This window comes from Sarcophilus harrisii, chromosome 6, assembly GCF_902635505.1.
Source record: "Sarcophilus harrisii chromosome 6, mSarHar1.11, whole genome shotgun sequence".
NCBI lineage: Eukaryota > Metazoa > Chordata > Mammalia > Dasyuromorphia > Dasyuridae > Sarcophilus > Sarcophilus harrisii.
The window spans coordinates 244,453,160-244,521,051 of NC_045431.1; the positions used below are offsets into that span (position 1 = coordinate 244,453,160).

Here is a 67,892-nt window from a genome sequence, read left to right on the forward strand (position 1 = left end):
AGAGCTACCCTGGAGGATGTGAAAAAGAGGTAAGGGTCTGATTGAAAGCACTCCATTTGCTTCTGGTGCCACTGGATTGGTTGAGAATTCGTTTCCATTGAATCAAACAATCAGTAGTGAGTGTGAACAACACCTGTACACCTCTAGAACCAATCAAAGTCGTTGTGTGAGTAACTGGGTGTGACAACCGTGTATTTTAAAATCGGCCGGAGTCAGGAATTCAGGTTAAGGGGAAAATCTTCAATCTTTATTCTTAGTAGAGGTGAAGAAGGATCAGAGGTGAAAGGGGGATCGAGATTTAGCAATGTGTGCCGCTGAGTCAAGAAGCCAGCCAGACCAGAAGCCTGCCAGCCTCCTCTTTTTGCTCCTCTCTCTGCCCCTCTGCCTCTACCCACCAAAATCATCATTTTCTATAGAACACATGAGGACTTGCACAAAGAGTGGGCGGGGGCCATTCTTTCTCCAAGCATATATATTAATAGAGTATGGTCCAATTACTATTTAGCCTCCTCACGTGCTTGGGATCTCAGTGCATCAACTCGAGCTTCAGCCCTTACAACTGAGTGTGCTTTGAGGGCAATTTGTATCAAAGGAAGAAGCAGAAGGAAAGAAGAGGCACTTCCTCAATGCATTTCCAGCAAATCTTTGTGGTACAAAGGCAGAAAGGAACTGTGGTAGAGAAGGGGAGATACTGAAGAAAGTCACTGGCTCCCCACCACCTTGGAGCAGAAACCCCCCTGGCTAAAAGAAGTGTCAAGGAAAAATCAGCTCCTTCCCAAGTTCCCTTCTGCTCTCTCTCACTCTCTCCACAGGCACCTAACTTGTTTTGTTCCTGAGATGTTTTCAATAAGCTGAATTTTGCTTTAACCACAAAGAGGTCAGGGGTAACCTAAAGATAAAAGTAAAGAAAGCCTTTATGTAAACTAAGGATTAGGGATTTTCCTAACTGGGGCTTGGAGTAATTTTGACTGAACTCTGAACTTTTAAAATAAATTTACTAAAGCCATAGAAGAAGGAACCAAGGAGAGCTTCTCTTCCCACTCCCTTCCACCCCTCCCCATTGCTTTTTCCTTGGCAGCAGTTCAAATCCTACCTTTGGTAAATGGGCAGGAACCCAACGAGATTGGAAGTCCAAGGGGAACCATGGGTGGAGCCAGAGTCAGAACCAAGAATTCTCTTCAAATCCCTGCAAACAGAACAGGCAGCTGTAAAAGGGGGTGAGCACACTCTACGTGGCCTTCCTTCTCCATCTTCCCATAAGGTGGGAGGAAGCCACTCTAGTTTTCTGGCATCATGATTCACTACCGATTATATGTAATTCCAATCTGCCCCAGAGAACTGTGGAATGGATTCCACTCAGAATCAACTGGGATCCTGCCTGAAATCCACCCATTCTGGGCTCTTAGAGGCTCAAACCTTCCCTGTAGTTTGTGACTCCGCCCCACAATATTCCCTGACTCAACACACATGGATCATGCATTTCCCCAGTGTTTTGTAGTCCATCGGCTCCTACCATGGAGTCGTGTCTTAGGCCAGATCTTGGGAGAAGAGTCTGTAGACACAGCTTGGGCCCAAGATGGCGCTTCCTCCAGAGCCAGCCACCCGAGGGTCAAAGGGGCCGCAGACCAAAATACTTTGCCGGTCAAGGGCCGTGAGGCATGAGGCTGCTGCCCCGGTGGATTACCCATCCTCTCAGGGAACGGGTGGCCGGGGATGTTGCCAAAGAGATCTGGAAGGCCCCGAGGGTGCCGGCCTACCAGCTGGCAAGCCTACCCCCAGCTCAGCTCGCCCCAAGCTTTCCCAGGGCCTTCTGACCTTGAAAAGGTCTCCCTTCCCCCGGAGAAGTCTTAGAGCCGACAGAGAAACACAGGGAGGGGAGAACAGAAGGGCAGCTGGGCTGAGTGTGGGACACAGGGCCAGGGAGCCTTAGAAAACAGGGAAAGGCTGAGGATAAACCTCAGAAGGTGGGGGTGAGAGGGAAGGGACAGGGACACACAGAGACAAGAGAGATAGAGGGAGAGGAGGGAGGGGGAGAGAAAGAGACAGAGAGGCAGAGAGAGGGAGAGAGGCAGAGAGAGGGAGACAGAGAGGGGAAGAGGAGGGAGACAGTGACAGGGAGAGAGAGGGAGGAGAGAGACAGAGGAGGGAGGAGAGAGAGAAGTGATACTCGTGGCAGGAATAAGGGTTGGTCTCCTAGTTCTCCAGAACTAGGGCAGGTTCGAGCGAGAAATTCGCTACACAAAAGGCTGTGCTAAGAAAAGGCCCTTTATTAAGGAGGGAGACCCCAAGATGTTCACTTAGTGGGCAATGACAAAGAATTGCAAAGAGCCATCTTCTCAGGGCTTCCTTTTATACAAAAAAACCAATTTAAGTTTTGCATCCAAAAGGAACATACTTGAGATAGGGTGTGGGAAGAGAGTCTTTCCCTGGGAATGTAAATGCTCTTCTGGGCGAGGCCGTATTGTCCTTATCAGAAGGGGAGAGGGACCCAAGAGAAATACCAGTGGAGACACAGGGAAAGACAGACTGAGATAAGAAGGAGGCAGCTGGGTGGCGCAGCAGATGGAGCACCAGCCCTGAAGTCAGGAGGACCTCAATTCAAATTTGGCCTCAGACACTTAACACTACCTGGCTGTGGGACCCTGGGCAAGTCACTTAACCCCAATTGCCTCAGCCAAAAAAAAAAAAAAAAAAAAAAAAAGAAGGCAGCACAATTGAATAGTCCACATACCACATAAGATCAGTGGAATAGATTAGGTTCAAGGGATAAAACAGTCAACAAATATAGCAACCTAGTCTTTGACAAACCCAAAGATCCCAGCTTTTGGGATAAGAACTTACTGTTTGATAAAAATTGCTGGGAAAATTGGAAACTAATATGGCAGAAACTAGGCATTGATCCATACTTAACGCCGTACACCAAGATAAGGTCAAAATGGGTTCATGACATAGGCATAAAGAATGAAATTATTAATAAATTAGAGGAACATAGGATAGTTTACCTCTCAGATTTGTGGAAGGGGAAGGACTTTATGACCAAAGCAGAACTAGAGATCATTACTGATCACAAAATAGAAAATTTCGATTATACCAAACTGAAAAGTTTTTGTACAAACAAAACTAATGCAGACAAGATTAGAAGGGAAGCAATAAACTGGGAAAATATTTTTACAGTCAAAGGTTCTGATAAAAGCCTCATTTCCAAAATATATAGAGAATTAACTCTAATTTATAAAAAATCAAGCCATTCTCCAATTGAAAAATGGTCAAAGGATATGAACAGACAATTCTCAGATGAAGAAATTGAAACTATTTCTAGTCATATGAAAAGATGCTCCAAGTCATTATTAATCAGAGAAATGCAAATTAAGACAACTCTAAGATACCACTACACACCTGTCAGATTGGCTAAGATGGCAGGAAAAAATAATGATGATTGTTGGAGGGGATGCGGGAAAACTGGGACATTGATGCATTGTTGGTGGAGTTGTGAACGAATCCAACCATTCTGGAGAGTAGTTTGGAACTATGCTCAAAAAGTTATCAAACTGTGCATACCCTTTGATCCAGCAGTGTTACTACTGGGAATATATCCCAAAGAGATTATAAAGAATAGTCCACATAAACTGGGTTAGTCAGACCACTTGTGTCACCTGTGAACTCCTTTTCCCCATCCCCCAGTCTCTCCAGCTTTTTCTTAGTGCAGCCCGGGGGGAGAAAAGCCCTTGTTACTTCACCTATATAACTACTTCCCTTTCCCTTCCTCCCAGAAGGCTGATGGAAAGGTGCCCAGCCCACCCCCTCTAGAGCAGGGCTCAAAGGCAGCAAGATCGAGTTCTTGACTAAACAGGACCATTAATGGGATTTTAGTCCAAGTCAATCAGTGCTGGGCTGAGGTGGAGGCGGGGTGGGGGATGGGGGATGGGGGAAATTAACTCCAGAGGGAGCCATTTTCCAATCCTGAAATAGATGGGAGAGCAGCCTTCTGCCCACCGAGGGGGTCTCCTCTGGGCCCACCGTGACCTTGTCCTAAGCACTCTGAAGGAACACTCTCCTCAGATGGAGGCTCCAGGCTCTGACCCAGCTGTTTATGCTCAAGTTGGAGAGGCAGCAGCACAGTAAGGAGCAAATTATCTCCATCTGTCTGACTATCTGTCTATCTCCCTGTCTGTCTGTCTGCTGTCTGTGTCTATTTGTCTATTATCTGTCTGCTGTCTGTCTATCATCTGTCTGTCTGCTGTCAGTGCCTGTTTGTCTGCTGTCAGTGTCTGTTTGTCTGTCTACTCTCAGTGTCTATTTGTCTGTCTGCTGTCAGTGTCTGTTTGTCTACTGTAAGTGTCTGGCTGTCTGCTGTCAGTGTCTGTTTGTCTGTCTGCTGTCAGTGTCTGTTTATCTGTCTCTCATCTCAAATTAATGTGTAGACAACGGCTCTGATGAAGGAGCATTCACTAATCAACTAGTAGGTGCCAGGCATTGTGCTAAGGGCTGGGTTTACCAAAAAGATCAGCTCCTGCCCTCATGGAGCTTCCAAGATAGACTGTGAGAAGACGTCCTAGCTAGAGTTCGCTAAAGTTGGCAATGACGCTACTCTTTCTTCCCATCTACACAGGGAGCTGGGTCGAACAAGCATTACCTTGATTGTACAGGTGGGAAAAGGAAGGTCATTTGAGGGTTGGAATCCAATGTGAATCAATCTCTTAGTCCACGATCGGGCTTCCATGATCACATCCTAGGTCTTTAATCTTTTTTTGGTGGAGGGAAGGTTTGTGACCCCTTGGGCAATCAATCTGGTGAAACCCATGGGTTTCTCAAGAGCAGCTGTGTAAATGCATAACATCAAGCAGACAGGATTCCTGAAGAAACCAATTACATCCAACTCCAGTTGTCAAAAGGCTCCCCCCACCACACCCCCCCGAATTCAGGGCTGTTAGTTCAAGAACCCCTGTACTAGATCAGGCTGACTCTCAGGGGAGGCTTTCTTTATGTTGCACAGAGTAGAGGCAGCTAGGGGACACAGAGGATAGAGCACCAGACCCAGAGTCAGGAAGACTCACCTTGCTGACATCAAACACAGCCTCAGGTTCATCATCTGTAAAATGAGCCAGAGAAGGAAATGGCAAAGCACTCTAGTCTTTGCCAAAAAAAACCCCAAATGGGGTCCTGGAGAGTCCCACGGATGGGGTCTCGTTTTTATTTACGAGAAAACAAAATGAAGGGATAAAATGGACACCAGGAGTGGCAAATGTGAAATAGATTCAGGCGGGCAATGGAGTTAGCAAAGTTAGAAGGGGCTATTAACCATGAGGTGCAAGTAGACTATGGATAGAGCATTTAGAAGACTATATTGAGGAGAAAGCTGGGTGAGAGGGGAGATACTCTGGGAGGGAGAGAGCACCTCTTATCGGGCTTCATCCTGAAAAGGACTTGGCAAAAATCTTCATCATAAGCACATCTTTTAGAGGGGAAATATAACTTTGGGGTTTCTTAGAGGAAAAAGGGAAGTACCAGGGAAGAGTGGGGGAGATGAAGGATTTGTACTGAGAAATTGTGACTGTCTAAGATATTCTGGGAAAACTTGGTTCCCATCAGGTCTGAACAAAACAGTCTGGGAAGATCCCTTTATAAGTATCCTAGAGCTATCTATAAGATGCTCTTCTATAAGATGCTTTCACTATACAACTATTGTAATAAGACTGTCTGGGAAACTATGTTCCCAGGATGAGGGTTTTAGCATTTCCTGAAAAGGGGGGGAGAATAAACTGAGTTCACATCAAGACTCAGCTGAACAATGACGTCCAGCCATTGTGTTGAGTCTTGGGCACAATCCTGGTGATCTTGGCCTTTGTCATCCTCAACTTGGCGCTACCTCACTGCCCATAATCCATCCATTTCCAAGCCTATTTTATGGAGCTAGAGCTTTAAAAAATGCTTCTTTTCTTCCCCATGGTGGATCCCATCTTATTTAGTTGCTACCATTCCATTTACACCCTTCTCAGGCTCCTCCCTTGATCACTGCTTTAGTCCTAGGGCAAAGTTGGGGCTGGTGTAACCCTGGAAGGCAAGGAAACCTATTGGCAAGGAACTTTGACCTTTCTGCTCTGTTAGCAGTCTCACAACCATATCCACTTTGGGTCTTCCCAGCTGCCTGGCAGCTGAATCCTCCTAAATGGGCTCCGTTTTCTATTGGCACCCCCCACGCAGAGCACACACAGTTCTTGGCACAAGGTAAATTACTTTTGCCTTCATTCATCAGCCTCCTTCTTGTCTTTCCTGCCAAGATTCTTCCCTCTTCGACTCAGCCTCTGCAAACCTTCTAGCATAAGCTTCCTAAGGTAAAGGTTTGATGATGCTCCTCTCTCCTGCTCAGAAGCCTTTAGTGGGTCCCTATGGCTACAGAATAAAATGCAAATAAATGCAAAAACGCAATAAAATCCAAACTCTTCCTGCGCTCCAGTTTTTGAAGTTCTGTATAGCTTGAGTCTCTCGTCCTTTTTCAGGTTCATTTCCTATTACTCCCTTTCTCAACATTTGATGTTTTTATTGAAATCGGCCGATTTCTCATTGTTTCAATCTGAACCCCTTTTTTTCTCAGTGCCTTGATCCAAGTTGGCCCTTTCCCCTCCATTCCAGATCATATTCTACTTCTTCCCCTCATTGCTGGGCTCAGCTCGGGTAATAATCAAAAAGCATTCATCAGGTGCCAAGCACTGTGCGAAGCTCCAAGGGATACAAAGAAAGGCAAAAGAAAGCTTCATTCGGCAAGGAACTCACCACCTAATGGGAGAGACAACATCTAAATCCCAAAGTTTGCATAATCATATAAATGGGAGATCATCTGAAGGTAAATGGGGAAAAGGTTCCCTTAGAAGGTGAGGTTGTGGTTGGGACTTGAAGCCACAGGACAGAGCAGGAGGGAGAGCAATCCATAGACCTGTCCAAGGTGTGGGCGAGGGGGATGGGGAAGGGATGTTTCTGGCCCAAGTCACTAACTTCAGGAATAAGAAAGAAGAACCTGCTGAAAGGGAACTGAGAAACTAGGGGGTTTAGTTCAGGTAGGTGATCTGGCGCCAACCAGTCATCCAGGCCAGCACAAAGGCTTTCCTCCATGGGTTCAAAGGGCTGAGAGCCTGCAAAGTGCAAGGCAAAGCAGAAAGGGTAAGAATGATGGGTCAAGAAGACTTTTTGCATCTCCTTTCAAAAACTAGCCTGTTATTTTCAAAATACGTGCAGAGAGTTTTCAACATTCATCCTTGCAAAACCTTGTGTTCCAAAATTTTCTCCTTCTTTCCCCACTTCCCCTCTGTATATAGTAAGTCATCCATTATGGGTTAAACATGTGCAATTCTTCCAAACATATTTCCACATTTATCATGTTGCACAAGAAAAGTCAGATCAAAAAGGAAATAAAAAAGGAGGAAAAAAAAAAAAGTAACCAAACACCAAAAAAGGTGAAAATATTCTGTTGTTGTCCACACAGTTCTCCCTCTGGAGGCAGCTGCCTCTCTCCATCACAACGCTCTGGGAATTGGCCTGAATCAGCTCCTCGTGGAGAAGAACCATATACATCGGTGTGGCTCGTGGCCTAATCGTGCTGTTGTTCATCTTTAGGAGACGACATTAAGGACTGTGGCAAGCGGAACCCGGGACCCTGCCAGGGCACATTCACTCTGAGATCTGAGTTTTGAAACAGGCAGAAATACTAACAGGCTGACTCACCTGCCAAGGCTTTCAAGACCTGCTTTTGTGGGTTTTTTTAGCATAGTTGTGGGAAACAGTGGGTGATACTAGGAAGGTTACCAGCATCAGAGCATTCCTCTGTTTAGAAAAGAACATCTAAGGTGCAAAATTCCTGAATTTTTCTCTGTGGCTTTTGGGGAGTTAAAAAATCCCCTCAAGAGAGATTGAGGGGAAAGGAACCACATTTTTTTCTCCCCCACTTCAACTTATTTTTCTAGTTCCTTTTGCTACTTCTGGAAGAAAATTTAGGGTGGACCTAATCCAATAAGGATAAGGAACCTCAGGCACAGAAGTTAACTCCCCTCCCCCCCAAAAAGTCGAACTGCACAATAAGGGATCCAGAGTTCAAAGCCAGGTTCTCTCATCCCTTAAATTGGGAGATTTATTTATTTCATTATTTCTTTATTATTTATTTCATTTATTTATGTATTTATTTTGTGGGGCAATGGGGATTAAATGACTTTCCCAGGGTCACACAGCTATAAGTGTTATGTGTCTGGTCACATTCGAACTCGGGTCCTCCTGACTCCAGGACCAGTATGCGTTGCACTGCGCCATCTAGCTGCCCCTGAATTAGAGGGCCTTAGCCTACCTTTCTTCCTTCCTCTCTTCCTCCCTCCTTCTTTCTTTTCTTCCTTTCTCTCTTCCTTCCCCCCTCGCTTGTTTGTTTCCTCCCTTCCTTCCCTTCTTCCTTCCTCCTTCTTTCTTTTCTTCCTTTCTCTCTTCCTTTTTTCTTCCTTCCTTTCCCCCTCGCTTGTTTGTTTCCTCCCTTCCTTCCCTTCTTCCTTCCTCGCTTCCTCCCTCCTTCTTTCTTTTCTTCCTTTCTCTCTTCCTTTTTTCTTCCTTCCTTCCCCCCTCGCTTGTTTGTTTCCTCCCTTCCTTCCCTTCTTCCTTCCTCTCTTCCTCCCTCCTTCTTTCTTTTCTTCCTTTCTCTCTTCCTTTTTTCTTCCTTCCTTTCCCCCTCGCTTGTTTGTTTCCTCCCTTCCTTCCCTTCTTCCTTCCTCGCTTCCTCCCTCCTTCTTTCTTTTCTTCCTTTCTCTCTTCCTTTTTTCTTCCTTCCTTTCCCCCTCGCTTGTTTGTTTCCTCCCTTCCTTCCCTTCTTCCTTCCTCGCTTCCTCCCTCCTTCTTTCTTTTCTTCCTTTCTCTCTTCCTTTTTTCTTCCTTCCTTTCCCCCTCGCTTGTTTGTTTCCTCCCTTCCTTCCCTTCTTCCTTCCTCTCTTCCTCCCTCCTTCTTTCTTTTCTTCCTTTTTTCTTCCTTCCTTCCCCCCTCGCTTGTTTGTTTCCTCCCTTCCTTCCCTTCTTCCTTCCTCTCTTCCTCCCTCCTTCTTTCTTTTCTTCCTTTTTTCTTCCTTCCTTCCCCCCTCGCTTGTTTGTTTCCTCCCTTCCTTCCCTTCTTCCTTCCTCGCTTCCTTCCCTCCTTCCCTCTGTCCGGACCCCTCAGCACAACCTTTGGACAGTGCCTATAAGACGACACCCAGAATTCCAAAGGGCAACAACTCTATTCACCAAAGTGTTTTAAGCAGCAGGTGCCGGGGCCCAGCTTGGGGGCCCTGCCCCAAGGTCTCTGCTCCTCCAGCAAGCCTTCCTGCCCCCTCCCCCCAGGCCTGGGCTGCCCTCAAGCACCGACCCCTCGGTAGCGGGCCCAGGCTCCCCGGCACTGTGCGCGAGGCCGGGCTCAGCCTTCCGCTCCCGCTGCCCGAGAGGGCGTTTAGGGTTAGGGCTGGGGTCTGGCCCCGCTTCTGGCCCGGCCTCCAGAAGGACGTCCGTGGGGGGGGGGGGGTCCCCTCCCAGCCCCCCCCCGGCCGTAGCGTCTGGGTCCCGCACGGAGCAGCGCGTGGATGTGCTTGTCTGCGTCCCCTCTCCCGTTGGGCCGCTCCGCAGCTCCTAGCAACGGGCCTGGCGCACAGTAGGCGCTCCCCAAGAGCTTGCCCACTGACTGCCTCATCATCCAGAAGCAATGAGGACAAGGTCTTCGAGAGCAGGCGCGGCGGGGCTTTGATCGTCCCCCGGGGCCCAGCGAGGCTCCTCCAGCCACCCACGCCCAGGCAGGCCGCCCTACTACGTGCCACACACGCTCTCGGCCCGGACGCGCAGGATCAGTTTCCCTGGCTGTAGGCCGGGCTTGAGACGCCGTCGCGAGCTCCTCCCGCGCAAGCCGGTGCCGGCCCGGCCGGGCTTCGGCGCAGACCCTGGGGGGCGGGGGCGGCGGGGCGGGCCCGCGAGGGGCGGGGGGGCTCCCTCCTCCTGCCCGCGCCACGCGGCTCGGCCAATGGGAGAGCCGGCCCGGAGCTTCGCCGCCGTCCGCCGCCGCTGGTGCTGAAAACGGCTTCCGCGCGCTCCGCGCCCGCACCGCGCCAGCGCGCGCCGCCGCCGCCTGCTCCTTGGCCCCCCGCCGCGACCATGGCCCCGCACTCGGCGCCCGCGGGGGCCTCGCCCCGACTCTTCACGTGGGACGAAGTGTCGCAGCGCTCCGGGCGCGAGGAGCGCTGGCTCGTGATAGACCGTAAGGTCTACGACATCAGCGAGTTTAGCCGGAGGCACCCGGGGGGCTCGCGGGTCATAGGCCACTACGCGGGCCAGGATGCCACGGTGAGCTCCGGGCCCCGGGATTCAGCGCGGGAGCGGGGGCCGGGCCAGGGGACCGCCGGGATGCAACATGGGGAGCGGGGGCCGGCCCAGGGGACCCCCGAGATGCAGCGCGGGAGCGGGGGCCGGGCCAGGGGACCGCCGGGATGCAGCGCGGGAGCGGGGGCCGGGCCAGGGGACCGCCGGGATGCAACATGGGGAGCGGGGGCCGGGCCAGGGGACCCCCGGGATGCAGCGCGGGAGCGGGGGCCGGGCCAGGGGACCCCCGGGATGCAGCGCGGGGAGCGGGGGCTGCCGCTGCCTCTGCCCTTCCCGGGCTCTGATGCCACAGTGCCCGCCTCCGGATACAGGAAGTTTGGGACCCTGGATGGAGCGGGGAGAGCGTTCTTGGAGGGGATGTGGCCGCCGCTGGAGAGGCAGGAAATGGAATGCAAGGGCCTTGGGGGAAGGGGAGGGGAGGGGGGAGCAGGGAGCGGAGACGCTTCCAGTTCACAAACCTAATTGCAGGGTCGGTAGCCCGAGCCTGCCGAGATGGGGGACGGTCAGAGCGGACACCCAGAAGAAAGGGAGGGGAGTGGGCTGCGTGACTTTGGGTCCGAGTGGCAGAATTCGAAACGGTGCCGTCCGAGTGGGGAGGAAGCTCCCAAGGAAAGGTCAGGAGCCCTCGGACCCCTCCTGGAGGAGGGAGGGCTGGAGGCCGGGACAACGGTCCGGCCGTCGGCTCGGATTAAGCCTAACCGGGGGGTGCAAGCCCGCTTTCCAAAGGGGAAAGAGCGCTGCAAACAGGGCATTGGCGGGACCGGTCGGAGCTGCCCCCGGAGGGAAGGCTTCCGCACTCGTTGGGCTTCAGCTGGGAGCTCGAGGACCCCCGGAGGGAGGGTATCCCGGCTCCGGGGGCCGCATCGGGCCAGTCTCCGGGGGCACACAAAGACGGCGCGCGGAGCTGAGGGGCCGGGGCGCCGGGGCGGCCGCTGTCACGACTCCGAGGGCCCGCACCTTGGCGGAGCCTCTGGGGCAGGCGCCCGGCATCCCCCAGCCCCACCGACCCCGGGCCTGGGAGAGGCCAGCCTGGCCCGCAGAGCTCATTAAGCGCCGGCGTGTGCCCGAGACCTCCGGGGCGCGGAGCCCCTCTCCCCCCGGCTTCACCCAGGCTGGGGAAGCCGCGGGCCTCAGTCCCCCTCCCTGACCCTCCTCTTCGGCCACGGTTCTGGCTGCCCAGCTAGAGCCCCAGAGGGAAGGAAGAAGTCCTGTATCCTTCATCCCCCGCCCCTGTGGCACGTGCGGCCGGGTGTGTGTGTGTGGGGGGGGCCTGGCGGTCGCCCTTGGAGACGGAGCATGCGCAGCGCAGCCTGAGGACCGGGAAGGGCGGGGCACAGCGGCCGGGCTTCGGCCTTTCCGTTATGTGACTTTGTTCCGACTGCGGGGAGATGATTGGTCTTAACGGGTGGTGCCACCGCAGCTCGGTCCCGCCTCTGCCGCCACCCGACCAATAGGAACGTAGAAGAGGTTCCCGACCCCGGGAGGAGGGGGGAGACAGTGGCGAGTTTCCCTCTGGCGACGGGAGCAGTTCCTGGAACTGACCTTTTGGGAAGAAAGTGGGCCCCAGAGAAGGGTAGTGACTTGAATTCGCGAGTTCTCTAGGATGGTGCCTTCCGCGATGGGGAGCTCCCTGCTTGTCCCGGTGGCCCTGGCCTACCCTTGGCTAGCTCCTGGACTTCCAAGTTTCCCCTGCCTAGACCCTAAGCGCGTCTCCCGCCCTGCTAAGCACCTGCAGGCGCACGTACTGGAGGGGTTGGGGGGGCCGGCTGCCCCCCCCCCCTTTATTCCTTTCACCCTTCATCCCCACCTCATGCAGCCAGCCGGGTCTGAACCGCCCCAGTCACAGCTTTTTCTTTTTTTTTTAAACACGTATTCACATTTTTGATCGTTTCCCCCCAGTTACACGTCAGCATCATTTCGGCACTCACTTTTGTAAGATTTTGAGTTCCAGGTTTTTCTCCTTCCCTTCCCCCGAGACAGCGATAGGCCCTTTATAGATTTTGCATGTGCAATCATGTTAAACGTTTTTCCATCATCATTTTGAACGTTCTCTTTTAACTTTTGACGTCCAAAATCCCACCCTCTCCCTCACCCACCAAGAAGTCAAACAACAGGATAACAATTTCCTATGTGGAATCGTGAAAACATTTCTGTATTGGCTCTATTCCCCACCCCACCCCCCTCTAAAAAAGTTCATCAGGTCTCTCTCTGGAGATGGATACTAATTTTCATGATGTTTAGCTGTGTCCCACCCAGAGATACAGAAGAGCTTTGCCATTTCCTTCTCTTGCTCATTTTACAGATGAGGAAACTGAGGTAGTTGTGAGACATGCAGGTTGTCATACAGCCAGGTACTGTCTGAGGCTGGATTTGAACTTGGGAAGTTGCTCTGTCCGCTACATCACCCAAGCTGCACCTCATGAGTTATGTGAAATTGTCTTGGAGCATTGCATTGATCATAATAACCAAGACTTTCCCAGTTGATCATCATTACAGTATTGCTGTTACCATGTGCACTGGATCTCCTGGTTCTCCTCACCTCACTTTGTGTGAGTTCCCATAGGTGCTGTCATGTGTCTCCGTCCCCCCAAACCAGCTCCCTCGCTGTTTCTAATAAGAAAACGCTCCATCACGATTATATAGCACTTCTTCAGCCATTCCCCAGCTAATAGGCATCCCCTCATTTTCCAATTCTTTGCTGCCACAAAAAAGCTGCCATTTCCTTTTTCTTTGATCTCTCTGGGATAGAGACCAAACTCTTGCATTGCTGCATTGAAAAGTATACAGTTTGATAGCCCTTTGGGCTTAGTTCCAAATTGTTCTCCAGAATGGTTGGACCAGTTCATTAATCCACTAGGAGTTCATTAGTAAACCCATTTCCCCCTCATCCACTGCAACATTTGTCATTACTAATAGATGTGAAGTGATAACCTCAGAAGTATAATTTACCTTTAATTTAATTTTTCATGTCTATAGATAGCTTTGTTCTGAAAACTAGCTGACCATTTATTAACTAAGAAGGAGAAAAGGCTTTTTAAAAATAAATTTGACTCAATTCTCTATATATTTGAGAAATGAGACCTTATGAGAGAAACTTGCTATAAAAATTGTTATTAATTCATTGTCTAAAACCTTTTAACAAAATGTGATTTCCCTGATTATCTCTTTTAATTGGGTCTCTTTGTTATTTTTTATTTCTACTACTGCCTTTTTTAACTTTAGCAGAAGTATATCAGATTATGCTCTGACCCTTTAAGTCAGCGCATGTGTTTCTGTTTAAAGTGTGTTTCTTAAACAATACATTGCTGTGTGGTGATTCAAAGCAATTCCAATAGCCATCCATATCCAGGGAGAAAACTAAGGAGACTAAATAGGGATCAAAACAGTATTTTTATATGTTTTCTTTCTCATGGTTTTTTCCCCTTTTAGTGGGATTTTTCTTGTACAACATGACAAATAGGGAAATATGTTTAAAAGAATCACATATTTTTAAAAAACAACAAAAATGTTTGATATATTGTTGGATTTTGATTTCTAAGCCATTCTACTGTCTCCTTCCATTTTATGAGTGAACTTGTCCCATTTACATTTACAGTCATGTAATACTGTGTATTTCCCTCCATCCCACCTCCTCCTCCTCCTTTTTCTCCTTTTCTTCCTCCTTCTCTTTTAAAATCCTGCCTCTCCTCAAGCCTATATTGCTTCCAACCTTAATCTGCCCTCACTTATCATCTCTTCCACCCTTTTTATCCCTTTCCTGTCCTATTTTCCTATTGTAAGTTACATTTCATACACAATTGTGGTGCGCGTGTGCACGCACACACACACACACACACACACACACACACAGTCTTGTCGATACTTTCTCCTCCCAAGTTTATCCAGCTGTTTATCCAGTGAGTCCCCTGGAGAATGGGAACTTTCTGAGGACAGAGGTGATTGCAGCCCTGACACCTCACCCAGCAGGAGGTAAATTAACAGTGGGCTAGTTGATTCAATGCTTTTTGAGGAAGCTGGGCCTGAGAGGCTGGGACCTGCCATTCGTCTTTGCAGAAGGTTGGGGAGGAGCCATTGATGATTTGGGGAGCAGAAGGGTGTTGGGCACAAGGTAGAGCTGAAGTTTGAGATCCTTCTGAATGAATGAGGGCAAGTCCCTGGTCAATCCGAGACTGTCAATGTCAGCGGCATCTTCATTGGCTCCTTGGCCCTGCCAACCCAGGGCTGGTCTGTCCTGCCTGTCAGCTGCTTATTCTGAGTATCTTTGTTCCCGAGGTGCCCAGAGGTTCCAAACAGAGGATTTCTGTTTGGGTTTGAACCTAAAGTTCCTTAGATTTTTAACATTTTAGAGAAGCTGGAAGACCTCCCTTCTTTCTCCATCAGCACCTCTGAACAAGTGTTTGGTGGTCAGAGCTTCTAGCCTAGAATACCAAGTGGGGTTCTGGGAGACAGGCCAGTGCCGCTCAGTCTGAAGCCTCAGGATCAAGAGTGCAGTCACTGACCCTTCCTGGCCTTGTGCTCTTTCTCTACTAGGCCTTGGTGTCCTCAGCTGAACCGGGGGTGCACATCTGTGGGGTGTGGGTGTCTTTGGGGGTCTATTTGTGGGGGCCAACATATATCTGTGGGTCTTGGTGTATCTTTGGGGGCTCATATCTAGGGGGACCAACGTGTCCCCGTGGAGGGGCTCAAGCTTGTCACTACCAGGCAGGGGCTCTGTGGAAGGAGCCCAGAGTCAGAGGGTTGGTGGAAGAGGGTCGCTGATCCCTCTGGCTCGGGCTTCCTCAGTCCCCATTCTCTTGGCTTCCCAGGATCCCTTCACAGCGTTCCACATCAACAAAGCCTTGGTTCAGAAGTACATGAATTCCCTGCTGATTGGGGAGCTGGCCCCGGACCAGCCCAGCTTCGAGCCCAACAAGAACGTGAGTTGTTTGGAAGGCTGGGGGAGGGGTAGATGAGGGAGGGCATCCAAGATTCCCCTGCACCCCCAGCAGCTCAGAAGCAGAGCATCCCAGAAAGTCCCCCTGAGGTCAGCAAGAGCCTCCCTTGTCTGTGCTGGAAGGGAGCCTCTACACGGTGGTCCTCCTCCTGCCTCCGTTCCCCTCTCTCCTTCCGGTGCCCAGTCCTGGGCTGGCCCCTGAAGAGCCCTCCAGTCCTCTTCCTTTCCCACCAGTTTCTGTCCGGGCCCCTGGCCTCTCCCCAGCAGCCATGCTGCGGGCGCTCAGTGCCCTTGCGTCAGGGAGCCTGGCGCCGGGGAGCTGGTTGGGCCCCGAACCTGTCCCAATCCCTGGCAGCCGCCCCCGGTTGCTGAGGGCACCGCCCACCTCCTGCCCCGCAGAAGCAGCTGACGGACGAGTTCCGAGAGCTGAGGGCCACTGTGGAGCGCATGGGGCTCATGAAGGCCAGCCCCACCTTCTTTGCGCTCTACCTGCTGCACATCCTGCTCCTGGACGTGGCCGCGTGGCTCACGCTCTGGATCTTCGGGACCTCGCTGCTCCCCTTTCTGGTCAGCGCCATACTACTCAGCACCGTGCAGGTAATGCGGCCTGGGCGCCCTCGTGTCCGTGGGAAATGCTCTTTCTCCTGGGCGGGGGGGGGGAGGGAACCGTGGAAAGGAAAGGGGCTCCCAACTCAAGGCAGAGAACTAGACCTCTAGGGCCAAAAGAGATCCTGGAACCGGTGCACTTAATAGTAGGGCTGGGGAGAATGTTGGAGCCAGGGGGTGGGGTGGGGGGACATGGTGCTTAGAACAGGGGGCGTCGGAGGGGGCTAGAACAGGGGCTGTTGGAGCGGGAAGGGGCCTTAGAATAGAGACATCGGAGCTGGAAGGGGGCTTAGAACAGGGACGGAGCCCCTCCTCAGTCCTAGAATGGGAACATGCTGGACAGACTGCAACCCATGTCCTCCAGCTCCAGCAGCCTGGAGCCATACCTGGTTGGTAAATCAGCCCCTGGGTCCTCGCTGGTCAGGACCCCTGCCACAGGGCTGGAAAGTTAGTGCCAGGATGGTCAGGCCGGGTCAGAGAGGGAGGCAGGCGGGCACTTAGAGCGGCACGCCATCCCTCTGCATCCATTGTCCTGCTGCCCGGCAGAGCCTCTTCCTTGGTTCCCACCGCCCACCCCCCCTTGGCGCCCCACTCTTTGTACGCCTGCTGCTCCCTGGGAGCCCTCCCCATGCCCCTGTGAGTGTTCTTGCCAAGCCCGGGCCTGTTCCCACGGGAATCGGGGCCGCTCCAGAGTAGATGCTGCCTCCCGGAAAGAAAAGACCCCCCCGCCCTGCGCTGGCCTGTGCCCCTGCATGCGTGCAGCCCCCTCCGGCCTCTCCGTGTGCCGGCGCCCAGGTTCCAGGTTCCAGGAGGGAGCCGAGGCCCGTCAGTCAGTCCCGACAGTCCCGGCTGTGCTTGGTCTGTGTCCCCCAAGCCTCCGTTCTAAGGGCAGAGAAGGCTGCCTGAGCCAGCCCGGGATGGGGGCCCAGGGAGGGACACAGCCGGCAGCCAGAGGGGGCTGCCCTTCAGCTGAGGCCCCAGGACTCCTCCAGGGGAGGCCGGGTGGGCAGAGGCCGGGGACGCGAGGGTGAGGGTGGGCGTAAAGAATGACAGGAGCGGGGCCCAACTCTTAACAGGTGGGAGGTGCCAAGGGGAGACTCGGTTTGTTACGGCTGAGCTTAGGGCCGAGTGAGCCTGAGCTCGGGGCGGGGCGGCCAGGGGAAGACACACAGACTGCCCTTGTCCTGGGTCCGAGGATGCGCCTGCGGGGGGGGGAGGGGGGGAGGGTCACAGAGATCCACTCAGGGAGGGGCCGGGGGTCAGAAGGGGGGAGATTTGGGGGGGGGCTCCTGAGCCAGAGAGGTTGTGGGGCATCCAGCTGGAGGCAAGGGCCCAGTGAGCGCGGGGCTTTCATTTTAAGAGGGGGCACGGAGGCTCCAAGGGCTGGCACTGCCAGGAAGAGCCTGGAAGGGCCCAAGGCTTCCTGCTGGTGCTCCCGGCCTGCGCTGCGGGTTTGTGGGGTGGAGGCGGGGGCCGGGGGAGCCCTCGGGAGGCACTGGCTGGGGGCCCACCTCCGCTCTGCCCTCTCCTAGGCCCAGGCGGGGTGGCTCCAGCATGATTTCGGACACCTCTCAGTCTGCCGCACGTCCAAGTGGAATCACCTACTCCACCATTTCGTGATCGGCCACCTGAAGGTTTGGGGGCTGCTGCGTAGGGACCGGGGACCCGAGGGGCTCTGAGCCAGGGGGCAAGGGAGCTGGGGCTGGGGCCAGGGGGCCGAGGGAATCAGGGCCCGGGCACTGCCCCACGGCCTCAGCCTGCGCCTCTCGTGCCCAGGGCGCCCCTGCCAGCTGGTGGAACCACCTGCACTTCCAGCATCATGCCAAACCCAACTGTTTCCGGAAGGACCCAGACATCAACATGCACCCCTTCTTCTTTGCCTTGGGGAAGGTCTTGTCAGTGGAGGTGAGCAGGGGTCCTGCCCGTGGCCATTCTGCAGATGGGGACCCTGAGGCTCGAGGAGGGTCACATACTTCTTGAGCCCTCCCCGTGCCAGGACCTGACACGCTGAGTTCCTTCCCAGCTCCTCAGGCCAGGCTCCCCTCAGTGCCCTCTTGGGATGGGCCCCAGCAAGCTGGGAAGGCTCCGGAGGCTGGAAGCTCTGACTGTGGCCCAGAGGCGGGTTGTGGCTTGGCAGGGGTGGGAGAACGGGCAGCCCGAGCAGTCCAGCTGGAGGGCAGGATGGGGGGCCGGCCCTGGGCCCACTGCCCCTTGAGGAGCCCGAGGCCCTGTGGAGAGAGGCCTGGCCTCTGCCCTGCCCTCCTGGGGAGGCTCTCCCAGGTCAGGACCCAGAGAAATCCCCCATGTGCACCTTATGCTTGGAGAACACGGGGGGGGGGGGGGGGGGGGGGCTCAGCGGCCCCCATCCCTTCACAGCCCCTTCCTTAAGAGCCGGCAGGGCTCAGGACAGTTCCTCCCTCTCCTGGCACAAAGGTGGGCGCCCGGGGGCCGAGGTGGGCACGCTGCTGCAGCCAGGGGTTCTGGGTGTGATGACCTCTGCCCCAGGTGCTCTGTGGCTCCCACGTGGGGAGGGGTCCTGGGGGCGACCTCCCAGCGACCCCGGGCACCCGGGCCTTGGTCTGAGAAAGGAAGGGCACCTGCCGACCCGGTGCCAGGAGCTGGGCCTCAGGCCCAAGCTGGCAGGGTGGGGGGCTCTGGCCCCTTCTGGTGCCCCTCTTGACTCCACCCCCTCCTCTTTCCAGCTGGGGAAGCAAAAGAAGAAATACATGCCCTACAACCACCAGCACAAGTACTTCTTCCTGAGTGAGTGTCGGGGGCACGTCCTGGCTGGTGCCCTGAGGCAGGAGGGGCCCCAGGGCCAGTGGGGGGGCAATGAAGGCCCCCTTTCCTCCTCTTCTCCCCCGGGCAGCCCTGGGCCAGTGCCCGGGAGCGTTGGAGGTGCAGGCCCTGGGGCAGCTTCTGGAGGGGGGCCTCCCTCTGGATGTGGGCTGGAGAGGCGAAGGCTGGGCCAGAAGCAGCCTTGAGGGGCTGGGCCAAGGAGGGGCCCTTTTGCCCCCCTCGATCCTGCAGTTCTTGTTCTGCACACACTCGGCGCCCCTTTAAGAGCTACAAGAGGATGGAGAAGCCTTAGGGGGAACCTAGTTTGCTTTGAGACAATCTGGGGCAGGGTCCAGCCCTCCTGGGGGGAGCTCTCCTCCCTTGGGTGCTGGTCGCCCCGGCCGCTCACGCTTGTGTCTTTGCAGTTGGGCCCCCGGCCTTGCTGCCCGCCTACTTCCAGTGGTACATCTTCTTCTTCGTGATCCAGCGCAAGAAGTGGGTGGTGAGTGTCCTGGGCTGAGGGAGGGGGAGGGGGAAACCCATGGGAGCCCCCCCGAGCCTTGTCTTGTGAAATTCAGACATGGTGGTGGGCTCGTCCTGGCCTCCCATGGACCGGAAGCACTCGGGGCAGTCGGGGACAAGCGGCTCTGGGAGGCCTTGGAGATGCCTGTGCGGCCTGTGGTTAAACACGTGCAAGGGGCACAGAGACAGAGAGACACAGAGACACACAGAGACGGAGACAGAAAGAGAGAGACACACAAAGACACACAGAGACAGAGAGATAGAGAGAGACAGAGAAATAAAGAGACACAGACTGAGAGAAACAGAAACAGGCAAGAGACAGACACAGCGTCGCAGAGATGGAGAGACATGGAGAGAGATAAAGAGACAGAAACAGAGAGAGAAATAGCAAGAGACAGAGACATAGAGATAGCGAGAAATAGAGACAGAGAGACAAAGATAAAAACAGAGACAGAGACAGAGACGACAGACGCAGTCAGAGTCGGGGACAGAGCACCGTGGGGTGGGCGAGGGGGGTGGGCACAGGCCTCTGGCTGATCCGGCCTCTGGCCGCCTCCTCCCGCCTGGCTCAGGACTTGGCCTGGATGCTCAGCTTCTACCTGCGGATCTCCTTCACCTACATTCCCCTGCTGGGCCTGAAAGGCTTCCTGGGTCTCTTCTTCATTGTCAGGTAGCAGGTGGGGCGGGTGGGCAGGGAGGGCCTGGGGGCTCAGGGGCTGGGTGGGTGGGTGGGGGAGCTCATCCTCCTGCCCTCTGTCCACACCGGGCGTAGGTTCCTGGAGAGCAACTGGTTTGTGTGGGTGACGCAGATGAACCACATCCCCATGCACATAGATCACGACCACAATGTGGACTGGGTGTCCACTCAGGTATCTCCGGGCGGTGGGGCCGGGGGCCTGGGGGCCGGGTGAGGCGTGCTGCTCGGCGGGGGGCCTCAGAGCCCTGCGCTTTCTTCCCCAGCTGCAGGCCACGTGTAACGTGCATGAGTCTTTCTTCAATGACTGGTTCAGTGGCCACCTCAACTTCCAGATTGAGCATCAGTAAGTCTGGGTCCTGGGGGGCTGTGGCCGGGGTGGGGGTGGGGGAGCAGGCAAAGGGGCTGCCCAGCAGAACGGGAGCTGAGGAACAAGCAGCCCCCCCCACCCGTATTTGCCGGTGGGCACGCTGAGCCCCGGGCAGCCTCGGAGCCTGAAGGGCCCCCCTTGCCTCCTCCAGTCTTTTCCCCACTATGCCTCGGCACAACTACCGCAAAGTGGCCCCCTTGGTGAGGTCCCTGTGCGCTAAACATGGCATCAAATACCAGTCTAAGCCCCTGCTCTCCGCCTTTGCCGACATCGTCCAGTGAGTACAGGGGCTTTGGGGGGGGGGCTTTGGCAGGGGGAGGGCCTCTGCCGGGGCAGTGCACAGGCTAGCCCACAAGTGCCAGACCCCCGAGGGGAGCTCGCGTTCTCAGGCCCGGAGAGAAGGGAGGCTTGTGGTCCACACCCCGGCCCCTGCTTGGGGGCTCCCCTCTCCCTGCCAGGGCTGGCCCCCAGTCCGGCAGACGCTGCTTCCCCAGAACTCCTTCTCTTGGAATCGGACCTTCCAGAGCACCCAGTTACAGCCCCTAGTGTGACCCCTTTCCGGGGCACTCGGGGGGGTTCATCCTTCCTCTGTCCCCACAGCTCACTGAAGGAGTCCGGGCAGCTCTGGCTGGATGCCTATCTTCAAAAATAGAGCTGCGTCCCATACGGGAAGAGATCTTGGTGCCAGAAGCAGGGGAAGAAGGGACTACGCCACTTCAGTTTTAGTTTCCATGGGAGCTGGGAAGATGGGGGAGGGAACAGCTGAGCCCCCCACTCTCGCTCTGCCGAGGTCATGGATTGGGGGCCAGAAGGGGAGTCATGGCACGACAGCGGGGAGAAGTCATTGGGGGGCAGCCCTTGCCGGCCCCTTCTTCCTGGCCTGGCAGGGAATGAGCCGAGGACCAGGAAACAGGAGCTTCTGGGACTCAGAAAGTCAAGAGAGATTTGGCCACAAAACTTAACCACTTGGGGCTCCGCACCTGGCTCGCCCCAAATTGGAGGGGGAAGGCCGGGCCCAGCCCATCCTTTGCAGTAATGGGTCTGGCAGTTGCTTTCCTGGCCCTCTCCTCCCCCCTTTCCTCATCCTACTAAGGTTGGCCCAGAGAGTGGCAGTGGGCGCCGGGGGAGGTGGAGATGTCCAAGACCAACTGGGGAATGCATCCTTCAGATCCAGAATTCTCTGCTCACCCCCTCTTGCTTGAGGGCATGCTCTAAGGCCACTGGGCCCCTCCATGTTGTTCTAGGGACAGAAGGGGCCATATCTGCAGGGAGGGTTTAAGTCTCAGGCCGTCGGGGCGCTCAGCGGGAAGGCCAGGGCCAGTCTGCCCAATGTTAGGGCTGGAAACCCTCCCGCTGCCCGCATCCCTTTTCCCATCTCCAGGAGTTCCAGCTCTCTGTATTAGGGACCCAGGCCTTTCCTTCCCTTCTGTCAACCAACGGGGCTCCCAAAGTTCCTCCCCAAGCTGAGTGGCAGAACGCTGCCAGCCAGCACCAGTGGTGGGAGGAGCCTGTGGAGACTGTAAGCTTGTGGCCACAGGATTAATGCCCTTTTCTGAGGCTGATGGAGCCCCATGTGCTCATCCTTTCCGAGTGGTGCCTTATGCCTTATACTGCCTCCAGACTCGGACACGGCCTGCCCCCAGCTTCCTCTGGGGCATAACAATGTGCTGGCCGTGATCCCCACCCCTTCTCTTGATCACCCAGCAGCTTATAGAGGAGGACAGAACTGGTTCCCTTCACGGGGAGAAGTGTTAAGTGGGCTGCAGGACCCCAGGGCGAGGAGCCAGGGCAAAGCCTCGATAATCAGGCAGAGGTGAAGTGGGTATACATTAAGTGCCTAATGAGTGCTTGTTGATTGGTTGGACCCCAAAAGAGTAAATTCATGAGGTCACATGTATATGTATTTTTTAATTGGCTGTCCTTGAACTGGGCCTGCCAGAGAGCTCCCTGGCTGGTCCTCTCCTGTTCCAGTCCACAACCCACTCTCTCCAGTTTTCCAACTCATTCCAGGACCCCCAGGGCCGAGTACTCCTTTCCCACCATCCTCTGCCCCCAGGTTTTGGTGCTACCATTCATTCTAAATGGAGAAAGGGGACGTGACTCTTAGGGAGTTTCGGCCAGCCTGAGGCCCCCTAAATCTGCAAGGCATCTTGTGGTGGCCCTCCCTCTTCCCCATAACAAAGGATCCCTTTGCTGTTCAGTCTCCCCATCTTCCCAAATCCCACCGGGTAGCAGGCAGAGGCTCCTGCTGGGCCTGGCTCCAGGCCTGCTCTGTGGCTGTAAAAAAACCAAGACTAAAGTAATGCCAAGGAATAAAACGAATGTCTTTTTGGTCAGAGTTCTGTGATCAAGTTCTTCCTGCCATCTGGGATCCTTTGAGGGGGTGGCCATGGGCGATGGGCCCCGGGGTGGGGAGTGAGCTGACCTCTGGCTCCTCTCCACTCCTCGGCCTCCCTTCCCCCATCAGTGCCTGACCTTCGAGGGCTTCCTTGCGCCCATTCATGTGGGGTTGGCTTTGAAGCTTTCCCAGGCTGGCCTCTTTATCCTTTCTAAGCCTAATGCTGCTTGGAATGCACAAGGCTCCTGGGCCCCTCCCAGCCCAGAGGTCCACTCACCTCGGTTAGAACCAGACCCACTCTTTTCATTCATCAGACACTACAAAAGGCCAGCACTGACTCCCCCACTGGGCCCAAGGAAGGCTTGGGAAGAAGAGAACAAGGTCCCCACCTGAGGCACAAAAGGGCCCCCTTAACTACCAAAATGAGTGCCCAGGAACCCCTGTCAGAGACCTCTGGCTCGCCCTCGGGGGCTTCTGCCGGCTTTAAGCGCTCACTTGTTGCCCTAAATGCGCACCTCACCTGCTGGGGGCTCATTGGCCTCTGCCAAACCTCTCCCACAGGAGGCTCACGCTAATCCTTCCCAGCGGGCCTCTCTGCCAGCCTCCACCGGCCGGTGCCATTTCCTGAGGTCTCCCAAGCACCCCCACCAGCGCCATGGCCTGGAATCGCTGCCCTCCCCGAGCCTCACTGGGCAAGCAGCAAGCTGCCTTAGCTCTGTGCCCAAAGTGCCATGTCCACGCCCACACGGCCGAGACCCCCTTCCCAACCCGCTGCAACGCCCGGGGGCCAAGGGGCTGGCGTGGCTGGTCAGCTTTCTCCCAGGACAAACCCGGGCTTTATATAGAGGGGAGAGGGCGAGATTTCGTCCCCCCTCGGAGCAAGGACGGGAATCGGGGCTTCTGCTCCCATCTTGGATTAAGGATAAAAAACACGGGACGACGGGTTTCTGAATTCTGGGTCAAAGTGGGGCTGGAAAATAACCGAACCCGCAAGAGCCCTCGCCGTGCTGTGGGCAGCCCAGATGGACCAGGGAGCCCAGGCCGCTGGGGCTATTTCTGGGGGGAGGGCGCCACCTCGTGGCCACTCCCTGCATCCCTCGGAGGCCCCATCCCAGCCCCTGCTGCAGGAATGGCCCAGACTTCCTGTGGAGCATCTAACAATTTTATTCACTTTTCCTAAGCTCAAACCATGAAAATAAGGATCTGGTCCTGAGGATCAGGTCTGGGATTCTGGGCCCAGAAGAACGGGACAAAACAGGGCAGCTTTGGCCTCGTCCCAGGCTTATGGGGGCGAGGACACTCTCAAATCCGAGCCAGTGCACGCCCCCAGCCCCAACAGAGAAGACCCCAAAGGCACTGTTCTGGCGCCGCCCACGGAGGGGGAAGGGCAGGCTTTATTTTCCCCTCCTGGCCTTGCCCGGCCCGGCCGACTTCGCCTTCTTCTTGGCGGCCCCCTTGGGCTCGGGCTCCTTGCGCTTGGCCGACGTGAGGCAGCCGGTGACCTTGAAGAAGTCGTCCAGGCGTCCCTGGGTGCTGCCCTGGCGGCTCTTGCTCAGCCGCTTGACCGCATTGCGGACCCGATCCTCGTTAAACTGCTTCTCGCCACACATGAACTCGACCAGGCCCTCCTCGTCGGGCTCGCTCCACTTGAGCTCCACGGCCTCGGCGTCCAGCACCTCGGGCTCCAGGAAGAGGCGCTGGGCCTCCTTGTGCAGCCAGTTGTCGGGCACGGGGTACTTCTTGGGGTCCAGCCGCCGCAAGATCTCCTCAATGCTCTTGTGCTGCTGGATGAGGTCCATGGCACGCTTGGGCCCGATGCCGCGGATGCTCTCACAGTAGTCGCTGCCCAGCAGGATGCACAGGTCCACGAACTGCTCCTGAGTGAGCCCCAGCCCCTGCAGCACGCGGCTCAGGTGGAACTCCTGGATGGGCAGCTTCTTGGCCTCGCTGGCGGTCAGGTGCCGCATCAGCACGGGGCTGCCGAAGGTCAGGCAGTCCATGTCCTCGGTGGCAGCCGCATAGACCTTGCCGGCCTTCACCAGGGCGGCGCAGCTGGCCTCGGCCTCGCTGGGCGCCTCCAGGTAGGGGATGCCCATGAGGCGCAGCAGCCGCTTGCACTCCTCGTTGTGCTGCTTGGTGACCTTCACCAGCCGCTTGGCGAACTTCTCCGCCTCCTCCTCGGCCCCCGCCTCCTGCGCTTGCTGCAGCTGCTTCTCGGCCTCGGCGCGCCGCTCGCCACGCTTGGCCAGCTCGCCCGACTTGAGTTGCGGCGGCTTGCCGTCAAAGACGTACACGGGCTTGATGCCGTTCTCCACCATGCGGATGGTGCGGTAGAACATGCCCATCAGGTGGCTCGTGGCCTCGCCCTCCTCGTTCTGCAGCACGTCCCCCCCTTGCCGGACCGCGATCAGGAACTGGTAGATGCTCATGGAGGCGTCGATGGCCACCTTGCGCCCAAAGTAGCTCTTGATGTCGTTCTCCCGGATGGCGCTGGGCGCCACGTCGGCGATCAGCTTGGCCAGGCCGTGGATTCCCATGGCGGGGCTCGGGGGCTGCGGGAGACACAGAGGTCATGGGAGGGCTGAGAGGGGGCCAGAAAGGCCTGGGGCATTTACTATGAGGGACCCAGCCCCTGCTGCCGCCCCCTCAGATCCCCCAGGAAGCTTCACTGCCTTTGCATGGACGTAGGCGGCTACGTAGTACCCCGCCCCCAGCTTCTCTCTCCCTGGCGCTCCCTAGACCTAGCTGCTGCAGCCTCTGTGACGGCACAGGCTCCTAGGGCAGCTTGCTGGCAGTCTGGGGCATGGAGCCAGGAAGACCCGAGTTCAAATCTACCTCAGGTCCTGACTGGCTGGGTGATCCCAGGCAGGTCCCTTTACCCAGCCTGCCTCACTTTCCTCATCTGTCATATGATCTGGAGAAGGAAAGGACAGACCCCCTCAGTAGCTCTGCTAAGAAAATCCCAAATGGAGGCACAGAAGCACGGCTGAAAACGACTGAACAAAACCAAATAGGTTTCTGAGTTCTAATAAATTCAGATTACATCTAAGGATGGGCAGAGCCAGCGCAAACCCGAGGCCCCGCCCATTCTTCAGCAGCCTCCCACATCAGGGAGCCAAGAAGGGCTTCTTTGTTTCCTATCAAGTTTTAGTGTGCGGAACACAAGGAGGTAAAAGGCCCAGGCCCTCAGGCCAGTGTGCTGAGCCTAAAAGGAGCAAACTCAACCGAAAAAGTGAGGCTGCTACTGGGCTTTCAGAGTCTGATTCTTTTTGTGCAGCAAATAACTGTGTGGCCATGTATACTTATATTGTATTTAACTTATACTATAACAAATTTAACATGCATTGGTCCACCTGCCATCTGGGGGAGGGGTGGGAAGAAGGAGGGAAAAGTTGGAACAAAAGGTCTTGCAATTGTCAACGCTGAAAAATCACCCAGGCATATACCTTGGAAATAAAAAAAGCTATAATAAAAAAAATAAAAAAGTGAGGCTAGAAGAGGCCGGGGAGCCCTTCCCAGGGCAGCCCTTCCCAGGCGCTGCTGGAGAGAAAAACCCCGCCCCCTTGATGACAAATAAACATTTGTTTCCTTTTTTTTCGGATGAGGCAACTGGGGTCAGGTGACTTGGAAAGTGTCTGAGGCCGGATTCGAACTCGGGTCCTGCCGACGTCAGGGCGCGAGGGTGAAGCCCTGCAGCCCCTAACGGTTCTTTAAAGCCGCAACCACGCGGCTGACAGCGCCCGCCCGGAGGAACAAGGCGCAGAGCGCGCGCAGCAGCGCTGAGCCGGGGGCCCAGAAGGCAAGAGCGAGGGCTGGACTGAGACGGCGGGGCGGGGCGGGGGGGGGGGGGGGGGGGGGGGGGGGGGGGGGGGGGGGGGGGGGGGGGGGGGGGGGGGGGCGGGGGGGGGCGGGGCCGGGAAGATCCCACACCAGAAACAGTCCCAATGTCTCCAAGCGAGAGGCGTGGCTTCCGCAGCTGCACCCTAAGGCCCCCAGCGAGCTCAAGCGCTCTGTCTGTGTCTCATCAGCCCCTCCCCCTCCCGGGTGGGCCCCGCCGCGCGGCAGGGGCAGAATGCCGGCCTGCGCGCTTCCCTGCCCGTGCCTCGCTGGCAGCCGCCGCTTCGGGCCCGCCGGCACGTCTCCCTGCGCGGGAGAGACGGAGGTGGGCCACGAGCCACTCATCCTCCTCCCGCGGCCTGTTTCCCCCGGTGCACGCCAGCCACTCACCGGGGGTCCGTTAAATTACGGGGCTGCCGGGCGCTCTCGTCCCACTCCGGCTCCGAGACAGCGACAGCGAGCGCCTTCTAAAGCCCGCGCTCCCATCACGTGGGCCTGCTGCGCGCGCGGCTTGCCGGGACTTGCAGTTCAAGCTCGCGACACCTCGCTCAAGGGGCGAACCGCTGGACTACAATACCCATGACGCTCCGCGCGGACGTCCCAGCCGACGAGAAGTCGCTTCCGCTTCCGCTCCCGCTCCCGCTTCCGGCGGGCCGTTCCGGCTGGGCAGACGTGGCTTTCCGGTTCTGGAGTCCGAGCAGAGACCCCCGGCTGCCGACAGAATGGTGAGAGGGGTCCCGGGGAGGGATGCGCGGACACCCCGGCCCAGCCGCGGCTGGAGGGCGCAACCGCCTCCTGCGGGCGGCGCGGACCGCGTTTTACAGGCCGGGAAGCCGAGGGCCACAGCGTCGGGTGACGTCATAGAGCAGCGGTGTGTCTTCTCTCTGCCGCGGAGGGCAGATTCGACAGCGCGGCCCCTCCCCCCGCATCCGCCGGCCGCTGCCTCCCTGTCAGCCTCAGTTTCCCCTTCTGTAGGACGGAGACGGCAGGCGTCGCCCTTGCTTCCCGGGGCCGCGGCTTTGCAAACTGTGGGCGCTACGCGATTGTTACTGTCTGAGCTCGGAGGGCTCAGGACCCCCGGGACCTGGTGACGTGTGACAGGTCACCTCTTCCTAGGAAGTGCTTGCACTGGGGGAGGGGCCGAGCGGCAGGAGGGAGGCCTCACGGGAGGCTCTTGGGGGGCTCCTAGTGTCCCCCAGCGCGCATGCAGGAGGCGCTTAAGTGTGCACACGGCCTGCTGACCCGGTGAGGACTCAGGGTGCCGAGGCTCCCAGCCCGGCATGCAGCAGGCGCTTAATCAGTGCACACGGCCTGCTGAGGGCTCAGGGTGCCGAGGGTGCACACGCCTGCTGACCCGGTGAGGCTCAGGGTGCAGGCTCCCAGCCCGGCATGCAGAGGGCTTAATCATTCCCAGCCCGGCATGCAGCAGGTGCTTAATCATCGCACACAGCCTGCTGACCTGGTGAGGGCTCAGGGTGCTGAGGCTCCCAGCCTGGCATGCAGCAGGTGCTTAATCAGTGCACACAGCCTGCTGACCCGGTGAGGGCTCAGGGTGCTGAGGCTCCCAGCCCGGCATGCAGTAGGAGCTTAATCAGTGCAGGTGACTGCACTCAGTGCCTCATTCTGGGCTCCTGCTTCTGCCTCAGGAGCTGGAGGCCATGAGCAGATACACCAGCCCGGTGAACCCGGCCGTCTTTCCCCACCTCACCGTCGTGTTGCTGGCCATCGGCATGTTCTTCACCGCCTGGTTCTTCGTGTATCCTTGCTGGGGCCTGGGGGGGAGGGGCCGGGGTGGGGCTGAGAGCCTTTGGGTCTTGTCCTTAGCGTGGGGTCCAGCTACGAGGTCACGTCTACCAAGTACACGCGGGACATCTACAAGGAGCTGCTCATCTCGCTCGTGGCCTCTCTCTTCATGGGCTTCGGGGTCCTCTTTCTGCTGCTCTGGGTCGGCATCTACGTGTGAGCGGCTGAAGGTGAGAGCCCCCGCTGGGGGGCGCTGGGGGGCTGCCTTAGCCTCCTGCCATCTCCACTCCCTGTGGGGCAAGGCCCCCCTCCCATGGGACAGGGCCCCCCGTGGTGCAAGTCTCCCCACTGTGCGGGGTTCCCCCCATGGAATAGCGCCTCCTTGTGGTGTAAGGTTCCCCCCATGATACAGGGTCCCCCTGTGGTACAAGGGTTCGCCCCTCCCCATAGTGCAAGTTCCCCCCATGGTATAGGGCCCCCTTGTGGTACAAGGTTCCCCCCATGAGACAGGGCCCCCTCCCCCTCCCCATAGTGCAAGTTCCCCCCATGGTATAGGCCCCCCTGTGGTGTAGGGCCTCCCCACTCTGCAGGGTTCCCCCCATGGAATAGCGCCTCCTTGTGGTGCAAGGTTCCCCCCATGAGACAGGGCCCCCCTGTGGTACAAGGGCCCCCCCCCCTCCCCATAGTGCAAGTTCCCCCCATGGTATAGGCCTCCCTGTGGTGTAAGGGCTTCCCCACTGTGCAGGGTTCCCCCCATGGAATAGCGCCTCCTTGTGGTGCAAGGTTCCCCCCATGAGACAGGGCCCCCCTGTGGTACAAGGGTTCCCCCCTCCCCATAGTGCAAGTTCCCCCTGTGGTACAAGGGCCCCCCCTCCCCATAGTGCAAGTTCCCCCTGTGGTATAGTCCCCATGGTACAGGAAGCAAGGCCCTGCTGCAGGCTCCCCAGATGTTAGAATGGAAGGGTTTGGATTCTGGGCCTTAAGCCGACCCCACCCGCAGGGAGGGAGGGAGGGGGCTGGGCCGGGGAGCCCCCCTGAGTTTTCTCACCCCTGACTAGGAGGACTTGGGTCCACATACATAAGGGGTGGTCTTTTCTCCCCAGTAGTGCCGCCCTCCTGCCCCGCCCTAGTCTTAAGGCTGGAGGACCCTGGGAAGGCCTGAGAGTCTCACTGCTTCCCTTCTTTTCCTTTCAGGTTTTGTGTGCATGGAATCCTGGGTGTCCCGCCTTTGTTTCCCTGATAGTTTTTGTACAATTGCTAAATATGAATTTCCATGACTTCTAATAAATGCAGCTGTTTGCCTTTGTACATAAAGCCAGGCTGGCCCGACCTCTGTATGGAGGGGGGCCCTCTGAGGAGCCCCGGGGAGAAGGCCCATCCCACCCCCATTACCCACAGCAAGTACGGGACGGCCGGGGGACCCCCCAGGTTCCTGCCTCTGCCCCTTTTTGTAGCAGGTGGGGGGGGCAGCATCTCTGGGCCTTGGGGGTGCGAGGCAGCAGACCCTTGGCCTCCCTGGCCGGCCTAAGTCTCCTCAGGCTCTTCCTCCTCTGATCCTCACAAAGAGGCACAGAAGCCCGTGGGAGCCCCCAATTCCAAAAAGTGGCACGAGAGAGGTGCCCCTGGTGCCACATCAGGCCAGACTGCGGAAGGGTTCCTGCAGGATGATGGTGGGCAGCGTTCTCACTGCTCTGGGACCCGGACGTTTGGCAGCAGCTGTCCTGGGGATTCCATTCTGAGGGGCAGAGTGGGGGTTGCCCAGACTCGGCGGGCGCTGCTCCCTCCGAGGAGACAAAGTGCCGTGTGGGGTGACTGTAAGGTGTGTGCCTCAGTTTCCCCAACTGAATATGGGAGTTGTGATAGCACTGCGCTCCCAGTGCTTCTAAGGTTCAAATGAGACACTACTGTGCTTAGTGCTACACAAATGTTAGTTACATTGGGATTATTATTGTTGTTTGCAAGTCCAGGAGCCCTTGGCCAGGTAGTCTGGGGAAGCAGGGACCCAGTCTCAGAAGCATGACATCGAAGGCCCCCAACAAACTGGGGGGGGGGCGGTGTATCACAGGATTACAGAGGGAGTCGAGTGCTGGGGGAGAGTCATCCAAACGAATTCCAGGAGCTCGGGTTACAAATTGCTCCTTGCCAATTGGTGACGCACCAGAGGGGGCTTTCCGAGGGGCATTGGGGGGGGGGTCTGCCCGAGGATGAGGAGCTTGGCGCAATCTAAACTAGGTGAGCGGGCACCTCACCTCTAGGTGTTGGCCAGCCCAGGGTCGCCTCTACACAGGGAATGGTCCCGTGCTCTCCTGCCATGGCCAAACCACAAGGCAGTGCACGGGGAACACAGGAATGGGGGTGGGGGCGCCCACTCTCCTTGTGATAGTTCCCTGCCTCCAGGCCAACTCCTCAGGCGCACCTCTGGCCTCCATGGTGACGCTGAGCGGGCTCCCGGGAGGAGTCCGAGACTACGTGGGGAAGGCCTCGAGATTCTGGCCAGAACCGCAGGGGGAAGGGGGGGATGCCCTCGGGGCCGGTGGCAGCTTGCAGAGGGTGGGGCCACATGGTGCGCCAGGAAGAGAGGTGGGGGGTATCCTCCAATGGGCGAAGGCGAAGGAGTTTGTCCCAGCAGTGTGAGTGAGAGGTCTGCGTTCAGGGCGCTTGGGCCCATGGCTGACCCGGTCTCTAAGGCCGGCCTCCCCCCGCCCCATTGACCTCTTCCCCTCCAGTCCCAGAATTCATCTTCCCTGCCCCAGTCCCCATTTCTGACCCTCATGTCACTTTGGGGCTAAAATGTTGAGATTCCTCCATATCTTCTCCCCTCCCAGTCTGTAGCCCATCCCTACTCTAGTGCATCATCTCACCCCCTAACACACTCCTGAGATCACATGGATGCTCTCAAGAACACTCTGTGGCTCCCGGGGGCCTCCAGAGAAATCTCTTTTACCGCAGGTTGTGCTGCTGCAGTCTACCTTCCCAGACTCCTTTGTCCACTGTTGGACCCAGACTGGTCTCCCTCCCCCCACGTCCTGTCACCTCTGTCTCCGGCCCATTCCTGGAATGAACCTTCTCGTTATGGGAGTGGCCCCATGGCAGCCCCTAAAGGGAGCTTTGGGGCGACCTGGAGGGGACAAACCTGGCCCTCTGTGCCCCGTGCCCACCACACCTGCCTCCACTTCCACCCACCCCCCCTTAGGGCATGACCCAGGCGCTACAGTGTCCAGCGGAGAGCACCCGCTTTCCTGATGGGAATCGGAGGCCCTGGAGAGGAGGGCCCCAAGTGGAGGGAAGAGACTGGGGGATATTTTTAGGGGGGCCCTGGGGAGAGGCAAGAAGAGCAGAGCCACAAAAACGCTGCTGGGGAAGGCAGGCTCCTCCCGGGCAGCCTGGTGCCCACTGCCCTTCGCTGGCTACCCGGCCCCTTCTACCCCAGCGGGCACTGGCAGTAGGGGCAGCATGAGGTCCAGCTCTGAGACCACCAGATAGTGGGCTGCCTGGTGCCTGGTCCCATCCTCCCAACCCCCCGAGGACACTGCCCTCCCTTGCCATCTCCGGGCTCCTGGCCAGGGATCAGATGTTTTATAAACATCCGAGGGAGCCGCCGGGCCCGGCTGGGCTGGCTGAGGGTTCCCTCCGGCAGGACGGGAAGGAGGCAGCTGCGGAGGCCGCAAGGAGAGCTAAGGCACAGGCTCCGGTACAAAGCAGTATTTATAGATTTATTTATATATGTATATTTGCCTCCGGGAAAAGGACGGTCCACGGGAAGCCGACAGGCCCGGTGAGAGGGCGCTCCCGGCACACTTAGCACGATATAAATACGAACTGGAGCCAGGCGAGGAGGGTGCGGGGCACGGGGCGGTTAACACGGGGCAGGCGGCTAAGCGGGGCACGGCCGGAGGCCTGGGGGGCGGTGAGAGCAAGCGGACAGTTAGTGTGGGGAGGGGATTCCTATTTACAGCAGGAGGGGGTAGGGGGAGTAGCTAAAGAAACATGGCAGCCATCGGGTAGCCTGACGCCCATGGCCGCCAAGGGGGCTGGACCTCCTGGCACCAGAATGGAGGGCTCTCCCCCTTGGGAATAAGGCAACTTTGGTCCAAAATTCTCGGCCCCGGGGACTTCCTCTGTGCCCAGCCCTTGGTCACCCCCGCCCCCGCCCCCGGTGGCTGACCAAGGCGAAGCAGCCGTCTCTCCTGGGGGAGAGACCCCTCCCGGTGTGGGCTGGGAAGTTCTGGCACTAGGGAAATGGCTTTAAGGCACCAAGTGGGGCTGGTCCCAGGTCCGGGACAGAGAAGGCAGGCGCTTTCCTAGAGTCCATCCCTGGCCTGCAGCAGGGAGGCCCATGCCAGGAGAGGCCGGCCGGACTCCGTGCTGGAGGCCAGGCCCCCAAACTTTGCCTTTCTCTGGGTAAGGCTGAGATCCCTAAGTGCAAAGGCATCGTGAGGAACAGCCGGGCCTCCTGTCAGCCAAGTGTGAGGGGCGGATGAGGGGCCCAGGCCAGGCCCCGCCCGGTGGGGAAGAGAGGGGGCTCTGTCCTCTCCCCTCCCCCCCACCCCCGTTCTCACAGAGAGCTCGCGAGGGAAGCGTCATAGCAGCCACGAGCCCCCACGTCTGGCCTTCTGAGGGCCAGTGGGGGGAGGGGGGCAGAGGAGGCCCGAGGACGGCTTTGGCAGTGGAAGGCACCGGGTGGGCAGAACGTGGCCCCGGGGCCCTCCTGTTTCTGCCCAAGTCTTCCCTGGTCCAAGTGCATTTTAGTCATTAGCTCCTATGTCCCCGGCCCCCCCGGCCCGCTCCCCCTGCACCCCTGGCCAGAAGCTTGCTGCACTACAGCAGGGAGTGCCGGGCGGCCGGCTTCAAGTCCAGCGGCCCGCCTCCCGTCCGATTGGGCCCCGGCCCTCACAGCTGGCGGGCAGGACCAGGGCACCAAGGCCGCCCAGCCCCCAGAGCCCCCGGGCAGGGGCGCCAGAGGGCCAGGAGGCACCCGAGCTATCCCAGTAGCCCAGGAGAGCCTCAGGCTGCGAGGGCTGGGGCCGGGACTGGGGGTGCCAGAGGGCCAGGCACCTCATGTGGGGCAGGATGGGGGCCCAGAATGCAGCCGGACGGGCACGGGGGCTGGGGGGGCAGCCCAGGCCGGGCCTCCGGGTCCCCAGTTCTCGGGGACCATGGCAGGGCAGGCGGGGGCGGGGCAGGGACGGTGACTCCAGTGTCTGGACTTCCAGTTTCTCCAGGCTGGCGCGGCCCCCCCACTTCAGTGTGCGGCCATCACTCCAGTGTGTGCCCTGAGAGCTCCAGTGTCAGGGGGGCCGGGCAGAGGCGGCCCCAAGGGTGGGGGCGGGGTGCAGGGTCACCCCCCCCTCCAGTGTAACATGGTCACATCCAGTGTGGGAGAAGAGGCGCCGGGAGGGCCCCTCGGGGCCGGGGCCCAGCTCAGTCACACAGGCGGTAGAAGTGGAAGAAGTAGTCCGTGACCCCCTGGGGGGGCGCCTCCGAGCTGCAGTTGGCCTGACCCTGGGGGGAAGGGGGGCGAGGCTGAGCTCCCCTTCCCTGTGCCCTGCCCATCCCCCCAAGAGGGCCCCTGGGGGCCTCCAGCTGTGGGCCCTTGTCCCACATCCCTCAGCTCAGGGCACAAATTAGGCACCTGCTGTCTACCAGACCTGGGAAGGGCTCTTTTTGGCTTGGGGGGGTCCTCTTGTGGGCCTTGGGTCTGGATAACAACCCCCCCAGCGTGTGTTTGGTAAGGGGGGGAGGCAGGGAGGGGCCAGAGGAGGGTTTCCAGGCTGACACTCACCAGCAGGGCCACTCGGAAGTGGTAGGTGAACTCCTGGAAGGACAGGATGGCCAAGGGCCACTGGTGGGAGGTGCCCTGGAAGGAGGGGGCAGGGAGAATGAGGGGGAGCCCCCGAGCCCCCACCCCACCACTCTACAACGGAGCAAACTGAGGCAGACAAAGTGAGCAGCCCAGCGACCGCCATGGGGCGCCACAGTGCACAGAGCCGCACGGGAGTCGGGAGATGAGTCTTCCCGAGTTCGAATCTCACCTCCCATAGTTCCCAGCTCTGGGACCCTGGGCGAGCCACTCAGCCCGGGCTGCCTCAGTTTCCCCACCTGCAGAATGAGCTGGAGAAGTAAATGGCGAACCACCCCAGGATCTGCCGAGAGAACCCCCACCTAAGAGTGGGACCCAACCAACGCCCTTGGGGCTTGGACTCCTCGGGCTCCTCTCCCCAGGGCTTAGCCCAGGCTTCTCACATAGTAAGTGCCCTTTCACTCACTCATTCCCGTCCAGCCAATCACTCCCCTCTGCCCCAAGCCGCCCCAGCCGCCCGCTCTCGGACCCTTCTGGCTCCCCTCCTACAGAACTGAAGCTTCTGGGGGCAGGGGCGGCTCCCCTCTGCCTGGGTCTCCCTAACGTCTGGCCGGGCGCACAGTAGGTGCTTCAGAGGCGCTTGCAGACGGCCCGGAGGAAGGATCTCCGGGTCCCACCCGCGGAGGGTCGGGCTTGCCGCCTCGCTTCCCAGGCCCCGTCCCCCCCTCCGGGCCGGGCCCCACCTGGGTATCGCCGTGGATGGGGAGGCCGCGGGGGGTAATGCCCTTCTCACACGGGTTCTCCTGAGACCTCAGGCTGCAGAACGCCACCGAGACCGGGAAGCTGGAGCTGGGAAAGACAGCGGGAGCAGGAGGGTGCTGGCCCCTCCCCTCGGTCCCGGGCCCCGCCCCCTTCCCCCCCCCCCGGGGACCCCCAGAACATACTTCATCTGCAGGGTCAGGCTGAGGTGGAGGGGGGTGTTGCTGCTGATGGGGATGCTGTAGGTGAAGTTCCCTGGCCTGGAGGGAGAACGGATGTCGGCCTGGGGCCTGCTCACCCCCTCCTGGCCCCGTCTGGGGCGCCCCAACCCCCTGGGGTCTGCTCCTCCCCCATCTGCCCCCTCCCCCCTGGGGTCTGCCCCTCCCCCCATCTCCCGTCTTCCCCCTGCTCACCTGCAGGCATCACCTGGGGTACAGTACTGGGCGGTGATGGGCATGGCGTTCTCCAGGACCTGGATGGAGCTCAGGGTGGGCCAAGCACCTGCAGGGAGAGCGCAGGAAGCCCCAGGTGGGTTTAGGGGGAGGGGCGGTCAGGAGGCCCCTCCTCGGCCACTCCCCGGGGACCCCGAGGCCGGCCAACACCCCACCCATCACCCCTCGGAGGAACTAGGGAGAGCCAAGCAGGTGGTCAAATGGGCCCAGGCTTGGCCAGAGGGGAGGGGCTTGTCCAGTGGGCGGGGCGGGGCCAGCAGGGAGGGGGCTTAAGCCGGCCAGCGGGCGGAGGCTTGGCCAGCGGGCGGGGGTTTGGCCAGTGGGGAGGAGCTTGTCCAGTGGGCGGGGCGGGGCCGGCAGGGCGGGGTTTGGCCAGTGGGGAGGGGCTTGTCCAGTGGGAGGGGGCTTGGCTAGCAGGTGCGAGCTTACCCAGCGGGCTGTCAGGCCCGGTGGGCCGGGGCGTGGCGGGGCTGAGCAGGGGCGCCCCTCGGCGTGCACGAGCAGGGATAGACAGGTTGGGGCTATTCTTGGCCTTGCCCTGCATTCCAGTGAAGGGGGCCGAGGGGCTGGCCGGGGGCTCCAGGCTCTTGGGGGGCTTGGCGTGGGCGATCCCATTGGCCGAAAGGCCCCAAGACTTGGCTCTGATGCTGGTGACCGGCAGCAGCGAGGTCTGGCTTGGGCCTGTGGGGAGGGGCCGGCGGGCGGAGGGCACTGAGGAGGGACGGGGGATCCTGGCTCCTCCTGCGCCCGCCCTACGCCCCCTGCCAGCCCTCCCCCCTCCCTCCCCCTCCAGGGTCCCTACCTGAGCGGTTGGCAGTGGGACTGGGGGCTGGGCTCTGGGCGGAGGAGGGGCTCGGGGTGGGCGGGGAGCAGCAAACCACTGGACAGGGAGGGCTGGGGCACAGCTCCACGTGAGGGACCAGGACAGGCCCGGTGGAGTCTGGGAGGCCGGTGGTGACTGTGGGATGAGGCAGGAGAGACAAGACGAGTCAGCCCAGGGCCCCAGAGTGACAGAAGGACAGCTGCCGTGTATACAGCCCCTACTGCACGCCGGGCGCAGCGCTAAGGGCTGTACAAAGATTATCTCATTTCATTCCGTCAACATTACGCCCCTACTATGTGTCAGACACTGAGCTAAGCACTTTACAGTTGCTCTCATTTCATCCCCAAACCATTTATTAAGCCCCTACTATGTGCCGGGCGCTGAGCTCAGCACTCTACAAACACTATCTCACTGGAGCCCTCCAACAATGCTAGGAGGCGGGATGATTTTGACCCCCATTTTTCCAGGCAGGCGCCCTGGGCCCCCCGAACCTGCACCCAGGCCTTGGACTCCGGGCTTCCCTTCTCCCTTTCCCATGGGGGGGGGGGAACGCACCAGGCTGGGAGGAGGGCCGGGGGTCGGGCGGGCCACTGGAGGCCGGGGACTGGCGGAGCTGGGTGGTCCCGTAGCTCTGACTCGACCTGCCGAGGGAACACGGGGCTGAGCTTGATGGGCCCGACAGAGAGAGAGCAAAGGGGCCAGCATCAAGTCAAGGAAGGTCAGGAAAGAGAGGGAGGGGGTCCGGGGGCAGGGGGCTGGTCGCGGCCGGGGGGGGGGGGGGGCCGGGGGGGGGGGGGGGGCACCAGGGGGGGGGGGAGGGGGGCGGGGGGGGGTGCCCTGCCGGGGCTGGGGATACACCGAAGGCAGGGCAGTCACGTACCATGGACACAGGGCCACACTCCCCCCGGGGTCCCGGGGCCGGAGGAGGGCCAGAAGACAGGAAGTAGACACAGCAAAAGAGCTAAGGAGGGAGTGGGGGGGACACAGGCCAAGGAGGAGAAAGGAAACACCCATCAGCACCGACCCCCGCCACCCACGGGCCCCGCGGCCCGGCCCGATAGGGCAGGGAGGCCAGAGGCAGAACGAGCTGGGCTCCGGGAGCTTTTTTGCCCCCTCCCTCAGGCCTCAGTTTCCCCCTCTCATGGGTGATGCATCTGCCAAGGAAATGCTGGCTGTGGCCCCAGAGCCCCCAAGCACAGGGGCCCTTTCTGAGCCACCCCCAGCCCCGGCAAACAGATGTGGGACCCGCCCCTGAGGAGAGGGTTCTGGGCCGCCCTTCCCCCGCCCTCCCCCAGACCGGCCTCCCTAGCGGCCCCTGCCCCAGCTCGTGGGGCCCAGAGAATCTGACCCCCCCCCGGGGACACACCCGTCCATGTCCACTAGGTCTTCCTCGTTCCGAAGGCTCAGCACATACAGTGTAGACATGGACACCACACTGGGGAGCACAGAGAGACAGGGAGCTCAGCTGCTGGGGCCTTCTTTCAGCCTGTGCGCGCTTCCCTTTGTGCCCCAGCCCTCCTCCCTCTCTCTGGCCCCCCAACTCTTGGGTCAGTGAGGGCTGTGACTGGGGGAATTCAGACAGTCCCCCCAGGACCGGAGCCTCCCTCAGAACCCCAGCAACAGAAACCCTGGGCAGGAAGATCAGGGCCACCCCCCCCCCCGAGAGCAGGGCCAGCCCCCCAGATCATGGCCATGTATCCCCCCGGATCAAGGCCAGCCCCCAGACTGGGGGGTTCCCACACCGCTGGCCCAGAGGCTGGTCACATCCGGGGATGTCCCACCACCCTGCCCAAGGCCGGGAGGGGCCGTCACCTGAAGGCCATGACGACTACCAGGGCGATGATGGTCCCTTGCAGGAAGCGCTGGCTGATGCAGGCCTGGTTGGGGACCACGGAGGGGGCCTAGACACAGGACACGGGGAGCTGAGGATCTCACAGGAGGTTACTGGGGGACGGTGGGCTAGGGGAAGGGCGGGACGGCCAGGCTCCCTCCTTTCCAGGCCCCTCACCTTGCTGGCCACCTTCGGGGGACGCTTCTTGTGGGGGACGCTCCCGGCTCGACTGAACTGGCTGTCCGCTTGGCTGCGGGGAGAGGGGAGGGTCAGAGGGAGCCTCGGGCCCAGCTACCCCATGCCCAGGCCTGGCTACCCCTCTCCCGGGCCCAGCTGCCCCACCCAGGCCCACCTGAAGGCCCCGGAGCTGCCCGTGGACTTCATGCTGTCCAGCCGCCGCAGCTTGGCCAGCTTGTGGCTCCAGCGCTCCAGCTCGTCGATGCGCGTCTCCAGGTTGTCCGTCAGCTTGCACAGCTCCTTCACGGCCCCCACGTTCTCCATGAAGATGCGCTCCTGCCAAAGCCACGCCTACAGACTTGCCCACCGGGAGGCGGCAGCTCGTGCCCCGAACGCCCCCTCCCAGGGACTGAGCGTGCGGCAGGGAGCCCGGCGGGCCTGAGCTCCGCTCTGCCAACGGCCGGCAACACCCTGTGCCATGGCCCGGGTTCTGGGGCCTCCTCCAGGCCTGACACAAAAAGTTCTAGATTCCCTCCCAGCTCCAACATTCTCCTTTCTAAGGTTCCTCCCGGCTCTGAGGTTCCCCTCCCGACTTTGCCATTCTCTGCTTTAGGGCCCCTTAGGACTCTGTAATTCCACGCCGGGCCCTCGGAGAATGCTCCTTGGTCCAGTGAGCCCAGGTCAGCCCTCCCCAGGACGCTGTTGGGCCCAGGGTCTCCCAGGCTGCCCGCACTGGGGAGAGGTCCCTCCCTCCTTCCTTCGCTCCTCCCTTCTCCTTCCCTCCTCCCTCCTTCCCTCCTCTCTCCCTCCCTCTAGGCCGGGCATCCGCTGACCTTGTTCACGACCAGAAAGTTCTCAATGGTCTTCCCGTTGGCAAAGACCACATCGCCAGTGTCCTTCACGGCCTCAGGGAGGATCTCCTTTACCTCCTGGGCGATGAGCCCTGCCCAAGGGAGAGTGCCAGGGGGAGGGTTTTGAGGGGGGGACCAGGGAGCCCACTGTGGGCTGGCTCCTCGCCACGCACCCCGCCAAGGCACCCTCCTGGTGACGAGGGCAGGGGGCGACCTGCAGGAAACATGAGGGGAACCCGAGGCACAGGAGCCGAAATGCTGAGCTAGAGGTGGGCTCAGAGACCGCCTCGCCCACTCCTATTTTACTGAGAGAAAAATTGAGGCTTCTACAGGTTTCCATGGCTCGCCTAATGTCACACTGGTCCTTGGAGGCACAGGACTCGCATTTAGCTCCTTCCTCTAGCTCAGTGCCCCCCTCCCCCATCCCCGGGCACCGACACACACTGGGCCAGCTCCCTACCGGTCTCAGGGGAGGCCTCGATGCCCACACTGGCTGCGAACTCGGGTTTGTAGCTGTAGTGCACAAGCCGCATCCGCGAGATCCTTTTCAGCTGCTCGGTGGTGTCCACCTGGAGGCGGGGGTGGAGGCTGAGACCCAGGACGCCCCCCCCCAGCACCCACCCAGGGGGCTGAGACCCAGGATGCTCCCAAGCACCACCCTGGGGGGGCTGAAACCCAGGATGTCCCCCCAGCACCCCCTGGGGAACTGAGCAGGGATCTGGGGGACCCAGACATCCTCATCCCACCCAGCCTGGGGCTCACCTCCTGCACGTGCTCCTTGGCCCGGATGTCTGACGGGTGCATGAGGGAGCCCATCACCTTCACGTTGCCGTGGACGACTAGAGCTTCATCCGGCCGGTCCGTGTTGATGCCCACGCGGCCGTGATGGAAGACGGTGTCCGGCAGCTGAGCCCGCTGCCACAGGACGTCGCTGTCGCTCTCAAACTGGCCGGGGTTGGAGGCCTGAGGGTGGGGGAAGAGACAGGTGGGCCTCCTGAGCCCTCTCCCCCTTCCCTCCACCTCCTCCCACAGTCTCTCCTTCCTCCCTTTCTTCTCCTGCCTTTCTCTGTAGCTCCAAATCCAAGCCTAGCATTTGGCACACAGTAAGTGTCTAATAAATGCTGCTGACCATCTGCCTGCTGACTTAGCAAAGTCCCCAAGCCAGAGAAACACAGGCTCGAGGCAAGGCAGGGAAGTATTCTTAGGGAGGAGAGAGCCAGACCAGCTTTGGAGGGAGAGGATTCAGCGATTACTTGCAGGATGCAGTGGGATGCCACCGGCTGTGGAGGAGGGAATCCCTCCCTAGGGACTTCCTCATCCAGGGGACCAGAGGCCAGAGCCTGCGGAATGCCAGCACGGCATGGCTGATGTGGCCCCAGTGGAGATAAGCAAGGGGCCGGCCCCGCAAACAGCAGGGCCTTCAGGAACTGAGAAGCCTTCCAGGGCCTGCAGGAACCAAGGAGCCTTCCAGGGCCTGTAGGAGCGCCAGCCCCCAGCTAGCTCACGCCCATGTCTGAAGGGCTTTCTGGGGCAGACCACCCATGGAGCCTGGGCTGCAAAGAGAGGGCTCAGGGCCCTGGGCCAGACCAGACGATGGAGCCAGACTTTGGAGAAATGGGATAAAAAGCATGTGCTCTAGAACCTTATCTACCTGTGAGATGTTTTTTTTTTTTTTTTTTTTTTTTTAAATTTGCCTTTGTTTTTTAAGTTCCCTCTAAAAGAATTCAAATTTTGTCTCCAGAGAATTAGGGAAGGAGCTTCTCTGGACCCCAGATTTCAGCTTTGTAAAATGAGGAATCTGTTAGAGCAGATGATCCAAGGTTCCTTCCAGCTTTGAAGTCCACATTCTAAGATCCTTCCCAACTCTGACATTCCACGTTCTAAGGGCCCGTCCAGCTCTGAGATTTTGTGTTCTAAAGTCCTTCCCGGCTCTGACATTTTATGTTATAAAATCCCTCCCAGCTCTGAAATATTCTTTTAAGATTCCTCGCACTCTAATATTTCATGTTCTAAGGTCTTTCCTTGCTCTGATGTTCCATGTTCTAAGATCCCTTCCAGTTCTGATATTCTATGTTCTAAGTCTCTTCCATCTCTAATATTTCACATTCTAAGGTCCTTTCTAGCTCTGACACCGTATTCTAAGGTTCTTCCCAGCTCTGACATTCTGTGTTCTAAGGTCCCTCTCAGCTCTAATATTCCATGTTCTGAGGTCCTGCCCCGCTTTGACATTCCACGTTCTCACTCCATCTCAACCCTGACATTCTATCTGTTAAGGTCCCTCCCTGCTCTGACAGTTTCTACATTGACTTGGTGGTTCCACACACAACCCAAAGGGAGGGGTCTATTTATCAGTGGGGAAAGACGGGCTGTTCCCCGATGACACGTGATACGGCTCTCTTACCCTGACAATAATGCGCTCCGAAATCTGGGCAGCCAGCGTATACGTCTGGTTCTGCGCATGTGCCTGCAGCGCTACCACCAGCATGAAGTACCTGCAGTGTACATCAAGGGGATCAGCACCCTTCCTTCCACCCCCTTCCTGTCCCCACACCAGTTCCCCCCACGGCTTGGCCGGCCAGGCTCACCTCTGATCCGGATTGGGTTTGCCTTTCTTGCGCATGTTGTTGGCTGTGGTCTCACTGAAGTGCAGGCGCCCCACTGTAACCTTGGTGACTTGCTCTGGAGGCAGTGTGACCCTGCAGGAGACAGGGCCACTCAGAGAGGCAGCCCTGGCCAAGGAGAGGGACTGGGGACTGTGCCCGGGGGCTTCCCCTCCCCTGCTCCCCTCGTGATACTAGACAACAACAGATAGTAAATTTTGTTCTCAGTCCTGGTGAGGAGCTGGCTCCTGTACAGTCACTGACTCCATGTACCCAGAAAATGAATTCTAACTCAGGTGATAGAGGGCCTGAGGGTTACGGAGAAACACTGGGAGGGGGCAAGATTAGGCAAGAGCCTCTTATCCCCATTCTTACTAGTCACTTTTGCACTTAGTGTTAATAACAGTAAGACAAGAAGAAAAGGAAACTAAGAAAGGCAGTGCCAGCAAATTCGAGACAAAAGTATCCATTTTCAGATATGATGGTTTACCTAGAAAACTCCAGAGAATCAGCAAAGATACTACTACCTACAACAGGAGCTTCAGTAAAATATCAGGATACAAAAGAAATTCATCAACAGAATCAGCATTTCTATACAGCACTAATAGAAACCAAGTGGAAATGATAGTAAAAAACAGGAGAAACCCTACAAAATTCATTAAGAAGCCTGGGAATGACTCTTTAAGGGTCCAAAGGGTTACTAGTGGAGAAAAGGATTATACTTGTTTTGTTTGGCCCCATGGGACAGAAACTACAGGGAGGTAAATTTCAGTAGCTGGGCAGCCTCCAGAGCAAGCAGGTGCAGAAGGGGAGCTTGGATAATGCCTTGGTGGGATGTGACAGAGGGCAGGTCTATGCAGAAATGGATTGGATTAGTGGGGGGGTTGTTGAGGACCTTTCTAGCCAGGAGGGTCTGCCTCCACCCCCATCCTCCATCTCTCATTTCCTTGGGGGCTGGCACTCACGTGACAGGGTTGAAGGGCCGCTTGCTTCGGTCAGACTGGGACTGTTCGATGTTGATGGATTGATTCAAGGCCTCTAGCTGTGGGGGGAGAGAAGGAGACTGCAGAGTTTAAGGAGGACATCCTGGAGGAGCGGGGCTGCTGAATTACTTGTGTCCACACTTTAATATCCCTTTATAATTTGAAATTTGCTTTCTTTAAGATAACCCTGTAAGTTCATAATGGTTCTTTCATATATAGATATTTGCAAAGCGCTTAACAATATATTACCTTATAATGTACATGACTCTGCGAAGTTAGTGCAAAGATTAGCCTTCAGTAAACAAATGGGGAAACTGAGGCTGATAGGTTGTGACTTGCTCAGAGTTACACTGTAAGAATTTGAGACACAACTCAAAATCATGTCTTCCTGACTCAAAACTGTGTGTCCTGCCAACTAAGCCAAAGTATTCCTCAACAGATGAGGAAACTGAGATAAAATATCTTTTTCAAGTAATAAATGTCAAACAAAGATGGTCTCCAGATCTCTATAGAATCCAAGCCTAGAACATCTCCCACCATCCCATCCTGTCTAATCCCTTTCTAACCTCTTCCATATGTAGACCTCAATCTTGACTCATACCACTCTACAAAGGAAAAAAATTCATCACAAATTCTGTTCACAATCAAGCACAAACACAAACGGGATCTGGTTTTGGAGAAATGGGATAAAAAGAGTATGCTCTGGAATTCTATTTATCTATGAGCTTTGATAATTTTTACATATTAAATTTATTAAAATTTTACATATTACATACACTTAACCTATTATTTGTTTTTAGAATTTTATTTATTTGGTATTTTTATATTTTAAATTTATTACATATAATCTTTATTATTTGTTTTTGTGTTCTATGACCTTTGGTAATTTTATTATATTAAATTTACTAAAATTTCATTCATTATATATTTAATCTTTATTACTTATTTTTTTAGAACTTATTTATGAGCTTTAGTAATTTTTATGAATTGAATTTACTAATTTACTAAAATTTCATTCATTATACATAGTTAATCTTTATTATGTATTTGTTTTAGAATTTATTTATGAACTGTGGTCATTTTTATATATTAAATTTATTAAAATTTTATTCATTACTTTTACTGAATCTTCATTATTTATTTATTGGCAGTATTTCTAGTGGGCAGCTAAGTGACGCAGTGGGTAGAGATCCTGCTGCGGCATCTAGAGAACACGAGTTCAAATCTGGCCTCAGATACTTACTAGCTATGTGACCCTGGGCAAGTCACTTCATTTTGTCTGCCTCAGTTTCCTCATCTGTAAATTGGGGAATAATAATAGCACCTACCTCCCAAGGTTGTTGTGAAGATCAAATGAGATTGTATTTGTAAAGCGCCTCACAAGTGTAAAGTGCAATTTCCACGCTAGCTGTTATTCTTAGTCCAACTCCTTTATTTTATAGCTGGGGAAACGAGTCCCAGAAGGGACGAGACCCAGGCAGTAAGAGACAACTTCAGAGCCAGACCTGGATGGTGACTAACGGCCCAGCTGACCGGCCAACCCAGCCCCAAACCTGCCTTGACTCCATGCAGCTTCAGGTAGAAGCAGTCCAGGGGCTTCAGACCCTCGGGGGTCTTGACGTACTTGGGCTCCCCAAGCATGCCGATGTACACCGTCACCTGGAAGTGGTTCTTCTTCTGGCACACGAAGGCATCGTCGCCCACGGAGAAATTGAAGCCCTTGTCGGCGTCCACCCGGTAAGTGAGCATGGGTCTGGGGGGGGGGGCAAAGATGGGTGCTGTGCTCAGGGTGGGACTCCTCCCAGCCCGTCAGGGGCTCACGCAGACTCTTGGAGGCAGCGTGGTCGCCCTCGGGTAAGCGGCTCTGCCCCAATCTGACCAGGCCCTCAGCCCCGTTAGGGAGCCCATTGAGGCTCACAGAGCCCTCAACCTTGGCCCTGGCGGCAGCACCCTTTCAGGCAGGGAAGGGTCCCCCAGAACTCGGGCTCCCCGAGTTCTGCTAGGAGTTCTACAGCTAGAGGGCGCCATGGGGCACAGAGTGCTGGGCCTGGAGTGGGGATCCTGCCTCAGTCCTGCCGTGGGCAGCTAGGGGGCGCCACGGGGCACAGAGTGCTGGGCCTGGAGTGGGGATCCTGCCTCAGTCCTGCCGTGGGCAGCTAGGGGGCGCCACGGGGCACAGAGTGCTGGGCCTGGAGTGGGGATGCTGCCTCAGTCCTGCCCTGGGAAGCTAGGGGGCACCATGGTGCACACAATGCTGGAGTCAGGAACACTCCTCTCCCTGAGTTCAAATCCAGCCTCAGACCCTCACGAGCTGGGTGACCTTGGGCAGGTCCCTTCACCCAGCTTGCCTCAGTTTCCCCTTCTGGGAAACAAGCTGGGGAAGGAAGTGGCCGCCACCGCAGCACCTCTGCCCAGAACACTCCCAGCGGGCTCACAGAGTCAGGGACGAGGGCCACGCCGGCACAGGGCACCCCCCCTCTGCCCCGCACAGGCGGCACTCCTAGCTTTCTGGCTTTACAGACTCCTGAGGGTCCCAGAGCGATGCTGCAGGGCCCATTTGAAAGACCGAGGTGCTGAGGCTCAGAGGGGTCAAGGCCAGGCCCGCGGGACTCCTGTCCAGAGGCCTTTGCCCCTTGCCTCGGACACTGTCTTGTAGGCAGTCGGGCAGCCTGGTGTGGCCGGGAAGGTCCCGCCACGCCGCTGGGGGCTCAGGCAGTGACCGCTGCTCAGCAGGAGCTGTGGGCCCTGGAGAAGGTGTTGGGAAGGGGGAGCAGGAGGCCCCCCCCAGCTCCCCGGGCAAATCAGAACCACCTGGAGCCCCAGCACGGCCCCTTCCCGGCATGCGGGGCCCAGGCCTTGGGGGAGAGCCCGCCATCTGGGGAGCCTCAGCTCTGGCTGACAGCGCGTTGCCTTGGAGACGGCCCGAAACTATGCGGTAGCGATCGGCCCACAGGCCCCTCTGCCCAGCCCCAGATTCCCCCCCCACCCCATCTCCACAGCCCGTCCTGGCTGGGGGGGGGGCACTTCTTCAGCCCTGCAGAGAGTCCCTAACCTGGACGCTCCAGAGGAGCCGGACAGCAGCCCAGGAGTCTGCTCAGCCCCTGCCCATTCCCCACCCCCCCAATAGCAGAGAGCTCGAGAACCCCCGGGAGTCTCAGCAATGGCACTCTGGACCAGGTGGAGGCTGCTGAGTGCGGTGGGGGCCTAGGAGACGCCCTCTTCCCCGGAAAGACAAGGCCCGGACCACTGACCTCTAAACTACTGCTCTAAAGGCTGCCAGCATGGGACTCAGTTTCCCCCTCTGTCACCTGCAGATGGAGCTATCTGCCTCCCTCCCTCTCGGGGCAGCGTGACCCAAAGTACAGAAAGACCAGAGCTCGGCCTCAGGGCCCTGCACTCCCCTGTCTGTCCGCTAGAGGTCCTAAAGTACCCCCCAGCACAGCTGCTCTCTGTGCCGCCCTCCCCAGGCTGGAGAAGAGCTCTGGCGAGGACCCTGCTCAGGGCTGAGGGCAGTCAGTGTTCTACCTGGAAGGGAAGGGAGGAGGGGGGAGAGGAACAATGAAGAGGGAAGGGAGGGAAGAAAAAGAAGGAGGAGGAGGGGAAGAGGAAGGGTGAAGGGAGGAAGAGGAGGAGGAGGAAGAGGAAAGAAGGGGAAAAAGGAGGAAGAGGGAAAGAAAGGAAAAGGAGCGAAGGAACAGAGGAGGATGAGGAAAAGGAGGGGAAGGAGAAAGAAGGAAGAGAAGAAGGAAAAAGGGGAAGACAGGGAGGAAAAAGAAGGGGAAGGAGAGGAGGGGAAGAAAAGGGGGAGGAAGAGGAGGAAGAGGAGAGGAGGAGAAGGAGGGAGGAGCAGTTGGCCAAGCCCCAGGACCCGGAGCTCCCACCCACTGTGGCAGGGGGTAGGGGGCGCTGTAGGAGATCATGGGCTCCTGGCAGACCCTCCTTACCCTCTGCAGCCAACTTCCTGTCACTTTTCTGGAATGTAGGGAGGAGGGGAGTGGGCCAATCATGTCTGCCCCAAACTGCACCTTCCAGAGCCTGGCCCCCAGAGCTGCTCTCCTCCTCCTCCTCCTCCTCCTCCTCCTCTTCCTCCTCCTCCTCCTCCTCCTCTTCTTTCCCCCTCCCTGCTGGCCTTTTCCCAACACTTCTCTGGGGGGAGGCAGAGGCCCCCCAGGCCTCAGGGAGGAAGGGAGCTCCCTAGTCCCAGGCCCCTGCTGCCCCACACCCCAGCCCCATGACCCCCCATGGTCCTCCTTGCCCCGGATTCCCTCTCTGGCCCTTCCAGCTACAGGGCCCCTGTGCCCAAGGCCCCCCAGGTCCAGTCCCCCAGGCACTCACAGCTCCTTGTAGTTGGCGTCATAGAGCGCTGCCCACTTGTTCTGCTGGTGCGGCTGCCACTTGATAGACTGGTAATTGGGGTCCAGGTAGGAGCCGTTCAGGCTCTCGTTGTCCTGCATGAGGCCTGGGGAAGGAGGGCGCACTCGGGCTTGGCCTTGCCCCAGGACCGGGCCGTCCCCTTCCCTCTCGCCCGCTGGGCACATCCTGCCCATATGCCAACCTGGCGATGCCCGCCCTCTGCACGCTCCGATCCCTCTGACCGCCCAAGTCCATGTGCCCCTGGTGAGCACCATACCTGGTGAGGGGGCCCCCTGCGGATGCCAGGGCGGCGTCTGGACTCTGGCGATGCTGAGGGGGAGGGCTCCCGGTCCTGGCGAGAGGGGACCTTGCTGATGCCAGGGCGGCGTGGGGGCTCTGGCGGGATGGAGGGGCAGGGAGGCCACCGTACCTGGCTCCTGTTTTATCATCCCATTGAGCATCTGGGCGTTGAGGGTGTTGGGGGGTGATTCGGAGTGCTTCCTCTTCTTGGAGGGGTGTACGGGGAGCCTGGCAGGAAGTCGGACCCGGAGCTGCTGGGGTGGGCACTTGAGCCCCGGCCTCCCCGTTCCCGCACCCGACTCCCTGGCATGGCCTCAGGTTTTGCTGCAGCTGCTCTACTCCCCTGATCTCCCACCTCCACACTTTTGCCTATGACCAGGACACCCGCCTTCCCCAACATCACCTGATAAATTTCCGGCCAGGGAGGTTAACGCTCCTAACATCACACTCTCTAACAGTTACAGGCATTTGGCTGTAAGCTCCCCAAAGTGGGGGGGGGGGGGTCCTGTCTCCACGCTTCTCTCCCACAGCGGGCGTCTGTGCCGCACCCAGAGTCGGTGCTCACGAGCCATCGGACAAGAAGCGGATTCCAGGAAGAGCAGGATGGCCGGGAGGCCGCCTCGGCCCCTGCTTGGGGAGGGAGCGCCCAGAGGTGGCCAGAGCGGGGCCCTACAAGTGACACTGCTCTCCCCGTCTATGACTGACTCACTGACTGCACCCTGTGACTCGTGCCTGACTCAGTGCCCTTGTCTGTAAAATGTGCTCAGATTAGCCTGGGGGGGGGTCTCCATGGGGGGGGGCGTAAACTTTAAAAAAATACTTTAAGATATATAATAATATCGCATTATAGTATATATATAAAATTATATATAATAAGCACAATTGGTTACTTTTTAGAAAACATTTTAAGATATAGATAATGTGATATAATATCTATACCATACAATATGGTATTCATAATCATTGAATAATTATACCTTATATGCTTGTTATTGTGTATATTTATTATATTATGTATATTAAACATATGTTTATTCAAACATTTAAGATATAGATTTATATCTTAAACAAGCATAACTGGTTACTTTTAAAACTATTTAAAATATATAATTATATCCTGTCATACAGTATATATATATAATTATACATAATAAATATAACTGGTTACTTTTAAAATATATATTTATATCCTGTCATAAGCATATATATTAATGATATAATTATACATAATAAACATAATTGGTTACTTAAAAAATACTTTAAGATCTATATAGCATGACATAATATACGTCATATAATATAGTATGCAGAATTATATAATCATACACAATATGCTTGTTCTGTATATTACATTGTCTATATTAAAATATATATTTATATTGTATCATATGGTCCATATAATGATTATAGAATTATGCATAATAAGCATAATTGGTTACTTTTAAAAATATTTAAGATATATACAATATGAGATAATATATATATATAGTATAATATGGTATACATAATTATATACTCATACACAATATGCTTGTATATTTATTATATAATGTATATTAAAATACATTATGTATGTTAAAAGATTTTAAGATATATATCTTTTATATATACATATATATATATATATATATATATATATATATGTTTACATGGTATCATACCATTTATATGGTACCGTACATAACAATTCTATAATTATACATAATAACAAGCAAAACTGGTTGCTTTAAAAATATTTTAAGATATATATTGTATCATACAGTATATATAATATGATATAATTATACATAATAAGCACAATGGGTTACTTTTTAAAATATTTTGAGATATATATATATATATATTGTATCATATGGTATATATAATAATTAGACATAATAAACCTAATTGTTACCTTTTAAAAGTTTTAAGATACATTGTATCATTCAGTATAATAACAGTGATAAGATTATACATAATCACAGCATGATGGGTCATTTTTAATATGTTTCGAGATCCATAAGATCCCGTGGCCATGGATCACTGTCGCCCTGTCACAAGAGGGCCCCTGGTAACTGCCCTTGATTTTGTGCCTTGAGCCATCCCCGGATTCTCATCAGGAACCCGGGAACCCGGCCCCCAAACCTTGGGTGGGATTAGGGGCCTTCCGGGTTTGGCCAGCCCGGTTTTTGATCCTTTCCCCTTGGCACCCGGGGTCTCGGCCTTGAAGCCAAGCCTGAATGACGGCTCCGTCCCCTTTACCTCCCGAGGCCCGACCGGCTCCACCCCCCCCCCAAAGGCCATCCTCAGGGGGGCGGCCCCCCTCCTTGTCACCCCCCCTTGCTCTGCCCCCCAGGGAGTCGGGAGGGTACTTACTCGGCCCCATGCTGCTGCAGCAGCTGGTGAAGCATCTGCGATTGCTGGGCATGGTGCAGGTCTCCGGGGGCCACGGCCTGCCCCATGGCGGGGGCCCAGAGGGGTTCGACAGATCCCCAGGACGGGGTGTGGGGGGGAGGAGGGCGGGCCCGGGAGGTGGGGGGGCGGGGGGGGAGGGCCGGCCAGGTGGGTGGGTGGAGGCGGAGGAGGGGGGTGCTCCAGGCGGGAGGGGATGCTGACGTGGCACATGTTCTCGGGGGTCATTGTTCGCAGGAGGTGAGGGTCTTCAGGCGAGGAGAGAGGGGGAAGGGGGCTGGTTAGAGAAGAGGAGCCGGGGGCATTCCTCGCCCTGCCACCGCCCGGACCCCTCCTCGGTGCTCCGTGGGCCCTCTCCCCACCCCCGGCCCCTGCGTTTTTGGCCGGGGCGCCAGGCACGGGGGCTGCCGGGAGCTGGGAGGGGAGGGTCGCGGGCACGGTGCGCGCCCCAGGGGCACCCCAAGAAGGCCATTTCTCAGCGCGGGGGTCAGAGCCCCGCCCCAGCTCTCTGTTCCTGCCCAGCAGAAGCTGCGGCAGCAGGAGTCAGGGGTGCGCCCCCCCATCGAGGTGCCCAGGAGGGAGGAGGCCGATGGGCCCGCGGCTCCCCAGGTCTCGGGTGGGAGCCTGCCCTGGGCCCTCGGCCGTGCCAAGGGGTTCCCTTGAGGAGGCCCTGAGCAGGGGCGAAGAGCGGGGGGACACGGGGGGCACTTTCAAAGCTGGCGGCAGGCCGGGAGTTCTGCCCGGGACTGGGGGGTGGGGAGAGGGGACGGTCGGGGGGCCGCGGCCCTCGGCCAGCCCGGGATCCCCCTTCCCCTGCCGGCGGGCCCAGCTGTGGAGGCTGCTTCCCCTCCCCCCTCCCCTTCCCCCTGGGGTGGAAGGGCCGCGCTGGGGAGGGGGGCTAGCTCCCTTTGTTCCCCCCAGAGGAATTCCAGGCATGTTTCTGGTAAGATAAACACAACTCTTGACCCCTCTCCCAGCTGCGCTCCCCGGGCTGCGGGTCAGGGGGCGAGAACCCCCATCAGGCCCTCTTCCAGCTGCGCTCCCAGGGCTGTGGGGCAGGGCACTGCCGGGGCAGAAGCCCCCTCCCCACCAGCCCCTCTCCCAGCTGTGCTCCTCAGGGCTGGCTCCCCAGGGCTGGGGGCAGGCCGCTGCCAGGGTGCGAGACCCCCCACCAGACCCTCTCCCAGGTGCGCTCCCCAGGGCTGGGGGGCTGGGCACAAGAAACCCCCCCCCCCACCCAAGCTGCCCTGTCCTCCCTCCCAGGGTGCAGTTCCCAGCCCCAAGAAGGGAGGAAGGCTGTGGACCGCCCGCTCTGGCCAAGCCCCCGGTGCCCGGCTCCGGCCCCTGGGCCGCTGGGATAGGCCCCCCCAGCCCCGTGCCCCCCAGGGGGCCGGGCCCCCACTTACCGCCGAAGGGCGAGTGCATGGCGGCCCAGGAAGGCCGGGCTGCATCTCGGGGAGGCAGAGGCAGCCTCTGGGGCCAGAGCTGGATGCTGCTGCCCGCCCGTGCCCCCCACCCCCACCTAGAGCCCGAACAATAGGCAAAAGCCAGGGACTATTTGCCCAGTGATAATCTCCCCACGTTCGGCAGGAGGCTGCCTCCCTCCCCCGCCTCCCCCCACACCCCGATAACGCAGCTCCAACCACTTTCCCAAAAGCCGGAGGGGGAGGAGGTGCCCGCTGGACTTACCATTCACCTGCTGGGGGGAATAGGCTTCGGAGCCCGAGTCCGGAGGCGAGTCGGGCAGGGCGCTGTGGGGAAAGAGTCCGGTGTGGGCCTCGTGGGCACCCGGCGCCCCCCGGGCGGCTCCAAGCTCTCCGAGCCCCCGAGACTGGCAGCGCCCCCGGGCACCCCTTTCCTCCTGGAGGAACCGGGCTCAGGAAGAAGCCCGAGAGCAAGCAGGGGACCCAGAAGCGCTGCCCACAGAGCTCCGGGCCGGCCTCCAGCCAGGACCCTTACTCCCCGCCTGCCCCCATGGGGCCCTTAGGGTGCCATGGGCCCGAGGGGAAGACTGGCCGGAGGCTGCCTCTGCCCCCTTCCGGTGCATGGGGGGATTCCCCGGCCTCCCTGTGCTAGGGAGGCTTCCCCAGCCTCCCCCTTCCTAGGGGGGCTTCCCCTCTTTCCACCACCCCCCCGCCAGGGTCTCCACGGCTGTCAGGGGAGACATTTACACCGTGTCCATCCAGAATGGAAGCTCCCTGAGGGCAAAGCCTTTCTGTGTATGTGGGGGTTAGCACACGTCAGGGGGCACAGTAAGTGCTTAATAAATGCATGTTGACCTGGCTTGACCTCTCCTTGGCAGGAGGGAGCATGGTCTCTGGGAGGGCCTTGGGGGGCATTGGGAAGGAGGAGCTCTGGGTTTGCAGGGGCAGGGGGGGCTTCTCCAGCTCACTCCTGTGGATCCCACCCAGGGCCCAGAGTCCCTCGGGCCTCCCAGGAGTGTGGACGGATGGGAGGCTACCGGGCAGGCCGACCCTCCCTGACGGGATGTCCCACTTCCCCCTCCCCCCCCAAGCCAGAACTGCACTCGGCCTTCCAGTCAGCCACGCCCCTGCTCCCCATTTCTGCCAGAAGCCTGGGGGGCGGCACCCGGCCTGCGGAGCCCCTTCCGCTCTGCCCCTGGCCAGGAGGAGGCGGGATCTGGGGGAGGCGAGGGAGGGGCAGGTGTGGTGCCCAGGTGGCGGGCCGCCCGGCTCCTGCGGGGGGAGGGGAGGAGAAAGGAGGGTTCTCCTTTTTATCAGCGGCTCAGAGGAAAAATGTGAACCCAGAAAGGTCATGATGTACCCAGCAAAGCCCTCCTGGAACAGTGGGAGGACGGGGGGGAGGGGGGCCATGACGGGCGCACCTCTGCAGCAAGGGGCCCTTGCTCAGCTTCTCCCCAAGCTAAGCAGGGACTTGGGGCCCTCAGGCCGGGCAGAGGGAGCAGGCAGAGAGAACGGGCAGGGGCCCTCAGGCCGGGCAGAGACTGGGCAGAAAGAGCAGGCAAGGGCCTTAAGGCTAGGCAGAGAGAGTGGAGGGGGCCCTCAGGCCGGTCAAAGACTGGGCAGAAAGAATGGACAGGGGCCCTCAGGCCGGGCAGAGACTGGGCAGAAAGAGCAGGCAAGGGCCTTCAGGCCAGGCAGAGAGAGTGGAGGGGGCCCTCAGGGTGGGCAGAGACCAGGCAGAGAGAGCGGGCAAGGCCTTGCTCACAGCCCAGTTCCCAGAGTGGAGAGCAGGTCATAGGTAGGAATGGACCTGGGGCATTCTGGGGGACAGGGTCCTTGTCCGGGCTCTGGCCAGGATGGCGTCTTGGGAGCGTCCCCACCTCATCTCACTGCCCAGCCCTCGAAGGGGTTCCAGCTGTTAGCTCTTTCTTGGCTCTGGCCTCCCTGCCTCCCCCTCACCAGAGCCTGCAGCCAGGGGGCAGAGGGACTGTGGGGCCAGCCCGGGGCCTCTTGAACACACAGTGTGTCCACAGGGAGCGCAGGCGAGGGTCTCCCTCGCTCGCCCACTTCTCCTCAGCTTCCCCCTCACAGAGACAGAAGCCCTGGGTCAGCGGGTGCTCAGGACGCCTCGCTGGGTCCAGGATGCTGCCCTTCCTCAGGATACTTGTTCCCCGACTTCCCTGGGAGGGCAGCACTGAGAGTCCCAGGTCTCTGTCCTTGAACCCAGGTCCTCCTCCCTGGGGAGCTTTCTTAAGCCAATCCCACCGGCCTCCTTCCATGTTGGGGCCGTCATTTTTAGAAGCAGCTGGACCTTCAAATCCCTCCTCAGATGCTTATGAATTACGTGCCCCTCATCTGCCTCAGTTTTCCTATCTGTAAAATGGGAGCGTCCACCTCCCAGGGTGAGAATCTCTGTAAAGGGCTTTGCAAATCTTAGTCCCTGGTTACTTCGGTGGACACAGCCCGATGCCCGTGGGCAGTGCCATCTGTCTACATCACTGCCGTGCTGAGCAGCTCCACAGGGAAGTAGACCGAGGATGTAGAGCAAGGATGCCAGGGGACAACCTGCATCTGTCCCGGTGGCCCAGTGGTCACTCCACACGGGGACTGAATCGGGGCCCTTGCTGGCAGAGGATGACTGGAGGCGCTCTTGTCTCCAGAGGCCTCTGGTCCATCCCCCGGCTCCACCGAGGGGGGCTGTGGCCAATACTGGGGGTCTCCTCCCTAATGCCCCCCTCCCTGAACCTCTAGTTCCCATCAGAACTCATCAAGGCTCTACCGTCTGTGTCTGAACCTTTCGGGGATGCCCAAGTGGGCTGAGGGGCTTTCGGAGGGAGCGAGCGAGCTCCCCGTCACTGGAGCAGATATTGGAGCAGCTATGGTCGAGAGATTCCCCCGGTCAGCTATAGGTTGGGCTGAGTGGCCTCCCAAGGGGGGCCCTTCTGCCTCCTGACGTTCCCACAGTGTCCCCCTTTGGATATTTTCCGGGTACCCCCACGTGTCGGGCAAAAGCCTGGCCCGGCTGGGGAGGAAATAAAGCCATCCAAATGGTGACTCCGAGTTCCTGGGGCCCAAGGCCCGACAACAGGGGGGTGGGAATTGCTTTCCCCGGGCCTATTGATTCGGGATTGGGATTGAGACCAGGGGGGTGGCACTTGAAAACCAAAGGAAGGGAAAGGGGGGGGAAAAGTTAATTGCCAAAAAAGGGGGGGGTTCTTTGGGGACCCGGGATTGGGGTGAGGGAGGGCGGAAGGGAATGGTTCAAACTTTGGAAATCCCTTTTTGGAAATCCCAAGAGGAAGGAAGGAAAATGGAAAAACCCTAAAAAAGGGAGGGAGGGGGTCGGGGAACCCTAAATGGGGCCCAAACAGGGAGGGAACCTAATGGGCCTAAAGACTTGGAATTTGTTTTAAATCCCTGGGAAGGAAATGGAACCCACAAAAATAAAACCCAATTGGGGGTCAGGCACATGAAAGAAAGGAAAACAACAGTCCCTTATTGGGGCCCATTAAAGGGAGATTAAAAAAAAGGCCTTTGAATGGAAAATGAATTTTAATCCCTTTTCTAAAAGAAGAAATGAAAGGCCAAAGAACGGTTCCTGTGGCCTCCCTTTTAATGGAACCAGGGCCCAATAAGGTCCTTCCCCCTTCTAAAGGGGCCTCACATTTTGGAGGGCAACCAAAAGAGGACCTTTTGACTGGGGTATGGGCTTTGGGGCTAGCCCCAGGGGATTTGGGGGCCCAACCCAAAAAGGAAGTAAAACCTAGGCCCAAAGGAACCAGGTCCCAGAGCCCTTTCCTTTTAAGGGGAGGGAAGGGCCTCTTGCCCAGGTAGGCCCTTCCCCTTTTCCTTGGCCCCAGAAGGGCCGCCCTACAGCTCACTTTGGCCAGTGGCAGCCAGTGAAGATTCGAGCGCTTTCCCTGACTGGGAGGCTGAGCTGAGGCAAGTTGGGGCTCCAGCCTTCACAGGGTGGGATTTGGGGAGCCCAACCCCAAAAAGGAAGCCAAGAGACCTATGGCCCATCGCGGTACCAGACTGCTCCCATGATGCCCCTGGTGCCTTGTGCTGGGCAGGGTGAGGATGGGTGCGTGTGGGGGCGTTGCACCCCTGGAAGAAGTCATGGTACGTGGGGGGACCTGCCGATGAGAGAACCTCAGTATGTAAGGGCCAAAGAGCGGGTCCTCCCAGACCCTCCAGCCCAACTCCCTCATTTTGGAAAGGAGGAGACCAAGACTTGGAAAGGTTATGAGGTTGAGAGAAAGGTAGATGGCAGAATGGAAAGGGCTCTAGTCCAACTTCAAATCCAGCCTCAGCCCCTTACTGGTCAAGTCATTTAACCTCAGTCTGCCTCAGTTTCTTCACCTGTGAAATGGGGATCATCCCAGCACCCACCTCACATGAGACATCTGTGAAACCCTTTACAACCCTTTCAGCCTTATGGAAATGCTAGCTTTGGTGGTGATGCCCAAGATGGCGCCAGGAAGGAACCAGTGGCACAGAACCTGAGAGCAGCCAGTCCTCCCGGCCCCCTCTTCCCTCTTGTCCCTCCCGGAGGGGCGTGAGGAGGAGGACCTCCTCTCTGGGCAGCCCACCACACCTGGGCCCACTCTCCCAACTCCAAGCCTGTCTGTGAGCCCCCAGCCCCAGATTCTGCCCCCTGGACAAGCAGAAGAGGGAGGGGGGGCTTCTCCTTCCCCCAGGACCCCTGAATCCAAAGCCAGTTCTCTCAAGCTAGGAGGGACTTTAGAACTCAGCCTGTCAGAGCCGGGAGGGACCTAGAACATGGCCTGTCAGGCCCTTGTTAGGACATGGGATGTCGGGGCCGGGAGGTGGCTCAGAGCCGAGAACGAAGGATGCGAGCGTCCAGCTTCTTGGTGGGGGGAGGGCGGCAGTGTGTCCGGGGACACGTGGCTCTTGACATCACGCACGGCCACAGGGAAGGCTCCCGGGGTGTCTGTGACCCTGACGTTCTAGGTGGGGGGCGGCGCTTCTGGCCCGCTCAGCTGGAAGGGTGCCCATTTCACAGAGGGGGCAGCTGAGGCCTCCTCTCCTGCCCACTCCCTGCACAAATGCGGCTCCCGGGGGCTCCCTGCCCCTCCTGCCCCGGCCCAGCCCCGCCCTCACTCACCCTGGGGCATAGGCTGCCTTAGGCTCCGATTTGATGGGCGGCCCCGAGCCCCCGCTCAGGCAGGGCCCCGCCAGGCCTCTGGGCCCCGCCAGGCCATTGTTGTTGTTGACGTTGAGGTGGGCACCGAAGCCGGGCCCGCAGGGCGGGGGCGGGAGGGGGCCGTGGCGGGCCGCCGGCGGGCTCAGGTGGTGGCCACTGCCCGAGGATCCGGAGGACTGGCTGTGCGGGTAGGCGGCAGGAGCAGGGATATCGGGGAAGCAGCTGTGGGCAGAAGCAAAGGGTTCAGGGAGGGGCGGGATTCTGGGCCGGCGCCGCCATCTTGGACCAGTCCCAGAACCTCGCTCTCCCGGCCCCGAGTCCCGGCCGCAAAACGGGCATCCTGGCAGCGCCCCCGCCGAGGGGCGTCGGGGACTGGCGCCTTTCCTAAGTGGCTGCCGCGGCCATGGCCCCATAGGGATGGCGATAACGGGGGTGGGACCGTCCCCAGCCCGAAGCAGGGCAGTCAGGGCCCAAGTCCGGGCCAGAGTCCCGAGTTCTAATCCTGAGTCCTGTGGCACTGACTGAGGCGCTGACCCCACTGCCTGACCTCAGGCCCCCAGCTCTGCCTCCACCTGCCACGGCCCAGCCTCCGCTCAGGGAGGGCAGCCTAAGGGCCCGTTCCCATTGTACAGAGAAGCAAAGTGAGGCCGCAGTGCTGAGCCCCAGGGAGAGCTGGAGGCTCTGAGAGGAGGCTGGGCGGGTCCCCGGAAGCTACAGCCACAGGCCCTCCCGTCCCCAACAATTTCAGAATGGACAAAGAACCTGCCTCCTTCTCAGCGGCCCCGACATCGCTTCCTCTTCGAACACGGCTCCCTCCAGAGCGCCACGGGGGGTGGGGGTGGGGGTCTGGCCTTCCGTGTGAGAGTCCCTCCCGCTCGCTTTATGTCAGTTATTTCTATAAATGTGCAGCCCAGCCCAGCGCCTGGCGCTTAATAAATGCATGGACCGCTCATGGACTGGGTTTTCCCTCTACCGCGGGCCCCTGGGCTACAGATCCCGCCCCTTTGTTAGCACAGCGTGGACTGCCGATCAAGAATATGGGCCGTCTGCAGAGAGAAGGGGCTGCTGGGGGTGCAGCAGCTAGAGTGCAGGGAGATCTGAGTTCAAATCTAGCCTCACTGTGTGACCCGGACTCAGACACTTTTCCTTTGTCTGCCTCAGTTTCCTCAACTGTAAAATGGGGATATCAACATCACCCCCCCCTCAGGATTGGTGGGAGGGTCAAATTCAATTTTTGTTTATTTGTTTTTGTTAATATTTGTTAAAAATTTATTATTTTTGTTAATATTTGTTTAAAAAAACCCATTTAGCATGGTGGCTGGCACACAGTAGGTGTTACTTAAAGATGTATCCCCCCTCACTCCCTCAGGGTTTCCAAGTTTGCAAAGCATTTTCCTTAACCAGCCCCAGGTGAAGAAGGTGGTTCAGTTAGGACCACCCCAAGGAAATGGGCCCCCCTTGCCCAGACACCTTAGAGGCGCAGAGTGGGGCTCTGTTGGCGTTTCCCTGTTTTTCCTGGAATAACCCGATATTTTCCCGATATTCTTCCTGGATAACCCCAGACTGCCCAGCCTGGCACAGAGGGGAGCTCCTCCCCCCCCAGCCTCCTTCAAATGCCCTGCGGCCTGGCCAAATTGACCAGGAATTGGTTCATTTCTTGCCCAGAGGATCCTGGGTACCCGTCTCTCCCCCCATCCCCGCTCCTGCCCCCCACTTCTCAGGATCTTATGTGGTTTAGTCCTTTTCAGTCACATTTGGATTTTTGGGCAAAGATGACGGAGTGGGCTGCCTATTTCTTTGTCCCGCTCATTTTACAGATGAGGAAACTGAGGCACACGGCCTGGAGTGTCTGAGGATGGATTCGCACTCGGGATGATGAGCCTTCCCGACTCTAGTGCTTTCCACTCTGGCGCCATTTCTGGCCCCCTGCTGAAGGGCCGCTTCCCCAAGGAAGCCTTTCCTGGTCTCCTCCAGTACGCCAATTACTTTGTATAGAATATATTCTATCGGGGCAGTTGGGTGGCGCAATGGATAGAGCCCCAGCCCTGAAGTCAGGAGGACCTGAGTGCAAATCAATCAAGCCCTGCCTGTGTGACCCTGGGCAAGTCACTTGACCCCAACTGCCTCAGCAAAGCCCAACCCAAGAATAGACTCTTTCCTGCCCGGGTACCGTCAGAATGTCCTCGAGTCAGTGACTTTCACCAGTCGGGCAGCAAACATTCATTACCCGTGTCCTGTGGGGGGACGCTGTTCCATTTTTGACTTTTGGCCCAGCTTAATAAACCGTAATGATAATAATAATAATAATTAACGACTCCTCGCTTAGGACTATCTGCCCCCTAACGATAATACGGAGACTTGTATTTACCGGGCGCCGCGAAGGCGACACACACAGACCTGCGGAGCATCTCCTGTGCACAGGGCATCATCTGACTTCCCATCCCCCCACTCTCAGGGCCTAAATTGTACAGATGAGGAAACTGAGGCCGAGAGAGGCTTGTTCCTGGCTGATGCTTAGCACGTGCGTGATGATAAACCACGTTCCCTTGTTACAATACGTCATCTCCCACCTCCACGCCTTTGCACGGCCAGGGATGCCGTCCTTTTCCCACCCTGCCCCTTGGAACTCTAGCTTCAAGACTGAGCTCCCACGGGAGGGGGGCCTTTCTCCAGCCCCCCCTCCCCATTAAGAGATATTCTGTGTATTTTTGCACAGATTTCTTGTTTGTGGTTCCCTCCCTCCAGCGTGTCTCAGATCCGGAGATGTTCATTTTGTCCCTCCCAAAGCTTGGCCCAGAGGAGGCTCTTCCCTCTCAGGAAAGTGTGGCTCCCGTGCCTGGAGCTTTCTAAGGCTCCTAAGACACCGTCCTCTCAACAGTCTCATGAAGAAGGATGATTAATCCCATTTTCCAAATGAGCAAACTGAGGCTGCGCTAGACCTCGGCTCTGACCTCCAACCCCGGAGGACCGACTCATCGCCTGCCCTGGACCCTGGGAGATCGGTCCCGGGGCTCCTGGGGGGAAGGGTACTTACATGTCCGAGGAGTCCTCCTTGCTGATGTACTCCTCCAAGATGCTCGTGTCTATGTTCGAGGGTTCGAGGGCCCCATTGATGTCGTGGCCTGGGCAAAAGAGTCATAACAAGGGGCAGGGGTTAGCAGAGGAACATGCCCGGAGAAGGCCTCCCTCTCCTTCCTCAGGCCCCAGCAAGCGATTCTTGCTGAGAAGAGCCCCAAATGTCCCCCACCCCACCCCAAGGGCAGAACCCGGAGCGCCCAGTCACGTGGGACTCTGGAGGATGAACCCTGCTTGTCAATGAGGCGGGCCCCGCTACTGGAGGTCCGGCGGCTAAGGCTGGAGGACACAGCCTCCTCACCTTTACTCGGCCCATCATCTAACCAGACGCCAAGTCAGCGTGCATTTATTAGGCCCTCACTGTATACCAGGCACCCTGCTGAATCTCCTCTCCCTCTCTCTACACTCACATAGCCGTAGCTTTCCCCCAGCCCATTGTGAGCTGGACTGTTCTAAGAGACATTTTCTTCTTCTTTTTTTATTTTTTATTTTTAATTTTTAAAAATTTAATAGCCTTTTATTTACAGGTTATATGTATGGGTAACTTAATAGCGCTGACAATTGCCAAACCCAAGAGATGTTTTCTAACGGGCCTCCATGTCTCCCTGCTTCGAGCCATCTTCCCCCGGCTGCCAAAGGGATTTTCTTTCTCTTCTGCTCCCTGATATCGCCAAGATCCAATAGAAACTACTCCATTTGGCCCCGAGAATCCCCCCGGTCTCCAGCCCAACCACCACGGCCCTCCATGTCGGCACCGGCAGCTCCCCTTGGATGCTTGTGCACCCTCTCTTCCCCTGGGCCTCTCAGAATTCCCTCAGATCCCCTGGGAGGGCGGGCGCAAGTGTTCTTCCTCTCTCTCTATATATAGTAGCTTGCCCAGGATCACACACTTAGTATTAAGTATCTGAGGCTGAATTTGAACTCAGGTCCTCCTGATTTCAGGGAGAATGCTCTAACCACTGAACCATCTGGCTGCCCCCTTGTCTTGGATATTGGTATCCATTCCCATGTGTAGCTATTGTTTCATTCCCAACAGACTGGCAGCTCCTTAGGCGGCAGGGCCTGATTTTGTTTTTATAACTCCTAGTTCACAGTAAGTGCTTAATAAGTGCTCAATGAGCAATTTCCTCACGACCTTGCTGTAAAATTTTCCCTTTATAGAAAAGGAAACCAAGGTTCAGAGAGGGGTGGCAATTTGTCTGCGGTCACTCAGCTCAAAAGTGGAAGGGCCAGAGCCGGGCCCGGAGAGTCGGCCTTCGCCAGGTCCGCGGCTTCCTGTTCTGGAGAATCTCCGAGGTGGAAGGCCCGACTTTGCCAGAAGCCCTAGGAATGCTCACAAAGCCTGTGCTTGCAACCCCAAGGGAGGAAATGCTCTCCTGATATCTTAGAGCCACCGAAAGTTCATTTGACACAGATTATCTCGTTGGAACCTCACAGCAACTCTGCAGGCTAGGTTATACGCATTTTACAGAGAGGAAAACTGAGGGACTTAAGAGGTTTACAACCCCCATAATCCTCGATTCCTGTCTCTTGATCACCCCCACACAGTCAATCAATTGCCAGTTTGTACTTCAAACCCCGAACTTCTCCAAGTCATCCTCCATTCTGCCATTAAAGGGATCTTCCTCAAATTCAAGTCTTTACCCTCACTGGCATTAATAAATGCCAGTGGTCCCCTCTGACCCTCAGGATTGACCATGAAGTCCTTTGTTGGACGTTCAATGCCGTTCCTACCTTTCCCAATGGCATTTCTCACACACTACTCTCCCACCTTGGTGCCTTTGCCCTGTCGGTGGCCCCGCCTGAAATGCTCTCCCTTCTCACCTTCTCCTCTTAGAATCAGGTCATCACCATCTCCCCCAGTACATACTTCCCATTCCCCTCTTTCCCAAGAGCTGGTGCCATCTCCTTGAAAGGGACCTTCGTCTACTCTGTATTTTCCTTGTGTGTTCTGACTTCTGAATGTTGCTTCCCCTCATGGATGGACCAAGAACTCACTGGGAGCAGGTTTTCTCTTTATTCCTGGCCCTTACACAGTGTCCTGCATACAGCAGGCACTTCATAAATGCTTACTGAATGACTATCCTACAGATAATAAACTTCAGAGGTGAAATGCAAACCCTGATTTTCCTGCTCCAAGTTTATCCTCCTCTCTCCTCCATTACTGCTGGTCTTAGATAAACCCTCTCGTCCATCCGGCCAGCTAGAGAGCCATTATTAAGTGCCTACTGTATGCCAGTCCCTGAGCTGGTGAAGGGAATGCTTCCTTTCTTCTCCCTCAGGGTGTATGGAGCCAGATCGGCTCAGAGCCTCCTTATTTATCTGATGCTGCCCAGATCCTTGCTCTGGCTTCTACTCTGCTCAGCTGTAGGGTCTCCGGATTTTGGGAGACCCTCCCTCCGGGCCTGGGCCCCAGTCGGTGCCTTCCCCCTCCCCCCCTGGCGATGCTGGCAGGAGCCCTGGCAGAGCAGGAGAGATGTCTTTCCCCTGGCCCTGCCCACTGAGGGAGTCCTGCCCGCTGAGGGAGCCCTGCCCAGAGGAAATATCTGCCCAGCCCGGGGCCCTCCCAGCTCTGTGCTGAGATGCCAAGCAGGGGAGGGAAGGAAGGAGGGGCCGGCCTCTCTCCTCCCTGAGGTCACCTTCCCAGGAGAGGGGCTGAGTGATAACAGCTCTGACGCGAATGGTGCGTCAGGCAGGCGGCACAGAAGGGAGAGGCCGGTGGGCAGGGTCCCCACCCCCACACACTCAGCCTCAGACTCACCCTGGACCTCCATCCCCCACTCAGCTTTCGTCTCCACTCCCGGATTCGAACCTGCCCTTATTAGCTCGGTGGGACCCTGAAAGTCTGGGGTTCAAGAGCTGCCTGGGACCCCCACTGCTGCGCAACCCTGGGCACCACGGCTCTCATCTGGCTGGGAAGGTGCTACCCTACACTGGTGAAGGGTACCTCCCCACCCGGGAGATCCCAGTTCTCAGCTCTATTACTTCAGGTTGGCACCGGGCGGCCTTCTCAACTTTGGGCCTTGATCCCTGACCCGGCTAAGCCCTTCTGTGTCCAGCCCCGTTGCTCACGCTCACTCTCCTCGCTCTCCCCATTTTCATCTCCTCATCTTTGGTTGCCCCCCCCCGCTGCCCCCCAAGCTCATCATCTCCCATCTGCAAGAGGAGAGTGGTCTGGACCTGGCATCCATGGAGCAAGCCGGCGGGACACTGGGCAGGCCATCCACCCCTCTGCCTCAGTTTCCTCCCTGGAGTGCTACCCTCGGAAGGACAACCAGTGGGCCTGAAGTATCTTGTAATCCCCAAACCCTACAGACATGGCGGTGGGCTCTCTGAGCCCGTCCCCCTGCTGCCCGTCCCCCCGCTGTCCGGCCCCCCACTGCCCGGCCCCCCGCCACCCATTCTCAGGGCCCCGGCTCCCACCCCCCCGCCCCCGAGCTGCCCAAAGGCCAGGCATGTGTGGAATGCCCGCGGCCTCAGCTGAGCCCTCCGAGGCTCCCGGGGCCACCTCCGGGCCAGCTTAGCTGATTAAGGAGAGTCACGAGCTGCTAACGACAGCCCTGAGACCCCCCTGCCTCCGTCCCCAGCTCTTCCCCGGCCAGAGATTAGGGGGAGCAGGTTTAGGGGCCGGGACGCCCACTGCGGCTCGGGGGTAGAGTAAGGAAGTCTGCCACCCCTGGAGCCCTGCCCATGGAACCTGGCCCTGCCCCCACAGCTGGAGAGCCTGGGGACCCCCGAGCAGTCTGAGAGCCGGGGGGACCCCCGAGCAGCCCGAGCACCCGCCCCATTCCTGGCCCCCAGGGTAACGGCTTCAGAGAGGGACTCCGGGCACCACGTGCGCCACCCTTGCCATTTTGCAGCCGGGGGACTGGAGGCTTGCCCTCATTGGCCAAGTTAATCATGACACAGGACTAGGGAGACAGGAAGAATCCTGGAGCGGGAAGACAAGAGCCAGGCTGGGCGACCTCTGGCTGGGCGATGTTGGCCCAGTCGCTTCCCTCCTTTTCCAGCTCCTCTCAATCTAATGGCAGGGCTCTAACCACTGACCCGTGGGCCCTTCCGGCTCTGTCTTTGGGCGCGTGGGGGTGGGGAGATCTGGGCGCCCGAGTCCCAGCGCTTCGGAGCCGCCGGGATCCCCCAAAATGTGGGGCCCCCGGGCCCGAAGAGGTTAAGGCCGCCGGCCCTGCCCAACGCTGCTTATTTGCAGGTTTTGGAGATTAAAGTGCAGCATTTACCTTGCCCGATAGGCTGATATGTGCAGGGCATTTCTATTTATAACCAGCCTGCTCCCCGCTCCCCGCTCCCTCCTCCCTCCTGGCCCAGCTCCCTCCTAATCACCCCTAATCCTCCCTGCCTCCCTCCCGGGGGAGGGGGGAGGGCGGCCCAGCGTGAGGCATCCTGGGATACCCCAGCTAATGAGAAGCAGATGTGGCCATCGGGCTAGGCCGGGAAGGACCCGCAGGGGAGGGCCCAGGGCCCAGGCCCCGGTGGGAGGGGGAATCCCGGGGGCCAGGGAGGCATGTGGGGGCAGAGTGAGTGTGGGGAGCCGGGCTGGGGCGTCTGAGCACGCAGCAGGCCTAGGGAGCTGCACCGACATCACCGGGGCCCCCGGCCAGGGCCCCCGAACTGGCCCCCGAACTGACCAGGGCCCCTGAACTGACCGGGCCCTCAAACTGACGGGGCCCCCGAACTGGCTGGGCCCGGCCACTAGGGAGAGGCAGTGTGGTGCAATGGGCAGAGGCCCAGTTTTTCCCTGCACACAATGAAGGGTTCATAGAACACAGATTAAGGCTGGAAAGTCCCGAAGGTTATTCAGTCCCACCCCTCATTCGTTCTTCAGAGAAGGAAACTGAGGCAGCTCCCATCAAAGGGACAGTGAACCAGCAGGACGAGGTGAACTTGGAGGAGCTCGGACCTCCCGGCCCCTCCCCCACCCTGGCCCGAGCTCCCTGACCCCAAGAACCCACACTTGAGATTTCTAAGCAAACACTCAGGTGGCTGCACTGGTGTAGACAAGGGGCTGGTGTAGACAAGGGGCCGGCCCTTCCCTCTGGCACATACCCCCACCCCCACCCCGGCAGAGGGAGCCTTTCAAAGGACCCTGGGACCCCCGCCCCACAAATCCAGTAAGGCAAACGGGGGGCGGGGGAAGGGAGGGGGCTGTGGGGGGCGGCCGCTCTCGGCCTGCGTCGGTGAGTCTGGGTAGAGAGAATGCAGACCCTGGGCGCCCTCCCAGCCCCCGCTGGCGTCCATCCCATCCCCCTCCCAGACCTGGGGCCCCCGCGCCCGCTGAGCTATGCTGTAAGCATTCCTCATTAATTATTCGAATTATTACCTGACTCTAACGCTAACCAGTCGGCCCTTCCTCCCTACCCCACTTCCCTAGGGAGAGGGGAGAGCTCATCACCATCCCCTCCCCCTTCCTCCAGACCACCCAGGGCTCCCTCCCCCTCCACAGACCGACCCCAAAGTGCTCGGGCAGGAGGCAAGGCTGAGCCCAGTTACCCAGGAGGCCGCGGGAACCCTGGAGATAACAAAGGCGGGGTCTGAGGAGCGGGTCTGGATCCCCAGCCTGCCCCTCGCTCTCTGGGCAGCTTCGGGCACTCAATGCTCATCTGTGAAATGGGCGGGTGCAGCCAGAACAGGGATTCTGAACTCGGGGGTGCGTGTGTAAATGTGAGTGTGACTGTGTGTGAGGGTGTGTCTGTTTGTGTATATGTATGGGTGAGTGTGTATACATGTGTGCACGTGTGTGTAAGTGTAGGTGAATGTGAATGTATTTATGTGTGCATACGTGTAAGTGTGAGTATGGATGTCTGTTGTATGAGTGTGTATATGTGTGTGCGCATGTGTGTGTATAAATGTGTGTGTGAGTGTATTTATATGTGTGTGTGTGTAAGTGCATGTCTGTGTATATGTGAGTGTGAGTGTTTATGCCTGTGTGTGCATGTGTGTAAGTGTAGGTGAGTGTGAGCACGCAGGAGTCCGACCGTGTAGCTGAGTCTGGGTACGTGGATATGGGAGTGCGTGAGTAAGTGTGTTGTGCATCCGTGTGTGTGCGTGAGTGTGTGTATGTTGTGTGGTCTGTGTAGGGATGGGTGTGTACGTGTGTGGCTGCACATGGGCGCGTGTCAGAGTGTGAATGCTCATGTGTGTTTGTGTGTGGGAGCCTGTGGATCTGCCACACGGAGCGCCCCTGACCCCTCAGAGGAATTGGGGGAAGCCCGTGGCCGCCTCTGACGCGGCTGAGTCCATTTCAGGAGGTCCTTGTCCCCGGCCCCCCACGATCCCGGCCTGGCCCCCGAGGGCTCGCTCCGGCCTCCCGTGGAGGCCCGTGGGCTGGGGGTGGGTCCCCCGGGGTCAGTGGGAGAAGGGCGTCATTGAATGGGGGATGAGCGTGACCGGGTGGGGGAGGCGAAGGGGGTGATGGGCCACAGGTGGTACCCTGTCCCTCGGCCCTTGAGGGGGAACATCATCAGGCCCCTCCTTGTCCCACCCCCTTCCGGCCCCCCCGGCCCTGCTCCCCACCAGCTGTGGCTGTTGGCTCAGACCGGTCCATTGTCCGTAGGGCAGGGGGAGGGAAGGTAGGAGCCAGGGCACAGTGGGAGGTTTGTGCCCTGCCTGGGTGCCCCCCTCCACGGCCCCCGTCAATGGGTCACTTGTCAATTCATGCACCAAAGATGGCGGAAGTCACCAGCAACACCACAGGGAGGCAGGGGCCAGGGACACATTGCCCTGTTTGTTTGACACCCGGGAGCCGGGTTAGGCTCCCCGTGGGCCTCAGGCCCCGAGGTGGCCTCCAATGTACCTGGGCCCCAGATAGGACAATGGGAAAGAGGAGCTGGGTTAAAATCTTCCCTTAGCTCCTTGCTACTGCCGGGATGACATCTCCTCCCCTCCATGAGCCTCAGCCTCCTCATCCACAAAATGGGAGAGCTGAGTCCTGTTCATCAGAATCCTAGCATCCCGCCTCGGACCTGGGGCCGTCATCTCCTGCCTCCCCGTGGTCCCTCCCCAGTCCTCCTGTGTCCATCTGTGTTGCCCTTCCAACCTCATGAAGCTCAGGATCCGATGGGAAGATCACCCCTGTGCTCAGAGCCACGGTCGGTGAGGAGACCCAAGCGTCCCCAGGGGGCCGTGTCTTCTGGGCACACGGCGAGCTGGGTCACTTAGGATCCTGCCAAGGCTGGCAGGAGGTCAGGAGCGGGCAGCGGCACCCAGGCCACCATCCTTCAGCACGGAGGGGGTAAAGATCCTCTCCAGTTAGCGCCCTGCTCCTGGAAGAGCCCTGCCGGGGCTTGGAGGCAAAGGAAGGAAGTGAGAGCAGGACTCCAGACGGGGGGCGGCCTCCTGGAGGCAGGAGACCCTGAATTCAAATTCAGCCTCAGATGCTTCACACACACACACACACACACACACACACACACACACACACACCTCCAGACATTCAGAGCAGAACAGCATATATCAAAGATATGTCCCCCTTCTTTGGTCCCCTTCCCACCCCCTGTAGTCCAAAACCCACTGGGGCTCCCCACTGGGCCAGCAGGCCCAGAACCATGGATTTCAGGGGAGGCAGGACCTTCAGCAGCGTCTGGCCTGACCCACACCTGAAGGGCTCTCCCATGACTCTACAGCACACAGTGACTCCCAAGGAGGGTAAGATCAGAGGCAGCCCATTCTCTTCTTGGGAAAGTCTTCCCAAATCAGATCTAAACTGACCCCTGGGCAGCTCCCTGCCATGAGTCCTGGTTCTGTCCCTGAAGGTAACACAGAAAACAATCCTCTAAAACCCACAGAGCTTCCGAGATGCGTTGAACACTTCCTTCATCTTGCTGTTTGTGAAATTGATTTTTTGGACCCAGGTGCAAGACTTTGCATTTATGCCCATTAGATTCCTCCGCGTGTTTTTACCTCTCGTGACCTTTTTTCCGGACAATGATTTTATCAGTCAATGGGTTAATCACTCAACCCCTCCTGGTCTTGCCCGTCTGCAACTCTGACTAGTGTCCCATCTGTGCCTTTATCCAAGGGATGGCTAAAAATGTGGGAGGTCCCAGGACCAAGCTCACAGTCCCTGGAGGCTGCTCCCAAGGCCCCGAGCCGAGTCGCGGCCTTTGGCACTGGGCCTGAGTCCTTTCCCACAAAACTATCCCAAGAGGCTTTGCCACCAGAAGGGGCACCATTATGCCCCTGAGATGTCCCCAGAGTAGACACTCCCTCCACTAGTGAGGATGGCACCTCATCAGACTCTCCTTGAGTGACTGCCACCAAAACTCTAATGGCCAACCTGGTGATGTGCCTCTGGGAGCTTGGCCAGTGCCTCAAACAGAGCCCAGTGCCCGTCACCAGGGCCATCCTCAAAGCTGCTGTGGCAAAGGGTCAGCTTCCCAAGGTCAGCTACACACTGGGCTCGGAGGCCACCGAGTCTGGCTTCTTCTTATTGCACAGGAGGAGACTGAGGTGCCAAAACACCAAGTACCTTGCCCAGGGTGACCCAGCTCAAGTGTGCTCCTTCTGGGGAGCCTGGAAGCCAAGGAGGCCCCGTTTTATAAGAAAGTGAAGTGAGAAGTAAAATAAAAAAAAAGCAGTAGGGAGTTATGGGGGGATCTGAACCGATGGTAGGGCCCTTCCCTCTGCACGCACCACATGATCATCACTCTTCTCCCCCTTCCTGGCTTCACACCCAGGGTACCCACCCCAGATGCTCCTAAGCTGTGTGT

At 57.9% G+C, this 67,892-nt stretch overlaps 4 protein-coding genes across 4 annotated transcripts; 2 read left to right on the plus strand and 2 right to left on the minus strand.

Annotated features, from left to right (window-relative positions):
* The first annotated feature begins 10,063 nt into the window (after positions 1 to 10,063).
* Positions 10,064 to 22,603, plus strand: FADS1 (fatty acid desaturase 1). Its single transcript, XM_031942020.1, has 12 exons — positions 10,064 to 10,326; positions 15,168 to 15,278; positions 15,695 to 15,892; positions 17,434 to 17,535; positions 17,678 to 17,806; positions 18,604 to 18,664; positions 19,105 to 19,181; positions 19,774 to 19,871; positions 19,974 to 20,070; positions 20,162 to 20,241; positions 20,417 to 20,542; positions 20,866 to 22,603. Exons 1-12 carry the CDS (start codon positions 10,138 to 10,140, stop codon positions 20,915 to 20,917), a joined length of 1,320 nt encoding a protein of 439 aa, XP_031797880.1. The 5' UTR covers positions 10,064 to 10,137; the 3' UTR covers positions 20,918 to 22,603.
* Positions 22,604 to 23,749: 1,146 nt separating this feature from the next.
* Positions 23,750 to 26,952, minus strand: FEN1 (flap structure-specific endonuclease 1). The gene is made up of 2 exons (XM_031942021.1): positions 26,831 to 26,952; positions 23,750 to 25,155 (listed from the first exon to the last, which is right to left on the minus strand). Exon 2 carries the CDS (start codon positions 25,138 to 25,140, stop codon positions 23,998 to 24,000), a length of 1,143 nt encoding a protein of 380 aa, XP_031797881.1. The 5' UTR covers positions 25,141 to 25,155; positions 26,831 to 26,952; the 3' UTR covers positions 23,750 to 23,997.
* Positions 26,953 to 27,082: 130 nt separating this feature from the next.
* Positions 27,083 to 29,497, plus strand: TMEM258 (transmembrane protein 258). Its single transcript, XM_003774555.4, has 4 exons — positions 27,083 to 27,165; positions 28,087 to 28,196; positions 28,277 to 28,413; positions 29,378 to 29,497. The coding sequence occupies exons 1-3, from the start codon at positions 27,163 to 27,165 to the stop codon at positions 28,401 to 28,403; spliced, it is 240 nt and encodes a 79-aa protein (XP_003774603.1). The 5' UTR covers positions 27,083 to 27,162; the 3' UTR covers positions 28,404 to 28,413; positions 29,378 to 29,497.
* Positions 29,498 to 31,887: 2,390 nt separating this feature from the next.
* Positions 31,888 to 59,229, minus strand: MYRF (myelin regulatory factor; the record flags this gene model as incomplete). The annotated part of the gene is given in 27 exon segments (XM_031942018.1): positions 31,888 to 33,685; positions 33,966 to 34,040; positions 34,727 to 34,832; positions 34,928 to 35,002; positions 35,156 to 35,243; positions 35,624 to 35,875; positions 35,997 to 36,152; positions 36,573 to 36,658; positions 36,898 to 36,978; positions 37,384 to 37,452; positions 37,830 to 37,918; positions 38,026 to 38,098; positions 38,201 to 38,361; positions 38,859 to 38,968; positions 39,337 to 39,445; positions 39,639 to 39,839; positions 41,278 to 41,368; positions 41,462 to 41,572; positions 42,442 to 42,518; positions 44,017 to 44,212; positions 46,795 to 46,918; positions 47,090 to 47,340; positions 49,468 to 49,610; positions 49,612 to 49,751; positions 51,193 to 51,254; positions 56,056 to 56,316; positions 59,129 to 59,229. Coding segments are annotated over 27 exon segments (3,369 nt in total), but the record flags the coding sequence as incomplete, so codon positions are not given.
* Positions 59,230 to 67,892: the final 8,663 nt, after the last annotated feature.

Excerpts from the sequence above, each read along its gene's own strand:
- FADS1 (XM_031942020.1), top strand. The coding sequence starts at position 10,138 with ATGGCCCCGCACTCGGCGCCCGCGGGGGCCTCGCCCCGACTCTTCACG. Across the intron at positions 17,536-17,677 it reads TCGTGATCGGCCACCTGAAG|GGCGCCCCTGCCAGCTGGTG; the intron begins GTTTGGGGGCTG and ends TCTCGTGCCCAG. Across the intron at positions 19,872-19,973 it reads GGTCTCTTCTTCATTGTCAG|GTTCCTGGAGAGCAACTGGT; the intron begins GTAGCAGGTGGG and ends CACCGGGCGTAG.
- FEN1 (XM_031942021.1), bottom strand. The coding sequence starts at position 25,140 with ATGGGAATCCACGGCCTGGCCAAGCTGATCGCCGACGTGGCGCCCAGC.
- TMEM258 (XM_003774555.4), top strand. Across the intron at positions 28,197-28,276 it reads TTCACCGCCTGGTTCTTCGT|CTACGAGGTCACGTCTACCA; the intron begins GTATCCTTGCTG and ends CGTGGGGTCCAG.